Here is a 57,727-nt window from a genome sequence, read left to right as displayed (position 1 = left end):
AATGCTATATTAGCCCAAATTACATGCTAGTTAACTATTTTGCCTGCTTCCTGGACATGATTTATCCATTGTACTAATTTAGAAATTTGTGATTGTGTGAATAAGTCCATGCTTTTACCTGGATTGGTCATTTTATCTTGCTTACTTACCTTTATTGTCTTCTTCAATGTTTCCTTAGTATTTTTATGCTGCAGGTGAAGAGATTGGGACCGTGGACGTCTCGGGGATATCGATGGACAGTGTAGAAGCTTCAGGACTGGCCACAGTATTCATCATTGGTTCAATGATAGAGCTGGTGTAGACTCAGTAGGGACAATGGTTCTGATGACTGGATTGGCAGTGCTACCTTGATTTTCATTTGTAGGAATGGCAAGAAAGGATGGGTTTGGAATGAAACGACGTGCCCCAATAGGTTGGGGGAAATTTGGCCCTTGTTGCCATTTGGAGATGGGGAATGGAGACCTAAGGTGAAGTACCATTATAATTGCTGGGTAAGTGTGTGCATGAAAGGTACAGATGGCCTATAGTAGCTGTAATTAGGTTCGTAGTGAAGACTGCTCCTCAGCGCATAGTGAGCTGGTGTGTACAGCACTCTTTTCTGATCATACACTAATCCTTCCTTTCCATGGCACTGCAGAAATAGAAAATTGTGCAGAAAGGGTCTAGCTGTAGATCAATGCAAAGACAACTTCAGAAGCTTTTGAAATAATGCAATTTTTATGTTAAGAAATAGACTACTGAAAGTATGAAATCCCACATCATTTTTTCTCAGATTTGGATATGTGCATTTTACATTCTACCTATCATTTTCATATTGTGAAACACTACTTTTAACAATATATAAATAATATTTATTTTTTAAAAACAGGTAATTAATAATGTAAAGTATGTTTCCCCATATGCAAATACGGCATATATGGAAAATACTAACTAGAATTGCATATTTAATTACAGCACCTGGAAAAGTCTCATAGAGAACTTTGCCCCATTATACACAAACACACACACAAATGTGCACAAACACACATGGATGTATTCTCACCACATAAACTATAATTGTTCATACATGTTATCAGCCTGAGAAATTGTGTGATTTATAACATATGGGGAAGGTTTTTTTTTTTTTTTTAATTTAACCTTTGGATTTAAAACCTTTTAGTTTAATTTCCTTTCTGTTTTTATTTCTGCCAACCATGTGCAGTTACAAAACTTTCCATGGCGATACTAATGTACCAACAAAGTCACACTCAACACAGGCATTTCCCATAAAAAGGCACAGTTAGTGTATTCCTTCAAACACATTTTGAAACAAAAGGAAGCCATCACTACAGACAAATTTAAAGAGGGGTCAGGTAAGGCTTTTTTTCCCCCACCCAAACTTTACAAAGTGGACAGAAGAGACAATAAACAACATTTTTGTTCTTTTTTTTTTCTCAGCATTAAATATGAAAAGTTGTCTCATGAGCTAAATAAGCATTAAAATGAACTCTTATGACTTGGACGATTCAAAAAACCTCATACTGTCTGGCAAACAGAGTTAGGTTCATATTAACTTTTGTTCAAGTGGTGTTTTCACTTATCAAAAGATATTAGTTTATTTGGTAGAGATAAAATATTTATTTAGTGTTTAATTTGCAGACTATTATATATTTTATTTCACTTATACACATAATTGAAAATAGACTTACAGCCACTTGTTCCTGATTTTGCATCTCTGCAACCTGAGGGGTTAGAGGAAAATAATGAGAAATAACAAGGGAGAAAAATGAAAACAAATTTTTTGATTCTGTTTTCCATTTTTTGCTGTTGTGTTAAAGACAAAATCAGTACTATGCTTATTTTTATATTGATAGAAGCATTTAACTGGCACATAAAAAAAAGAAAGCATCGTATTGCCTTTTCCATTTGCTTTGGCTACTCATAAGTCTGAATGGTAAAATCTATAAACTTATACTTTGATTTTGAATTATTTCATCAAGTCCTTGTGACTTGAAGCCTTTGACCCCATATTCCAGGCAGGGCGTGGGTTTTATACTCCGGACTTCTCAGCTGCTATGATTACTTACATAAGACCTGTGTAAGATGCAGCCTGTCATAGTTAATTCCTAGCAACACCCAGCCTACCTCCAAGAGGACGATGAGTATCAAAGAACATCCTTATGGAGATGGCTTCAAATGTGGCAAAGAAGCCCCTGGGCAAAATGTCCTCATTTCTACCACTGACAGAATTCTGCTTAAAAATGGACAAGCTTGGATGCAGGCAGAGTTGATGGCCAAACTCTGCTGAGACAGGATAAGCAAGTCCTTAATAGTTCCTGCCTCACAAATATGTCTGTCACATATATTGGGCCAGAAGGCTGAAGAAGATGCTCCAACATTATAGAGAGTTTTGGGTGACTGCTCAGGAAGCAAACTGCCTCTGTCATGTTCTCATTTGGGAAGCTGCTAACCTGCAACCCCTGTATACTCAGGTAATTAATTTTATCCTTTCTCAAGTCTCTGATGGGGTTGAAGTCCAGATAGTTTAGTCTTACAATTAAGCTTAGTTTTTTATGGGTTAAGATGTTATTGTGTCTAGATAGATGTTTTAAGTTGATAATGATGAGATATAATAGATAATCATTTATGTTCAGAATATTAGATGCACCAAGATAGGAAAAATGTTTTCTTCAAGGCTGCCAAATATAAAAATAGCCAAAACACTAAGAATGTAACATTTATATAATTCCTATTTGTTTTATGGTTCTTCTTGTTGTAGGTATTTTATTGTTTACATGTGTAATAATATACATGTATATGTAAAAAATAAAAATATTTAATAAAAAAGAAAAAGAAAGAAAACAAAAAGACTTATTAAAAAAAAAAAGAAATCCATGTCTATGTTTTCAGTGTTGAAATTGGTTGTATTATTCATGGGATAAAGTTGTCTTTGAATGATAATGAATAACTATTAAAATGTTATGTGTTGTAAATACCAAAATATTGGAAATTCTAACATCTACTTTGGTATATGTACAGATGCTAAAATTTATATAGAGCAAGTGTGTTCACCAAAATGTAACATTAAATTTAAAGTTTCTATGTTTATTGGAACGCAAACTTGATTTAATTCTATATCACATTATTAATAAGATGCTCTTATTATGTGAGTAACGTAGTACTATATAACCATACAAATTAGATTTTAAAGTGTAATAGCCTCTAATACATACAACAAAATAAAGATGTCTTTACAGTCTTAAAAAAAACACAAGCCAGTGCTTGTTTTAGCATCACTTTTCAGAGAAGCATATTTGTTTTGCAATGTAGCCTATTAGCACTTCAATTTTAGGATAAGAGAACTCATGCCTAAAGAATAATGATCAAACAGCAAATAGTTTGTGAAATGATTCTCCAATCCACATAATGTATAATTTTCTCCATAAACATAATACATAAACAAAATACGACACATCAACACTGTTACATGGTATGAACACAAACCAATGTGTTAAATAAAAAGGAATACAATTGTTTTGGCAAAGACTTAGAAATAATATGTTTTTAAAAATGAATCAAGATCCATATGTTTTGGTGTATAAATATTAACAAGCATGTTCATCCCCTACGTAAACCTATAATAATATACTTAGTTGGTCTTCACATTGAAACCTTCCATAAATTACAATAGTCCCAAAACTAATACATTTAATTATTGTAAGAGCGCTGACCAACCTGTGATGTTTATCACTATAAATTAAGTCCTTGTCCAGAGTAGCTGCACCAAAATGGGACTACATTTAAATTGTTTCATATAAAAGTAAATAAAATAAACAGTAATGCCTTAAAAAAAAAAAAGGTGCAGCCATTGCATTTCCATCACAGAGCATAGAGGGGTTCACAGGACTTGTGAGAAGGACTTGGCTAGCCCACACAATAGGAAGCACTTCAGTTTTAGGATAAGAAAGTAGTAATTTGAATACTAAAAATTCTCAAGGTTTGTTAAACTTGTTGAAACATTTAAATACTTATTTAGCTTTAAGACAGTAGGCATTTGGATATGATTGAGCTTTTCAGAATATTGTGTTTGTAGTCAGAGTCTCTAACAGAGATAATATCAACTTACACTTGGATGTAGGTTTTGCACCTCGGCAGCCTGAGGAGTTACAGAAAGAGAAATCGTGAGAAATATGTCAACTATTTAACATCTTTAAATGCTTAGTTCTTAAAGGGACTGGAGGATGAGATGGATAGAAATTCTATCAAAAGGATTTCCGATCCTGGACTAGGATTCCCATATTTATTGTTTATGAATTATATTTATAGTATTTTCTAACTTAAAAATAGACTTCTTTTCCGTTGTATAGGAATTTGGAAAACTTTCTATGCATGATTTAGTTTGTATTATTATGACTGATGTACATGTTGGAGATATTTAATGTAACTATAGATATCTAGAAAAATATTTTACGAAACAAGTAAACATAGGAAAACTAGTAACCAACTGTTATACTCCTTGAGTTATCTATATTTTTATATTCATATAACTGGAACTCTTAAGTAAAAGTTATTTAATATCTCATCAACAAAATTGAAATAAAATCAACTCACCAAAAGGGGAAGAGTTAATGCCAGAATGTTCACAGCTACGATAAAGTTCCTCATCATTGCACCTACAATTAAAGTTAAATGAATTAAGACTCTTGCTAACAAGTTAGAAGTGATCGTATGTAATGTTTTTCTTAAGGGAGAGAAAGCTCTGAACTTATAGGTAGACCTAACCACTGCAAGAAATCTATTTTCTCAATGGTACAGAACTACCAAACTTGAAGTAAGATTAGTTTAAAGTTAATTTGTGACTATTAGTGAAAGTGTCATTAAAATTTAACCATCTGTTCATTTGATATAAATCTTCTGGGAATAAGCGCTATGTCAAATGTTGAAATTGTGAGGTGGAGCTGGGCTCTGGCAGTGAGCGGCATGGGCTCAAATGGAAGATAAGATTAGACTGTGCAGAGCCTACACAGTAAGGATCTCAGTGCTCTGTGTTGGAGTGTGAGGCTGGGCTCTGTGAGCAGAAAGCTGCTCAGTGTGAGAGAACAGAGTCTGAACCTAGGCTCTACAATTGGGAAATAATGTCCTCTTTCTTTACATTTGTTACCTATAAAAAAAAAAAAACAAAAAAAAAACCAAAAAAAAACAGGACTCCAAACTGGGCCATTTCTAACATTCTGCAACCCTTAATTAATATATCAGACATGGAATGGAACTGCTGGGAAACAGCATTTGTTATATTATAAATGTATTTTTCCAATGATATCATTAATTGCACTGCTTCAATAGAAAGTATACACATGGCACTTTAAACATCTTTGAGGTGATAAAGATACCAGTTAGTCTTTTCCTAAAGAAGTCACAGTGCCCACCTGCTCACTTAATTTTAATAGTTCTTAAATAATTACATAACACTTCAAACTTCTAACACATTAGTGTATATTATATTTGAAAAGGGAATACTATGTCTTACAGTAGCTTATTTTTGCTATACTTGTATTAACTTGAGTTATGGAAAAATAAACTTTACAAGAGTCACAGAATCAACACCTGGATGGTCCACCCTGCAGGAGGGAAAAAGGAAAAAATACCAACCCCCATTTGCCTCTCCTCATGTGCACCTCAGGTGATTAGAAAAGCTTTTTTTTAAAAACTGACTTCAGGCCACTACTAAGAAATCACTAGGTTGCAAATATCTCATGTACAATCAACTTTGGACAACCTAAGCAAAATGTTTTCTTGAGTGGATAGAATTCCTTGTTAAATTTCTTATTTTCCAGTTACCGTCGCAAATCATTACCTGAAAAATGACAATTCTTTGGTAAAATCATAGACTCCTCTTCAATAATAAAAGAATATATTCTATTATTTACTTTTATATTTAACATTATATTATAAATATGCTATTAAATATTATATAATAACATATATAAATAAATGTAATGCATATAATTAACATTAAAAAGTTTCTTTTCAGTAGAAAGCTAAAATTTTACTGTATGTATCAGCTATATAATGGTTAAGTGCTTGTGTTTGTCTCTGTCACCTGTGAAGGAGTCATGGTTTGTGAAATTATGGATTAATTCAGCTTTGAAGGATATGCTTTAGTACAGTATAAGAAAAAATAATATAATAATTACACTATAATAAAAGAAATTATGAGCTTTAAGTAGAAATAAGATTTGAAGGTAATTATTTTCTAATCTGAGCAATTTTTATAGTTCCAGCATACTGATAAATTAGCCCTCTCTATTTGTCTATAGGACATTGTCTATAGGATACTGTAAATATCTTTATTAGAATTAATGATGTCTTGCATAATTTCACAGTATCAAACCTAAACTTTAAGACAAAGCATAGTTAATTTTTTGATTACAACATTTTCTAGTCTAATGTCTAAGTTAGAAATTAATATTGAAATGATACCTAGATGTATTTAAGCTTAGGCTAAAAGGAAGAAGATATGATTTCAAAATAACATCACTGGCCTGGACAGCTGAGGACCGTTACCTGTACTTGGAGTCAACTCTTGCTTGGCAGTGGGTTTTGCTTGGCCTCTTAGCTGCAGACAAGACACAAGATAAATAACTGAGGCCAATTATAGAGTATTGGTATAGGAGTCACATTCTACTTCCTTCCTACTTTTCACCCAATAAGATGATGACAGAAAGGGAAGATTTGACGTCAACAGGTCATGTTCAGTTCAGCTCTTGTAGGTACCCACAGACCAGGAAGCATAGTTGTTAGGCAGGAAGGTGGAGGGAAAACAACCAATTCCTTAAAGAATGAATGTTTTGTATTTTGTACAAATATAGGAAAATGTATTAAGTACATTCTTAACCTACTCATTTCATATAGCTGAATCTAAAGCTATTGCTAAAAATAAAAAATAGCCACAATTATTTTTCACATTTTAAGTATTTTTTTCTTGAAGAACTTTACTTCCAAGTGATTTTATATTTAGTATGGTTCATGTTGGTAATTTTTCCTGCAAATTTACAACTTGTTTTTAAAATTAAAATATCAACCAACTAAACTATGTGTTCCTTTTGTAAGTTAAATTCAACCATGAACCACTTTCATCACTCTGAAGGTTGATCACTTGCATTTTGGCTTCAGCATGTATTCCTTATTACACTCAGTAATTAACACTGAGTGCATACTCCCAGATTAATTACTTCCTTTGGAAAAAAATTGTTTTATGGACTTTTAAAGTGTCCATTTTGGATGCACAATATTAAGTGATTGAATTTGAAATAATTGTTCTGTTTTAAGGACCAAGAATTCCGATTCAGAACATGGGTTGTAAAATTGCCAATGCTGTTAATAGTTTGATAAATGTAGCCAAACATATACTTTGCCTAAACAACTCAGGGAAGAATATTTGCTCTACTGTGTTTTTTCCCCTGGGTAGTAACGCTGAGTGACTTCACTTCGTGAAAACGTCATCAGACCGAGGTATTGACTGGAATCAATGTAGAGCTGCCAGAATGTAAACAAGACATAATGACAGCATTGTAGAATTTCTGTGTGTCCCTGTCTGTTTCGAGGAACTATTACATGTCTTAGAAAGTTGGGAACATTGTTCTGATCCCTAGAATACTTGTGCAGAGTCTACACAAGAAGCCCAGACTTTCTATTTCTTAGAATTTGTTTCTGTTATTCATGTGTTGTTGCACGTGAAATACCACCAGCCTGTCTACGTAGGTTGTTAAATCATCCAATTTCCTTAGGATATTAAGGGCTTAGTGATAAAAGTGGAAGTTTATAGTTTGGTCAGTCCTCAAATCCTAAAGGTGCTTTATTCCACTCTGTCGTTTCTCAACCATCAATTAAGAATATGAGTTTTAAGCTGTTTTGTTATTTGCTAAAAAAAAAAAAAAAAAAAAAAAGCCGAATACTCAAACTTACTTTCTTTCTTTCTCTCTCTCTCTCTCTCTCTCTCTCTCTCTCTCTCTCTCTCTCTCTCTCTCTCTCTCTCTCTCTCTTTGCTCAAATGCACAAACTGTTGCAACAATCAAGGACAATGCATGCAGAGACCCTAGACCCCTGTTCAGATCCAGCCAATGGACAGCTCATTCTCCACAGTTGTGGGGAGAGTCGGGACTGCCTCTGACATGAACTCTGATGTCCCCGATTTGATCACTTCCCCTTGGTGGGAAGGCCCTGCAGGCACACAGAGGAAGGGGAAGCAGGCTATTCACATGGAACTTGATAGGCTGTGGTCATATGGTGGGGGAGGAGGACTCCTTCTGTCAGAGGTCTAGGGGAGGGGAATAGGACAGAAGAAGGAGGGAAGGTGGGAATGGGAAAATATAAGCAATGGGGTAGCAATCAGGATGTAATATGAATAAATTATAATAAACATAAAAAGGGGGAAACTATCACTTTAGTAAGGGAATATGTGTCAAGAATGTTTGCGAGTCCTTGAAACTTTTCTCTACAGAAAGGCATTTCTTTAGTGGATCAATCACTTGCTTCAAATGCTATTCTGCCCCAAAGATGCTATGACCACAGTAACACTAGGAAGGCTGAGAATCACTGGTCTACAGAGAACCTTCAGTCTGGAAGGAGACCTTCCAAGTCCGCTGGGGCGCGGGGTGAACGACACTGTGACCTTATGTTAGTGCGCTGCTGAGTTGAGGCTTTAGTAACTAGGATGTCCAGGTGTCTGGAGCCATTGTAAGCACCCAGACAAAAGGTAATGGATAAGAACAATTTCAGTTTCTACAGTGCATCATTTTTTCTGATATGCTCTAGGCCCGTGTAATCCTAACTTACATTTGCTTCAGTAGCCATCCATTCTCTTAACGTCACTCAAGTACACATATCAGTGATCTTCATCCATCCAAATCTAGATCTCTCCGCACTCAGGTCATAGCAGCCTTTGGTACCCTTTGGTTTTCTTTCTTTTTAATATTTTATTAATTTATTCATATTACATCTCAATTGTTATCCCATCCCTTGTGTCCTCCCATGCATGCCTCTCTCCCTTCTGCTTTCCCCTACTGCTCTCCCCTATGACTGTGACTGAGGGGAACCTCTTCTCCCTGTATATGCTCATAGGGTATCAAGTCTCTTCTTGGTAACCTGCTATCCTTCCTCTGAGTGCCACCAGGCCTCCCCATCAAGGGTATGTGGTCAAAAATGGAGCACCAGAGTTCTCATGAAAGTCAGACCCCACTCTCCACTCAACGGTGGAGAATGTCCTGTCCATCTGCTAGATCTGGGTAGGGGTTCGAAGTTTACTACCTATATTGTCCTTGGAAATTTCCTTTGGAAATCTATCTGGCCCTTTCTCAGAAAAATGGGAGTAGGGCTTCCTCAAGACTCAGCTATTCCACTCCTTGGAATATACCCAGAAAATGCTCCACCACACAACAGGGACATATGCTCAACCATGTACATAGCTGCCTTATTCATAATAGCCAGAACATGGAAACAGCCTAAGAGTCCCTCAGTAGAAAAATGGATAAAGAAACTGTGGTACATTTATACTATGGAATACTATTCAGCTATTAAAAACAAGGAATTCCCGAAATTTGTGGACAAATGGATTGAACTAGAAATGATCATAATGAGTGAGTTAACCCAGAAGCAGAAAGAGTCAAATGGTATACTCACTTATATCGAGACACTAGCCCAAGGGGCATGTCCCATGAAAATCTTCACTTACCAGGAAAGTGGGTCAGAGGGGAGGACATCCTACTGGGACTTTAGGTGAGAGAAGCATGGGAGAATGAGGAAATAGAAGGATCCAGAGGGTCCTAGAAACCTACAAGAGGAAAATTATGACAGGTGGATCCGGGTCCAGGAGTCCTGCTCAACCACCCTGTGGTTTTCTTGCTATAATGCTTTCTCGTTTGCTTTTCCTTATAAATCATCTGGTGCTCTCAACTTCTCTCATGGTTCATTTTATTTTCCTCAACCTAGGGAGAGCTTTCATGGACTCTTTCCGCTCAATTATTTCTCTCCCTATCCTTGGAATAATTTTGGTTAATTCACTCCAACCTTCATTCTTTAAGCACCCCCAGTGCTGTTTACTTGCCTGGCCTGCAAGCAAGTTGTGCAGCATCTATGAACGTTATCTCTACTGATGTGTGAACCAGACTCTCCAGACCCTGCAGGGAGGAAAGAGAATCTCTCAACACATCTCACTATTAAGCTAAGTTATATAAAATAATTGAAACAATATTAGAGAAAATGTCTTTGTCCAAGTTCTTCAGGATCAGCATAAAATGTGTGCAGGTGGCCTTCTTTATCTAGATCAAAATGTAGAGATTCAAACAACAGCAAATTCAAAATATTAAAAAAAATATATCCAGGAAAATGTCCAAGTGCAAAAGTATTCATGTGCTCAGCGAATGCCAGTGAGAGGATGCGCAGGCTGACAGTCTAGCTCTTCCACCATAGTCTCTAGCTGTCAGCTCTTTCATGGCCTGTGCAGTTAGGCTTGTGGTGGATTCATCATATTGACCACCTTGTAGCCATTCCCCTCACACCCCGCCATTGTAATTCTTTATAATTAAGTATCTCTGCTATTTACACAGTACCTTTGTGTTAGGTTTTATGTGCAATCCAGAAACATGTTAATCCATATAAGCAGACATACATAGTTCATGAACAGGTACTACACTATTTTATTCTATTAAGGAATGTAGGCATCTGAGATCCTGATGTATCGGGAGAGGTTTGGAGGGTTGCCTTGGAACCAATCATTGTAGGTGTAACAAGATAACTGTTTCCATTGTTTTAAATGACAAAATAGTGTAACTTTATGCTTTTCCCCACAAAAAATTCTAATTAATGAATTTGCTACCTACTGTACCCACAAGCTGGTTACACATTAAAACAACACAGTTTGAGGACACATTCTTTTATTAACTGGTTTTTTTTGTTGTTGTTGCTGTTGTTGGCAGTCATCTTAAAAGTCATAATGATTTTTATTCCTGAAATGAGGTAAAAAGCAAGAGAGTTAGCTAGTCTCTGACCCTGACTCAGAACATGGTTTAGTACTAATGCTACTGAAAGCAAAGCAGAAGAGACTGGGTCGGGCTTTGCATTTCTGCCATATGCTTGATCTATGGGCATCTGAGATTCACAGGATTTCTATAATCTTTAGTTTCTCCAAATAAGAAAGAGCATTGGGGATATTTAACTCAGTGTTGATGTCAAAGCTTCTGTAACTGGAAAGAATGATATTAATGCTATTTTAAGGATATTAACTATTACTGGCTTCTTGAGTTTAGAGACAATGTATTCTTTTTGCTTATGTCCTTTCCCAATGAGCTGAGCTTACTCTTCTTCAGTGTATAGGATACAGACCCAGTTGTTCAAATGTATTTTAGTTAAATTAATTAAATTTAGTCTCTTGGATACTGTCAATGAATTTGTACAACATAAATCTGTGAACACCTTCATTCAGTACACTCCAGGTGATTCAATCACCTCTATTCCTCACGCTCACTCCAAAGTGTTTAACAATCAAGTGGTGTCCGTTCAGGGCTGGGTAGACAGCAGAGTGAGTAAAGTGCTTCCCGTGTGTTGTGTTTTGAATGAGAAATATCCCCGTAGGTGCGTATATTTGAAGGCTTGGTCTTCATTTGGTGGAACTGTTTGGAAAGGGTCAGGAAGTGTGGCCTTGTTGGAGGAGGTGTGTCACCGAGCGTTTAAAAGCCCATCCGTCCCCCCACTTCACATATTCTCTCTCTGCCCTGTGCTGTGATTCATAAAGCTCTCAGCTACTTCTTCAGCGCCATACCTGCCTGCCTGCTGCCCAGCTTCCTGACTCACCCTCGGAAATTTATAAGCAAGCCCGCAATGAAATGCTTTCTTTATAAGTTATCTTGGTTATGGTATCTCTTCACAACAGTATGAAAGTAGCTAAGGTAACATGTAAGCATATGGACGTTGAGTTTGGTATCTAGAACTAACATAAAGCAACAACAACAGGTATGGTGGCATGAGCCTCCTATCTCAATGTTGGGAAAGCAGAGACACACATGTTCATGGGGTTTGCTGGACAGTCATTTTAGCTTAATCAGCAAGCACAAGGCCAATGAGAAATCAGGTCTTGAAAAATAAAGTGGAAGACACCTTAAGGAACAGCATTTGAGGCTGAACTCTGACTTCTATATATGCACATGTGTATCTGGACAGACACATGCCTAGGTACCCAATGCACACATGTGTATATTAAAGTATGTTAAATTTTATGTTTTACATTTATTATGATAAATATATTATTTTGACAAGTGGACTGAGAATCAAACTTCTTTCAAATTCATATCTTTTTACCTGCATGTTACTGGAGCTATCACAACTCATTGAAGATGTTTCTTTGGCTTATGTAGTGGTTAATGCAGAAACTCAAAATTGGTCAAAATTCACAGGACAAGTATCTGTATAGTTCTCAGCCACAGATGGGGCATCATTATCATATTCCTTATGCAAGGCTCAGGGAAAATAGTGGAAGAAGGGTAGAAAACTTGTAAGAGTTAGAGGTTGAGAAAAAAGCAGAACAATCCAGATTCTTCTCAACCTGACATTTGACTGCAGGACTCATGTAAGGACTGCAGTTCTGCTTGATTGCCAAAATAGAGCCACTCAATATTCCTGTGTGAAGTGGGCCTTACAAGCCCTCACCCCTAACTGCGATGTTACGACAGGTGATGGCTTCTGGGAGGAGGCGAGTCAATGTTTTTAAGGGTGTGGCTCAAGTGAATGGACATATACCCACTAGTTTATGGGCAATACAAATTGGACCAGGCAGTTTATAAAAAAAATGTAGAGGACACAAAGTAGGGAGATGTGTATCTGGGAGAAGTGAGGGGGAGTGGTGGGAGGGTGGATAACATCAAAATACACTGTATGAACATATAGAGTTCTCAAAAATTAATAGTTACATTTAAAAATAAAAAATAAAATAATCATATAAAACTGTTAAAAGCCCAGGACCTCCCCTTTCATGCTTAGTAAAAAGACTCCTAAAGAGACAACAGCATATGCTAATTCAACTGCATTTATTTTTCTCTCTTAAAAGGAACAGTGATCCTTCAGGGAAGCAGCTCGAAGTCAATTTCAAAGTAACCTGAAATAAATGGCAGGTATATAATTATTAATCCAGGTGGGCCATTCTCTAAGGCACTTATAAGATACATGTGTATGTACATATACACATAAATTGCACTTTTATCATATACATTGCCATATAAATATATGTAATTCAAGTACTGGAAAACATTCAATACATGAATGCTTAGTAGGAAAAGAAAATGTCAGAGCCTTTCCATGTGTCTGTATACACATATTACATACTATATTATATATATGTGTGTGTGTGTGTGTGTTATGGGTCTGAATTTTATCTACAATATAGCCTATACTTTCCCAATCCATCCACGACTTGCAGAGTCACCACTTTGATTCTGGTATGTTTTGATGACAGTACCTTCTACTTTGAGCAAACCATAGGGCTGTAGAGTTTTCTGTTGTTGTTGTTTTGTTTTGTATTTTAATGTTACAGCTACAACATTGTCTTTGGTTTTTAACATTAAAAAGCTTATGTTACTTTTCTGTGGACTACGATGAACTTTCTTTTAGGATCTAGATAAATGAACTCATCCAGCCTGAGCTTTATATTAAAAATCTGCTTCTCCTAGTTCTATGGTTCAGCCCAAAGTGAAAAATTGTTTGTATTAGTAGAAAATGTTCAAATAAAAATATAAAAGGTTGCTTTTATTGTATTGTAGCAGATGAGGACTTTAAACTGCTGTGTTATTGGGTCCATAGTGTGTGTGCATGTATGTATATACACACATACACACATGCATATACACATATACATATATACACACATGTATAATACACACATTTCTACCATTGGTGCCAACAATATTTACTGGAGAAAAATACTGAAACCTATGGGATCCTAGTAGCTAGCAACAGTGTAGCATGTATTTTCATGGAATGATACATCCAAACCCACAAATAGGAAACAGAGCAGCCAAAGTGTAGTATTCATACTCACCGCTTGTTTCATCTTAAATCACACTGTAGCTTTTTTCTCATTCTGTTGGTAAGGAGATGGAGTTCCAGGGGGAAAGAATGTCATGAGACAATAATAATAATTCCACAGATAGTCTTGATTTGGCAATGGTGGGTATGTGCCAAATGGATTCATTTGCGGGGGCCAAGGGAGCCGTTGGACTATTTCATCATCTGTCACTGACCTGGTGATAAAAAAGGACGGTCTGTGTTACCATTGCTTGATGCAGCTCTCTTCCATGTGTCTTTTCCTTATTAAGGAGAAAGCTTAATTGGTTTACATTATTTACAGTTTTTATATGTAGAATTAACAGGGACTTGATTATCTCAGTTTAGAAGATTAGAGACAATTATTTGTCCAAATCTTAGAATTCAAAGTTAATAGTTCTAGTAATTCCTTCTATAGCTATAAGACAACGATGAGACGTGAAGATATGATACACGTATCTCTTTGATTCGTGTGACCATTAACCAAACCACATGTGAAATTCATCTCTCTTTCTGCATCTTTTTCTCTCTGTGTCCATTTTTTCTATCAGTTTTTGTGCTGAGAGGATTGAAATCTTATATTATTGGCCTGAGCATGGTCATGTCAAGGATCCCAGTGTCTCAGGCTCATGGGAATGGCAGATCAGGGTCAGTCTCAGAAGAATGGTTAAGCTGTCCCGTAGCCCACATACAAAGCATTTTCAGTTAGCTAAAGCCAGTGTGTGCAGAAGCATCACATGCAGCTTCCTCCTCCCTAATGACTGCAACTTAAGACTGCTCCCATTCAGAGAGCCCCTGCTGACATGAGCTGACCACATCCTCCTTGTACTTGCTGTATATAAGAGCACTGCATTTCTCAACTGCTGATGGTTCCTATCCTTCATAGCACATGGCCTACTCCATCCCAGCTTTTCTGCATGTATGTGTCTGCCATTTCTTCATTCCTACCATGCCATTTTTATGAAGTGTTTTTGCTTGTCTGTTCATACTAAAATAACGTTTCACTGAATTTTTCCTACTTTGGTCATCAAGGCTGGCCTACTACTATCTGGAATGAGATGTCAAATGTTCCCAGAAGGATCAGCTGTTAAAGACTTGGTCCAAAGATCAATGTTATTGGAAGGTGATGCCTTAAGAAGAAGTTTTAGGTAACTGGGTGGTGCCTTTTGTCACAAAGTGGTTCACAACTAAACCTGTGCGTCATTGTTAAATGCAATGAAAAGATATTTCTCTCTATAGGAAGATATTAATCAAATAATTTATACTGGATTCAGATGTGCTTCCAAAAGTCAAACTCTATACCTCTGTCTACTTCTAATACCCCAACAATTCTCGAGAACCTCTGCACGGGCCGAGAGGTTTTCCTAACTAAATGCATTTAACCACAGTTGTGGCGATTTCACACAGAAAACTGTCATATAAAGATGGAAAGCAACTTACACTTCTTTTTACTCGTTCCTGGTCCTGAGGCACCTAAGGGTCAAATGATGAAATTAATGTGTGCTGATGAAATGGATGAGAAATAAAACATATACATATACACATACATATACACGTGATAACTAATTCAATTCAATTACTGTCTAATGCAGTTTCATGCTGTCCATTAGAATATAGGACTGGTTGCTATGGAGATGTTATATATGATATAGAGAGAATTGTTATTGTTTTTTTTCTTTTTTCTGGTGCTGAGGATCAACAATCAACCCTTGGGCTTTGTACAGTTAGTGTCTAGGTTGTTGTTGTTTTTTTTTTTAATCATCTTGACACAGGGCAGGGTTATCTGAGAAGAAGAATCTTAATTAAGGAAATGTTTCCATCAGATTTCTGCTGGGCAAGCCTATAAGGAATTTTCTTGTTTAATTACTGATGTGGAAGGGCTCAGACCACTCTGTGAAGTACTACCCCGAGCAGGTGATCCTAAGTTGTGTGAGAAAGCATGGTGAGTAAGCCATGAGGAGCAAATTAGTAAGTAGCTCCTCTCCGTAGCCTCAGCTTCAGTTCCAGCCTCCTGTTCCTACCTTTAGTTGCTGCCAAGATGTGCCTTAGTGATGGAGTGTGGCTCAAGAGTTGTAAGCTGCATAAAGTCTGTCCTCCCCAACTTCCTTTTGGTTATAGCATTGATCACAGCAATAGAAACTAGCCTAAGACAACTACCAGGTAAGTGCTGTAGCACTGAGTGGCATTTCTATTTCTTAGAATGCATTTTTAAATTTTACTACATTTGCTACTGCACAAAAACTACATGGGATCAAATCATGTATCAGAAAAGCATATGGCATTGTCTGAAATATAACGCTACAGGTCAGGTTGTAAGTATCTTTATAAACTGAAATGTGTAGAGAGACTAATAACATCATAGAGAACTGTGGATCATGACGATGTGTATGAACTCTTTTAGAGATCAGATGTGAGTACTCACCGGGAGACAAGCAGTTACTGCCAGGATGGCGCAGAGCAGGAGGACAGCTTTCATCATTCCCAGAACACCCTAGACATCATAAGAAAGACAATATTGACAGAAATCCAGAAGACACAATCCTGGACCAGGGTCTGTGACTAACACTTCTCCAGACTTAGCTAATCATTTTCAGCTGTATTGTCCATTTACTAGTAGGTAACTTTAAAAAATTAATACAGGGGTGACTTGCAATTTTATCGCTTTATTGTATAATTATTTTTAAAGAACTATTTCTTTATAAATGCTGTTTTATAGACCTTATTGAGTAGGGTATTACTTATCAGTACATTATACAGTTTTTGAAGAAGATTTAGGGTTTTACACCAAGGAAAATGTTGATTTACCATGCTATTAACATCTTGGGGTTACTTTGAGACCATGGACATTCATTTTTATCACTTACTGAACTTTCCTATGAAGAATAAAGTATAAAAGAAAAAAATATTGCCACTCCTTGAACTCTGTCTCTGTTATTCATCATATCAGTGAAAATCTGAATTAGAGTATACATAGTGCTAGGAAATAATTGCTGAGTTTGAAGACAGGAATTTAAAAGTTTTGCTAAGTTTAGCAAATATCAGACTCTCAGTATAGAAAACTCATAATATGGTCCTCCTCCCCACCTGGCCCCACCACCACCACACACACATGCATATACGCTTCCACCTTCTTTATTCAAGCCTGGTGCTAGCCACTCTCAAGGATGTAACAATAAAGCTCTTTTAGGTAAAGGCTAGTTAGAGATAGAGATATGCATTTATAATGTAAAGCAACACGTGATAAATACTATACACAGACATTGCAAAATGTCGAGAGCATATAGAAGAGACAGAGTGTGGAAATAGTTTTGGAGGGAATAGAATTGTAGATGATTTTTACAATGGGATGGCTTTCACAGATAATTTACAATCTCATTAAACAGAGATAAACGCCATCACAGACTCCTTTGGACTGTGTTTTAATCACCACACATCATAATTACCAACTACCTCTTTATTTTTTATTGCTCAAGTCTTAGCAGTATATTGTTATGTTGAGAAGCCTTATGTCATGAGTTATCCGGATGCATTTTTCTTCACCATCTATTTCATTCAAAGACTAATAGAAAATACAATTTTAAATAATTTTTATATTAAAATCAACATGATATATCAGACTGGGGTATAAATGATGATACTTTAAAGATGAAACAGGAGGTTACTAACAAGATGGCCTTTTTTTTTTTTTTTTTTTTTGTCAAGACAGTCTCACTCTATCTCTGGCTGTGCTGGAACTCACCAGGTAGACCAGGTTGGCCTTGAACTCACAGAGATCCATTCCCCTGCCTCTGCCTCCCAAGTGCTTGCTCCACTACTCTTGGCAAGGTCAAAAGTGGCACTTCTTCACTGCACGAATTCCCCAAGCCTTTGCTGACTTGGTCCACAAAATTTTCAAATGATAAATCTGATCTCATTCTCCTTCCCCTGCATCTGTGTCCCATTCAGGAAAAAATGCCTTTATCGTCACTCTTAAAATATATCCTTACTATAAAAAAACGATAGTTTTAAAGAAACTTTTACAAGCAGAAATACACAAAATAATTGTCAGATTGCTATTTGTAAATTTAAGCAAGTGGTCCATGACAGTTTCAATTCTGGTAGTTGATAAAAATTAATATGCATATGTAGCATCCATGTCCTGGAAGAGTTCTATGGCCACAGCTTACAGCGACAGTTCTGACCCCTCTTACCTCAAACTCTCCGCTCAGTTCCTTCCAGCTGATGCTGCTATGAGAAGTGGTGGGTGCCTGGTATTTCGGAGTTGCATCTCTTTTATACATTCCCAGTGCAGTGGAATGGAGAAGTGTCCGCAAAGCCACTCCCTGGGATCAGTTATTAGTCAGCTGACTCATCAACTCTCACAATCCGTTGACACTGAGAAATAACCAGTATTGGCAGTTTTCTGGAAACTATGGTTGAGTGACTGACTACAGAATATTTCCTTTGTGGTTTTCCTTTAAATTTTGTCTCTTGTGGATTTGAGGTTTATTGCCCTATAAGTGTTTCATGACTGTTAAACCATTTAATCTGTAAAACAGCCAGCAACAAGCAAAAATGATCATCAAATCTTCCCGTTGTGTTGGCCAAGGGCCTGAGAAATTGTGAGGGTTAGTACTTGATTTAAAAGACCGTAACTAGAATTTTGCCAATACTGGGCTGATTGCTGGTTCCAAGACCCACTTGTAATAAACATTTTACAATGTCAGCCTAAGGATAGAAAAACCCAGAGAAACATTAAAGTTAATTTTTACGTAACAACATTTAACCTTGTTTCACTGACTTAAAGAGAACTGAACTGTTGATCTGTTAAATACAATATTCACCATATATTGGTTTTCGTTTTGATCATGCTGAGCTTAGAGTAATGTTCTCTTCCAGGAATAGATATGAGAAGTGCATGTGTATGTGTGTGTGTGTGTGTGTATGTGTGTGTGTATGTGTGTGTGTATGTGTGTGTATGTGTGTGTATATGTGTGTGTGTATGTGTGTGTATGTGTGTGTATATGTGAGTGTATGTGTGTATGTGTGTGTATATGTGAGTGTGATGTGTGTGTATGTGTGTATGTATGTGTGATGTGTGTATGTGTGTGTATGTGTGTGTGTGTGTGTATGTGATGAGTGTGTGTGTGTATGTGTGGTATGTGTGTGTATGTGTGTGTATATGTGTGTGTGTATGTGTGTATGTGTGTGTATATGTGTGTGTATGTGTGTGTATGTGTGTGTATGTGTGTATGTGTGTGTGTGTATGTGTGTGTGTATGTGTGTGTGTATGTGTGTATGTGTGTGTGTATGTGTGTGTATGTGTGTGTATGTGTGTGTGTGTATGTATGTGTGTATGTGTGTGTATGTGTGTGTGTATGTGTGTGTGTGTATGTGTGTGTGTATGTGTGTGAATGTGCATGAGTGCGCATGTGTGCCTGTGTATGTGTGTGTATTGTATGACATGCTATTGAATGTCTTTATTAAAAGTTGATTTTAGTTTCTTCTACTTAGCTGAAAGCATTCTAGGAAAAACTGCTAACTGTTATTTATTTTTGAAACCAAGATGCACTTTTCTGTCTTCATGTTATGTGTCTTGAAATTTAATAATGACTTTTGTTAAGATGCCAAAGATCTAATTTTTCCTTCGTTTCTTCAAATTATTTTATTCCCCCAGATATTTTGATCACACTCTCACTCCTCTAACTACTTCTAGATTGTTCTCACCTCTCACCTGCCCATTGTCATGTTCATCCTTCTCTGAAAAAAATTATCCCAAATACCCACTTCCTCCTGTTCCTTTGCCTTTCTGCAGCAGCCTCATGTGTTCTGCTTTGCTGTATGTGTTTGATCATGTATGATTTTAGTCTGCACTTGGCGTGAGTAGCATGATAATTTTTAGCCCCACCATGGTTTAGCTAAGATCTTGTGGCACACAGGGTCTTTTTATCCAGCTGCATGCGTCATTGTGCTGCTGGGTGGATACCTCAGACACAACCTAACCAAAGGGAAGCTGGTATTTTTCTTTTCAAATCAGCTGTCAACCAACTATCTAGCTCTCCAACAAAGAGATGTGAGCTCAAGACATTTTTCTTTTTCTTTTTTCTTTTTCTTTTCCGTTTTATAGTTTTGTGCATGTATATAATGGATTTTAGTCACTTCTCCCTCCTTTATTGTTTCCCCCCCTTTCCCCCACTGAAATCGTTCTTCTCCACAGTCCTCTTCTTACCTTTATGTCTTCTCTTTCTTTTTGTTACATGGGCACCTTTATTACTATTCATTATTTTCATATGGTGTATTTTGGTTATATCCATTTCCTTTGCCCACACCTCCGGCTAGACCCTACCTACCACCCTACCCACCTAACTTCACACTCTTTCCTATCACTGTCAAAAATCAAAGCAGACAAATAAAACCAGTAAGACAAAATACTAAGCCAAATCAAACTAGTGGTGGCAAGATCATAAGACCCAGAAGTGGTGGGTGTCACCAGGAAGCATCATCTCCCAGACACAATATACACATGACCTCACAGAGACTGAAAACACAACCAAGACCTGCACAAGTTCAAAGGAGACAAAATCCCAGCATGGAGGGATGAGGAGGTGGACACCAAATCCCACCCCAACCACAAAACTATTTACAGTTGATACCTGCTGTTATCAATAGAAGATCAGCTTTCTCCAATGGAGTGACTCTGGGCATATCACCCACCCTTCAAGGCAAGGCCTCAAAACTTGGAGCCATTGGTTAACACAAAATAGCCTTCATTTCTTCTTCTTCTTCTTCTTCTCTTCTTCTTTTCTTCTTCTTCTTCTCTTCTTTCTTCTCTTCTTCTCTCTTCTTCTTCTTCTTCTCTCTTCTTCTTCTCTTCTCTTCTTCTTCTTCTTCTTCTTCTTCTGTGCTACTTGTTGAGCTTAGAGTTGTTTGCAAGTAATTACCAGACGTGTGAGGAATTTATCAGAGGCTGCTGCACTGAAGGAAATGTATCACTCCTTTCAGCCATTAGTAATTGCCAGTAGTCTCCCAAGAAGTGGTGAAGACTCATGGGTCCCTTCGCCATCCTCAGTGACATGTTAGTAGACTCAATCTAACTTAGGTTTGTGAGGTAACTACAGCTGCAGTGGCTTAATGAGTGGCTATGTCTTGTCTAGACAATATCTTTTTGTTACACATCTCTTCATCATTTTGCTTGTACACTCTTTCTTCCTCCTTTTCCATTATGCTTTCTGAGCCCTGGAGGTTGTGGAGGTTAGGGACTGTCACTTCATCAGCACTGACATCTCCTTTTGACCTGTTATGAGTCTCTATTAACTCTTACCTTTTTGAACAATGCTGAGAGCATCACAAATCTATGGAATGAATTTTGGAAATCTGTCTACACAGCAAAATAATGCTAGTAGGCTCCCTCTGAGGGCCTATGACCTTCCTATCCAGGGCCACTGCTCCAGGCTTAGAATTCTAGGCACACTTCCGTCCTATTGGTTGGTTACACCAGAGCACACATCTTGCTGTAGTTCACAGCAAGCTCACAGATTGGTTACATGTCTTCACTGTAGCTTACAGTTTTCTAGTTCAGTTTCAGCTTCATCTTCCTATTTGTCCATCTAAGATGTAGAATGTCTTCAGTGATTGGGTCTTGTCAGCTAGTGCTGGTGGATAAACAAGAGGAATGACAAGAGCCAGTATTGTTTTGGAAGCTTCTAGGGCCTCTTTAACAACTCATACAGAAGTATCCTACAGCTCACATTAGGGGATGGAGTGTGTGTGTGTGTCTGTGTGTCTGTGTGTCTGTGTATAAAGGAGTTTGAGGGGATTGATATGAAACAAGGTGGTGTCATACACAAGAGGCCATAAGCTTTTGGGGGACCTTAGATGTCAGAGGCAGGAATTAATAATGATAACACAGTAGGATTCTGTAAAAGGACAAACTTGAAATATTAAGAACACTCATCTCTGCAGATATCCAGGAAGCAGCTGGAAGACCACAGGCTAAGGTGTGGCTGGAGGTATTTCTGAGCAGCCAATGGAATTAAATGATCTTTTTGCACCATTTCAACTATAATGCATAGGCTGGGTGATGCAGGAGGAAAAACCACTGTTATGTTCTAGCAGGGATGTCAAGAAAAAGTCCTTTAATCTTTAGTGGTAGGGAAATTCACATTGCAAATCATGGTGTGGTAGGTAGGCCTTAGTGGAAGGCCCACTGATTCTGATTTCAGTAAGAATAGAAGTCTATTATATACTACATCTGTGGTCTGTAGAATCTGGAGCTTGGAGAAATTTGGTGCATTTTACATAACTAACATCATTTTGTATGAATTGAAAACCTTGAGAAATACATTTCACATATATCAATAACAAGGATTTTTTTTTTTTAACTTAACAAAGGACAAAACTGTGTTGCCTTTCTATTAAGAGGATGGGCACAAATTCATGCCTGAGTTCTCTTTAACGTCATACTCACTTACAAGTAAATTCAGTGGCTAAAAATTCCTGCAAACTAATTGTGTGTAAATCCTGCAGTGACTGAATAAATTCACCAATATCTTGGCTATTTGGCCTACAAGTGACTTTAAAGAAAGACGTTGTAAAATTCTTGTTTGAGTTTAATGGAGCGAGTATTAGAACTCCTTCCAGACAGGCTGTGCCAATATCACCAAGCAGCGGAATGCTTCTGGCTCACATTGGAACCAAGTATGTGCTTACTGAATTCTACTGATTGTATGAGTTGGGTGACTTTTCTGGGGATTTATATTGTATAAGAGTTTAAAGCCACAGTCCAGGATCTGAGCATCCATGTCATTATTTTTTTTATTGGAATCATGACATGGATTTGCCATCGTAATTTGAATTTGTAACAGATATAATCAATATTTTGATATAGTATACATGGTATTAAGTTCATAGCTGATACGCATTACAATGTTTTTTATCACAAAACTTTTTTCTCTCTGCAAATACATGAATGAATATAATTTATGGTATTAAATAGTTATCTTTATTTTGTGTGCATTCTGCCTGTGAGTAGGTAAGTGCCCTGTGTGCATGTGAGAGAGGTTCAGGAAAAGATTTGAAGAGACATACATACTGGTCTGAGTCAGGCTTTTCTCCTGCTAGCTGACTTAACACAGACAATCTTTTAACTATAGATAACAACTCAATTATTAAGCATTAAAGTATAATAAAGTTTTTCCTCCTCCTTGGAACATTGCTTCAACAATTTAAACACAATCATACTTCTTTTATGTACTGTAACAATATCAAAGGTTTTGTGCTTGAACTGATAATGTCCTTCTGATGTTTATCTGACATTGGCTACTTGGCCTACAAGTGACTTTAAAGAAAGGTATTGCAGAATTTTTGTTTGAATTTAATGGAGCAAATCACCATCCATAATTTTAAGGTTCTCCGTTTACTTCAATATTTGAATTATTAACATATAACTTTTCTGGGGCTGGATAGATGGCTCAGTGGTGAGGAGCACATACTATACTTGGAGAAAACCGAAGTTTGGTTCCTAGCACCTATGTCAGGTGGCTTAACTGCCTATTTACTCATGCCCCATGGTATCTAATGCCTCTGGTTCAAAGAGCAGCTTCACACATGTGCACATGTACACACACACACATGTGCACACATACACACAAATACACATATTTAAAAATAATAAAAACAAGTCTTTGAAAAATGAAAGATTTTTATATATAACAAACCATTTGGTTATAGTAAATCCTACATGATATTCCTAAATAGAAAATTATGTTAGCGTCACAATGTTTAAGATAACTCTATAAAATACTTGCACACTAAGTGCTGACCAGTATCAAATATTATAATAAAAAATGTATTATATATGTACTCTTTCAAAAACAATTGATTCTTAAAAGCCCTATGGAATAAACTATAAAATACCTTTATTTTAGAAAAAAAATGGGCTTAGAGAGTTAGGGATATAAAAGTATAAATCCAGTAAGCTGTGTAACTTGAGGTCAGAGCTAGTTAATCCCTAACCACAATACAAGGAACATGAAATGAATTAAGGAACCATCTACCAAATGAATCATAACAAGATTCTTAAAACATTGAAATCTGTTTTTTAAAAATAATTTCCTATTAAAGGGCTACATTAGATTTATTTGACCAAATATTAACATATTCTAGAGATAGTCTTTCCATTTTAAATATCTTAACTGGATTTAAAAATATGATAGATACATTTAACTAGAACAAATATTAACTTTTTATTTTCAAGATATAGCAAATATGTAAAATTTAATATTATACAGAGTTTATGTTCATGTTTTATTGTTTGGGAGGATTAGTAAATAGCTTATGTCTGGGTCTTTGTCATTAAATTATAAAATAATTAAACTCATTAAAGAGTCATTGCTTATTATATGCCAGAAACTGTGCACAACAGTACAAGGAACCAGGGCAGATATTGTCTTTGCCTCCACGAAGCTTAAAGCCATTTAGACAAATGGAAAAAAAAAGGTAACGCTGCACTTTATATATGAAAGAGTGAAGATGAGCAAGTACTACAGAAATTCATGAACGAGAAGAGCTAAGTTGCTAGGGCATCACTAACTGAAAAAGACTTTGTTTCATTTTTAGTAGCTTTAAAATTTAAAAATAATAATTAAAATGAAATATTTTATTATGTTTATTAATTTTAAATTAGTAATCTATTTATTTTATTTTTTATTATTTTAGTTAGCTTATTTACAGGTCATTTGTGTGTAAAGGGCTTTGTGTTTGTATGGGATCCTGTGTATCTCTGCGTCTATATGTATTTTTTTTTTTAATTGAAAAATAAAACATTCATATTACACTCAATTGCTATCCCATCCCGTGCATCCTCCCATTCCTCCCTCCCTTGTGCTTTTTTCTTGGGCTCTTTTCTTCTGCTTGTTTGTTTTGTCCTGTTTCGATAACTTTGCTCTGTTTTATCTTATTTTTAGATGTCTGTTTTTCTCTAATGATAGAAAGAATGTAGATTTGGAGGGGAGGGACGTGGGAATTGAATGAGAAGAAACCATAATCAGAATATATTTTCTGATAACAATCTATTTTAATAAAAGAAAAGGAGGAAAAAAGAAAGGAAAACAATCATGAGAAGTTAATATGTTTAAAATCCAGTGCTCAACTCTGAAATCATACATATATGAGTAACATTAATGTGCAAAGCAGATTTTATTTATATATTTAGGAATATATACATACATATATAGTGTGTGTGCAGTATAAATCCTATACATGCATATACATATAGGAATATATACATACACATTTGTGTAATATATCATATATGTATCTATATATAACAACAATGAAAGAAAAAGAGGCCATTAATTAAGAAAAAGCTAAAGAATACATGGGTGAGGTTGGAGGGATGAAAGGTAAGGGAAAATAATGTAATTCTGTTTTAATTTAAAAAATAAAAATATTAAAATGTATACATATATGAAAATGCAATGAAACACATTGTTATAATTAATATATTGCTAAGAGTTTAAATTCAGTTATTTAGAAAAGAAAGAAAAAAAAGAAAAAGAACAATATTCTTGTGGAGGCTGGAATCAGTGGCACAGGGCATAATCCACAGAACACAAAAATTTTCTCAGCTGGAGTGGAAAGGCCACGGATGCACGGCGGAGGGGTCTGGCACCTGAACCAACTCACCTTGCATCTTCCAAACCTACTAAAGGACCCCAAAAGGGAACAGAGGCCACCTAGAAAGGTCTGAATGTTTTCAAGCACAGATGGGACATAGCTAGGCTTCCATTTTTGAATGATCATGCTCTCATAGGTCAAATTTAGTGTCTTCCCCTGAGGGTGACCTGTGGCTCAGTAGTGACAGTGAAGCTAAAAACATATTCAGCAAGCACATATGAGAGAAAACCTCTGATAATGGTAGAACCTTATTTATATATTTACCCCCATTTTTGAAAAACAGCAGTAGTGGCCATGATGGCTCATACACACAATTAAAGCATTTGAGAAGGTGTAGCACGTGGGTTACTGTGGGGCTTGAAGCCATTTTATGCTACACAGGGAGTTCCAAGACAGCCTAGACTACACAGTGTGACCCTTATCTAAAAAAAAAAAAAAAAGGAAAAAAGAAAAGAAAAATGGAGTGTTGGCAAAATCTCATAGAATATAACACTTGCAAACAGGGTAATATCTGTAGTGTTTTGTCTTTTTCTGTATTGACAGTACCCATGCTCAGGGTAGGGACAGGTAGGCCTCAATGAGAAAATTGTAGTCACAGTAGCCTGAGACTTCAGGGATGGAAATTCCAGGCTGGGCCTGTGTAGAAAACTCTGTAAGCGAGGGAAACTCAGAGGATGGGGCCAAGGTGTGTACTCTGCTCTCACATTCTTGGTTGATCCTCAAGTATGCATGAGTAAGGCAAGGTTTAGAGTGGCCCAGGGGGAACTAGAGCTGGAAAGCAGAAATGCTGACCAAAGATCCCAATGAAATCCGCTGCTTTAGAGAAAGACTTGGAACTTAAGAGACCTAATTGGAATGTTTGATAGTCACCCTGTGTTGACTCAGCAGACAGGCAACCCGAGAGCTGTAAAGGCCATGTTGATAGAATTTAGTTTTTTATTGGAACTTAGGGCAAGACAAATACACAAAGACAGGAAAGACAAAACAGAACAGAACAAAACAAAACCCATCTTATTCCAGAAAGAATGGCAAAGATCAACAAAGCAATGGACGACAAAAGCTGGAGGGGATGTGAGGGAATGGAAAGGGAGTCCTCATCCACTGTTGGTGGGCTTGCAAACTGGTGCAGTCATCCTGGAAATTAGTGTGGCGAATTCTCAAAACAAACAAACAAACAAACAAACAAAACCCTACCACATGACCCAGCTTGACCCCTCCTTAGTGTGTACCCAAAGGACTTAACTTCTGCTCTACAGATACTTACTCAGTCATGTACATTTCAGCTCTATTCACAATGAGAAGAGAAAACAACCTAAATGCCCTTCAACTAATGAATGGATAATGAAAATGTGATACACACACACACACACACACACACACCACACACACACACACACTGTGGAATACTATACTATTCTGTTGCATAGAAAAATGAAATCATGAAAATTGCCGTAAATGAAAAGACCTAGAAAACACTGTATTGAGTGAGGTAACCCATACTCAGAAAGACAAATGCCTTATGTTCTTTCTTATCTGTTGGTCTGGCTCTAAATCATCGGTTGTATTTTCAGAGACAGGAAAAAGAAAGGAGACTGGGGAGAGGGGAAAGTGAACTCTAGAGAATGTAATAGCATGGTACAGGTGATATTGAAGGGAGGACAACAAATGAGAGTAAGAGGAGGGTTAAGAAAAAAATAAGAATTCTTGAAAAAGACATGGGGAATCCCTGTTTTGGACTTAACTAAAATTGCACATAACATATCTAAGTGTATTACACAATATGTACACACACACACACACACACACACACACACACACATGAAGTTATACCATATGGAGTGATATTATTCTCTCCAAGAGTCCTAGATCATCCAACAACAACAGAAAATCCCAGTACCAGGCATTAGAAACCATTGTCTTTCAAATTGTTGGTCAGAGGAGTTAGATTCATAAGCTAATGTATTTTATTGCTATAGCTTTTTGGTTACGTCCCAGGAGATGAAAATAAGTCTCTATTGCTGAAGAGCTACACATTTCAAACACAGAACCAGGGGAATTTGAGCAACACCTGACACAAATGCCTCCTCTCTAAGAACTAGCTTTCAGAAGGTAATATGCGAGTTGTTATTGGGGGAAACCAATCAAGAGTTCTGCCTAGCTGTCATGTTTATGAACCACAATGACCAACATGGTCAGGTATCCCTAAGGTGCAGTAGTGCCACCCATATCCTGGTGGCAACCAACTGCTGTCTAGTTGGACTCAAGGTCCACTTAACAGGAAGGGCATCAAGCCTGGTTCTATACACCTAGGCAACTAACTGTTCATGAATAGTAGGGGCGTGGCTCTTAGAGGGAAGCCTATGTTGCCACCTTTTAAAAACAGTATAATTTCTAACAGCATTTGAAATTACTTACCCTTATTTGTTTTATTTTTTATTATTATTTAATTAATTTATTCAGATTACAACTCAATTGTTATCCTATCACTTGTATCCTCCAGTTCCTCCCTCCCTCTGGCTTTCACGCTATTCCCCTCCCCTAGGTCTAAGATGGAGGGGGACCTCCTCCCCCACTATATTGGCCATAGGCTATGCAGTCTCATCTTGGTAGCCTGCTTATTTTTTCTCTGAGTGCCATGCGGCCTCCCCACCAAGGGCAGGTGATCAAGTATGGAGCACCAGAGTTCATGTCTTTAAACCAACACATAAATGTGGATCTCACGCCTCATCAACGAAGGTTCTTTTCGCAGCACAAGGAAACCAGTACAGAAGCCCCAACTAGTCAAAAGGCAGAGAACAACGGATTGTGTTGTCGTGCCCGGCCACAACTGATGATGCATCTACAATACAGTTTCTATACCCGAGGCTCAAAGAACATTACAGAAGAGGATGGTGGACCGATTGTGAGTGTTAGGATTCTGCTACAGTCTGCCTACCTGTGATGATACTGCTTACCAGCCACGGGGCCATGGCCCTGCCCTGGGCCATATAAAAGACACCCTGAACGTGGCGCTCTCTTTTCTACCCTTTCTAGCTCTTTCTACCCTCTACCTCTCTCTCTTCTTCTTCTTCTCTCTCTTCTCTTCTTCGTCAATGTCTTATATGTCTTTCTACTTCTCCGATCTCTCTCTCTCTCTCTCTCTCCACCCCCCTCCACGTGGTTTCCAGAGACTGTTCCTGTATCTCCCTATTAAACCTATTAAGTGGATCTGTGCGTAGTGTGATTTCATCCCTCTGTAACAGCTCCGCTGTTCACCTATAACCTCCACCACTCAGTTTTTTACAGCAAGAGCCGGAGATCAGAAGTCTGTTGTGAGGCTGTGCCCTTTCGCCCTGACAGGGAAATCTGCCCATGAAATCTAAGCAAGGCAAACCGAACCATTCCAATAATTGACATTTTAATCTCTCAGGGTCCAGTCTTGATGAGGAACTACAGGCAATTAACAATTGGGAAGAGAAGAAGAATAAGTCTCTGATTGGTTATTTAATACAAAGTGATCAGCTATATATATATACACATCACTGAACAGACTCAGCAGGTTGTATTTATATATCTATTCACTTATATGTATATGTGACAACAAAGATTAAAGAACAGAAGGTCCTATAAATTTGTGAAAGATTGGGGGATGCACATAGGAGGCATAAGAAGGAAGAGTGGGAGAAATGATGTAATTATATCTTAATTATCATAAATAAATAATAGCAACAAAAAGAAAGTGGAATGAAGGCTCCTAGATGCAGAAGAGATGAAAAGGGAGGAAGTCAGAAGTATATATATGGGGGTGAATTACGGAGGAATCTATACAAAATAAAGCATGTATGAAAATATGACTCAGAGGAAGGATAGCAGGCTACCAAGAAAAGGCTTGATACCCTATGATCATATACAGGGGGAAGAAATCCCCCTCAGTCACAGACATAGGGGGGAGCAGGGGGAAAGTGAGAGGGAGGGAGGAATGGGAGGATACAAGGGATGCGCTAACAATTAAGATGTAATAAGAATAAATTAATGAAATATATTAAAAAAGAAAATGTGATGTAGAAATCCATTACTTTTGTTTATTTTTGAGATTATAATCTAATCACAACATTTCTCCCTTCTCCTTCTTTCAAAACCTTCCATATTCTGCTGCCTGCTCTCCTTCAAGTTCATGGCTTCTTTTTTGCACTAATTGTTATTGGGTATGCTAAATGTTTAAATAAAATAATTCTGATCAACAAACCCTGAATCAACCATGTGCCTGATCATTGCAGATACATACTGTAGAGGAAAAGGAACTCAGGATTTTGTTTGGCCACTTACAAAGTCAGGGGCCAGTTTTCAGACAAACGAAACGCCAGGGATATGTGAAAGAAACGGGGAGTATAATGCTCAAAGTAAAAGCGGTCAGTGGAAAAGACCCACAGACAATCTGAACATTGAAGTCAGCAGACATAAACAAAAATAGCTGAAATAAAACTAAGGGATTGACAAGAATATGTAAACACATAGAAGTAGTAGCTTCAAAACAGAAGACACACAAACGGCCATTAGGCATAAAAAATTAACACAGACATGAAACGGCATAGTAAAATCGTAATGTGGGGCTGGAGAGCCTGCTTGGACAGAGAGTAGGGGTGGAGCATGTCCAAATCCCAGAAAGCTCCTTCTGAGTTAGGCAGGAGTAGGATCACTCCCCACTAGCCCTGCTCCCCCATCTTTGCCTCCAAGAGGAGGTCCTAGAGCTTGGTAGCCAGTTTAAATTTCCTTTCTCCTTATAAGGCCATGTCGGGCAGTGTCTGGTATTCCTTCTTATGCAAATGAGGCACCCCCCAGCACCCCAGCTCTGGCCAATGGTGTTCACTCATCCCAAGAGCCCCTCCCCACCTCTCCAGCCTCTGGGCATCCCTCCCATATTTTGTTTAAAAATTGGGTACTTGATAGAGTGTGTTCTAGGTTGTATTCTCAGTACTTAATTTGAATTTCATCATGTACCCTTAAAAATGCATTTGTGAAAGGTTGGTTAAAAGTTTGGGAACTCAATCCTCTTAGCTGCTGAGCAGCTGGGTTTTATTACGTAAACCTCTCCTACTTCTCCAGTATTTGTCATGTCTGATGGTAAGAGTTCAGTTAAGCTCCATGAATTACATTCCTTAATTCCATTAACTCGGGGCAAAGAACACAGAACAAAAGTAGATTGTTACTGGGTTGCTCTTCTATAGAGCAAGTTGCAGATTGCAGAGTTGTAACAATATTAAGGGTAGAAGCAGCTAAGAGCCTACAAAAAATGGTTGACAATAGAACCTAGAACACCACGTTTATTTAAGCAGCATAATAGCTATTAATATATGAACTCATTCATCTTTCCTTTAATGTATGAAGATTCACATACATCTACCAACGAACATGCAAGCCATATTAAATGCCAAATTTCCCATTTTCTGCTAATTTTTGCTGTGGGTCTGGAGTTGAAAAAAGAAGTCGAAAGTATTTTTAGGTTCACGTGTGAAAGAGAGGAAAGTAACTCCTGAGTACTTGTGTGTTATTTTAATAAGCACTTTTAGGATTTCTAAAATTCATTTCTCATTCTGTCCTATTTAAAAATGAGGACAGAGACTCGGGTTTAAGTCACATCGTGAGGACCCAGATGAGATGCAATCCAAAATCTATGTCTCAGAGTCTGTAGGTTGCTATCTCCTCAAACAAGCATGCATCTTCCTTTTTTTTTTTTTTTCATTCAGCACCCATCTTTCTATGTAGTTGTGGTATACTAATAACATACGTGCCTGTTTCAAAACTGCTTTGGAGGGCTAAGTGTAGTGGTGTACACCTTTCATGCCAGAACTCAGAGGCAAGTCTGGTCGATTTCTATGGGTTCAAGGCCAGCCTAGGTTACCTACTAAGGTACAGGACAGTCAAGGCTGTAAATTGAGACCCTATCTCAAAAAAAAAAAAAAAAAAAAAAAAAAAAAAAAAAAAAACAAAGCAAAACAGAACAAAGCAAAACAAGTTTTATTTTCATGGAGAATTAATCATAAGCAAGCTGACAGATTGAGTCAGGGAGAAATGATCAGATATTGACATAAGAAAAGCAGACACATAGTTTAATCTTGCCAATACCAATCACCACACTCATCATAAATCTATTGATTAGTAGATATTTATTCTCTAGAACGACACCATTTTAGAGATGTATTTTATTAATACAGTTATCGATTTGCTATTATGAGCTTGTGTGTGTGTGTGTGTGTGTGTGTGTGTGTGCCAGCTTTTCATTATGATCAAGTTTAAATTTATTATAAAATGCTGTAAGAAGGCATGGTATTTTGGTTAAATATGACTTATGAGCTTTATTTTCTGTGTTTGTTATTTTCCAGATTATATAGTAATAGAATCTTTGAGGGGAAAACCAGTGTTATAAAGATAAGACATATTACATGATGTATTCTTTTTTGTGACATGAAGAGCATAATATTTTTATAAGTAAAGAAATGAGACTAGTGAAGAAGCTTTATATCATTACACAGATTCTTATTAGCATCAAAGAAGAAAATAATCTTTAAAAGACAGCCAAGGTACCATCACATCTTCTCTCCTGAAAGTAAGACAGAACAGCATGTCAGTACTAGTAGTTTCCTTTGATTAAAATTGTCTATCTATTTTGGAAATTGTTCAGTAAAGAAACAAAAACATCTCACTGGCTGTTTTATGTTGACCAAAGTTTGCACTGTACTGTAGTAGTTTTGAAAATTTGGCAAAATAAATTGCATGGATTTGCATAATAAAAATAGCACACCAGAGAGGGCCTTTTCTGACGAGGGTACTGAAGCTCTTCACTGCTGACTGTGTTTGTATAGAACTGCATAGTGCTGCTTCTTTCATAGAAGGAAGTGTCAGAATAGGCTCATAAGAAATCCACAACAGAAAAAGCTGGATGTGGTGGCACACGCCTTTAATCCCAGCACTCGGGAGGCAGAGGCAAGCTGATCGCTGTGAGTTTGAGGTCAGCCTGGTCTACAAGGTAAGTCCAGGATAGCCAAGGCTACACAGAGAAACCCTGTCTCAAAAAACAAAAACAAAACAAACAAACAAAAAAGAAATCCGCAACACTTTATCTGTTAATTTGCTCTTAAAGTAGCTTGCATGCCTTTTTATGTGTTTTTATTTGCAGTATAGTTTCCAGGATGACTTTCTAATAAACTAATGCCATAGCTTCAGTAGCCTCCCAACTTGATTTAGACAGACAATTCACCATGTCTATATTTAGTATATAATTAATTAATTTTGAAACCATCCTGTCATTATACAATTAGTTTATTATTTTTAGTGTATGTAAAACAGATAAAGGAATGTTGGCATTATCACAATGTTTAGCTTACAAAGAGAAAAGATGACTTGAGATGAATCACTATAGAGAGCATGCAATTTTTTTCTTTTTTAAATATAGAAACAATATATTCAGTATTTATATGAGGCCTACCAAGTTTACAGTTTAGGCAGGTGATGTAAAAAAAGTTAATTTTGATTTTTAAATCCAAGAAAATCTCAAAAATTGGTATGGTCTTTGCAGGTAGATATAAAAACGAACTTGTCCTTTCATAATCATTATGATACGAATTATTCATTAATTTTCTAATGATTTTTTTTTCTTTTAGGAATTGTCACGGTATTGAAGGCATATCTTCAGCAAGAATACCTACCAAAAATACCTACTCACAGACTTCTTAGTGATTTAGACAACGTGTTATGGTTCTTTTAGGCTATCAGTCTTGGCCTAGTGAGAAAGAACATTATAAGGAGCTTGTGTCAAACTAAAATCAAATTATGCCCTGACACATTGATTTTAAATAATTGTTAACTGTTTTACGCAGAGTTAAGGCCACATACTATACTGCTTATGCCTATATTGCAATGTCTGACCCTATAAATTATCACTTAGACCATAGACAACAATTTATTTTATAAAGTGATTCTTTTTTTTGTTCACTCTACCTTCTGTTCTGGAAGTACTGGGGCAATAGTCGGATCTATTCCAGAAGTGAAAAAATTGTCCGTGCTAGGGTTTGGTGAAGCTGAAGGCATGAGAACCCCTGCATTGTCATGCTTGAAGGTGATCGGTTCTCTCTGTGGATACAGTGGCCCTCCTTCTGCTGGCTGGAGAACACAAGAATGGAACAAAGTGATTACAGCTTCAAGTAGAGGATTAAAATGGAGAAGAAAATGAGGCTGAATGAGAGAGGGGCACATTTTTGTCTTCTTTAGCCCCTAAGATGTCTTAGAAGGGTTGTGATGTTTTACACAGATGGTTGTACATTAATAACTACTTTTAATTTATTCGTTGAGAATAAATCAAATGCATACATGTGTGCAATGTGTTATGATTCTAGACCCACCATAGTTTTCCCTTCTAACTTCCTCTGGAGTCTCTTAGCACATCTCCCTCTCAAACTTCTGGCCTTCTTCCTCCTTCTCCTCTTCCTTCCTCTTTAAAAAAACATATATCCACTGCATTCAGTTATTAATGTTATTATACACATTGGTGTGGATCACCCATGGGTTAAACATCAGTGACTACACCACCAGAGAGCAATGGCTTTCTCTTTTCAAGTCACCATCAACTGCCAATAGCCCTCAGCTTTTAAACATGGTGCACCAAAGAGTTTCTGGAAAAAGACTCTCAGTAAATATTTGAGAAACTGTATGATTTAGATCTTGACGGACAAAGATTACAAGGGGGAACATAAAAAATTGTTGATGTAATGGTGTTTAAATGAAAATAAATGCTACTGGAGGATCTTATGGGTTCTCCCAGGTTGATTTCCAGTTGCTGCACAAGCTGCGTTTGGATTCTTACCATCCCAGGAGTTTCAGGAGCTGTGCCTACAAAGGCGTCAAAAGCTGGGTGCTGCTGTCCTCCTGGTACAGCCTGAAGAGACAGAACATTAAGGATGTCTAAATCAGTGTGGATCGTTACACGTTCTTCTGTCAACCAAAGCACTCAAGCACTCTTCGGCGTCTTAAGTTGAGAGCTTAGATTTGAGAAAGAGGAAAAAAGGGGTCATGGGTGGCCAAGCACTGTTCTGAAGCTGGTTCTGTTTCGGTCTGTAAAACACCGACCCTAGGGAAGGGCGCTTCTGAGCATGAAGGAGTTTAAAAGGTGTGGCTTCATAATGCTATCTAAAGGGAAGCCTAAGAGACAGTGCAAGTGTCCGCACATCGGGGCTCCTGCTAATGACGTGCTCCCCAGTTACAGAGCCAAGAGACAGTGCAAGTGTCCGCACATCGTGGCTCCTGCTAATGACGTGCTCCCCAGTTACAAGCCTCAGACTTGTTCCTTTATCTGTTGTCTCTTTAAGACCCGCCCCCCAAGACACTCAGATACCCCCACTTCTGGAGCATGCCTATTGCAGGGCTGGGTACTACTTGACTGTTTTGCTTTCCAAACCGCCCAATGCAAGTCCTGCACATGTGAGGACTCTTTCTACGGTAGCTTACTTGTGTTCTCATAGCAGTGTGTGGGTAATTCTGACTTCATCCATCTACAAGTGTTTCTTCTGGTAATGTTTTGTCTGAAAGGTACCCCTGTGTTTAATAGAGAAGCAAATAGTTCAAGTGTAATTTTAGAAATAAAATTATATGCAGTTACTCACAGGCTCCTGCTTGCTGTATGTATCCAAACTGATTATAGAATGGTAATCTGCCAGAATTTTTGAAAAAAGGCATTAGATTTATTGTGATGATTTTGTCATAATTATGAGAAATGATTACGTAAATTTACATATCTTTTACATTAACTAAATGCTTTTGAATGTACATATTTTAGTTGATAAAAAATTATGCTACATGTCAAGATATCTTTTAATACTGTATTGTGGGAGACCTGAATTCCACATTAAAATTCTCAGAATTTGTGGTGGTATATTTACAAAGTTGAGCATATGGTTATTAACTTGTATCTTAAGTTCTAGTGGGCAACAAGTATTTTTCACTGCAATCTTTCATACTTTGGCATTTTAATAAAAAGCATATATGTGATAAATGCTTGTAGATTCTGAATGTGAGAAAAATCAAATTCAGAGGAAAAAAAAAATCAGTTTTGGACCTGGTTTAGTAGAACCATTTGCTGGCTCCATTCTTATAATTACAGGCTTAGTGCACCACCACATTAGTCTAGGTGAGACACTGTGTCCTCTACTGTGAGGTCAAGAAGTTGAGAACATGCACTAAACATCTCAGTTCTTCTTACAAAGGGAAATGAACCCATTCTGAAATTGAACCACAGATTAAAACCAACCCTTCGAGTACCTGCTCCTCAAACAGCTGCCTGCCCGGTTGCTGTGGTGGTGATGTGACAGTCGCTGAGGTTGTTCCCAGGGCAGGAGCATGTAAACAGGGTAGTACTGAGGCATCTATTCATGAACACAGAAGTACACAAGAGAGCCCATTAGATCAGGATGAGCTTATTCACTCTTTCAATGTTAGTAATACTTTAAAGCTGGTATTATGGGTAGGAACTACCAGTCCAAGCAGAAGTTTTACAAAGCATAACAGTTTTTTACACTGTTTACCAGATTGAGAAACAACTTGAACCCAGCATAATACAGGGCTTCATTTGTAAGAATATACGGTCAAACAAGTTACACATTGTAGATTCAGCTAAGTGAAGGAAGCATCTTGGAAATGTTATATGTAGGATATATATATATATATATATGTTTTTAAATTTTATTTTATTAATTTATTCATATTACATCTCAATGGTTATCTCCTCCCTTGTATCCTTCCATTCCTCCCTCCCTCCCATTTTCCCTTTACTCCCCTCCCCTATGACTGTGGACCGAGGGGACTTCCTCCCCTGTATATATATCTTATATGTAGGTTAACACGTAAACATCTCAGGAGAGAAGGGTCTATGTAGTATGTAAAATTCTGATAACCCTCATTCTACAAGACATGATATTAGAAGTTCTGTCATAGTGAATGAAAAAGAGATTAAATACTTTAAAATTTTTCATTTGGTTAAACTATTCTTGGGCGAGGGAGAGGGCTCAGAGATTAAGAGCAGTGGCTGCTCCCATAGAGGACCCAGGTTTGGTTGCCAGCACATACATGGTGGCTCACAACTGTCAGTAATTCAGTTCTAAGGCATCCCAGTTGCCTCTTCTGATTTCTTCAGGTCCTGTCTACATGTGGTACACATATATACACATAGGTAGGACACGCACAGGCAGGAAGACATCTACAAATACTCTTGTACATTTTGAATATTGAATAAAACCTAGGAAGAGATAACAAATACAAGCACTACCACCTATACTGTCATATACTGGCTTCTGATTATAGGCCTCTATGTGTTTGCATATAGAGAATATGTGAAAAATAAGAAGCATGGAACATGAATACATTTTTAATGCTGTTTCATGTTTTGTATCGTAATGATTATATTAGATAACAGCACTAGAGATGAGTGCAACCATGTTTTGGAATGAATACAATCTGACTAATTGGGTTTTTTCTTGGCCAAGAGTAGAAATCACCCATTAAGCCTTCAGAACCTAACAATGTTTGTCTGGCCAAGGTGGGTTTTGATATCTTAGGCTTAAGGCAGGGCTTAGGCATTTGTAATTTTAGAAATGGCCCACAAAGCTTTTGAGGTAGAGCTACTAGGTTAGTGGTTAAAAAGGGGGTAGGGGATTGACTTCTAAAAGCTATTTAGCTCACTGGGTTAAGATACTTAATCTTATTAAAACTATGTTTCCTGGTCCTTAAAATGAAGTAATTGTATTTGTCACATATCTTACTCTCTACATACTTAAGATATACAGTGAGATAATGTCTAGAACTGTATTATTATGTAAAGGGGCTGGGAGTGAAACTAATTGCGTAATTATAGAAAGGCCAAGTGCCCGTACTCTGTTTGAACATGTCAGTGGTCTTCATGTGGATAACAATTATATATAGAGCCGGTTCCATTGACCCCAAGGTATTATACAACTAATTATCCTAAAATCATCAGGGTTTTCCATGTTTGCATAATGAATTTAATAGTTAATCTTAATTTAAATATTTATGACTGAAGGGATATGATCATTTAACTATAATGTGGAGTCAAATCATACACACTGCAGACAAGAGACTGGGCAAGCTTCCAGTGGATTTTGTAACAGACCCATAATGTGTTAATGTATTTATGATAATAAATATTCTAATAGTAATGTGTGTTATTTATAACTACACACCAGATATCAATGCAGCATCTTAAAAAAACAAAATTTGGGAGGGTAAGAAGTCAGCTCATGGTATTACTCTTTAGTTGTTGCCCAGTGTTGGCACTTAAAGACATTGAAGACATGCGATTGGCCTTCCTGGACTCATTCACTTGTGGCACAGTGATGCCATAGGTATTCAAGGGTCCTAGAGACCCTTGGGCTGCCTGTTCTGAAAGGATCAAATAAGCCCCCGCATCCGCAGATGCCTAGAGGCCACTTGTGGTGTCTCTAGAGAGTGGTGCGTGGTTCACCTTTGAAAGCCCTGACACTGGAGACCTGGGGGAGCAACAGTAAGTGCTCTGGAGAGTGCAGTGAGCCACTTCTTGCCTTGGTCACAGCATTCTTTTCCTCACCTGTGCTTGATCTTGAGGCACTTTGAGGGAACCACATAGGACATCTGAAGAAAAAAAAAATACCCAGAAAGCCATGTAACTAAATCCTTCTCAACCTGTTACAATTCTTGAACTATTTTCCATAGAGCTAGCTTCCCATGTATCGTTTGCATTAGTTAATATCCCACTGACATTTGTTGTCTATATATTGTTTTTAACTCCTGATTACTGACTATATTTTAGGGTAATTGATTATAATGTTTTTTTTTTTTAATGTCAAAATAGGAACTATATAGAGATACTAATAGTGATGGTTGAAACAGCATAGGAGAAAACTTAATAAGCCTCCATTATATTTCAAAGCTAATTCACCAGAACTTTTGTTTTCTGTCTTACAGAAGCAAGATGGAAAGAAGCCTGACTTACAAGGTTAGTGCCCTGTTGGGTCTGTGGTGCTGTCTGCGCCTGTGACAGTTCTGGTTGACCAGCCTGGCCTCCTTGGACAACCCCAACCTGTCTTGAGAAAGGATTTGGGAAAAGGCCAGCAAAGCTCTCTAGTGTTGACAGTGGGAGCTGTGGGCGTCCTGAGACCTGAGCCTGCTGCTGCTGCTGCTGCAGAAACCCAGGGAAGGCAGGAATCCAGGAGTTAAATGCACCCTGTGAATAGCAAAGACAGAAAGAATATAGTACACTTTTGTGTTAAAAGAAGAACTTTGACTCAACCCTGAGCAAGAAAGACAAAAAAAATAGATAGTTTATACATTTGATGTTTATGAGAAGACCCGCGTTCAACTGCTTATAAACATCACAGATTATGAATTTTTTCAAGTGCTGAGAAGTCTGGAACACAGAGGGATAAAAGAACATACATTTCTGCAGGCATTTGACTGGATTAAAAAGTTCCGCCCCTCCCCACAATTCTTGCAGTTGGCTAGACGTGGCTTGGTTTCAAATAGCTAACCATCTCAAAGACCAGCAAAATTACTACCCGGTGTAGGTCAAATTTGTAACAAATATAAGTGGGTGCATGCTGTTTTCATCTCATCCCATAAGAAAATGCTCACTAGGAATACAGTCCTTTGGAAATGATATGTACATAGCAGTACCTGAAATTGCAGTGGCAAAAGTTGACCATTATTAAGATTCAGTAGTAACTAGAAAAAGAGAGACGACATGGAAACAAGATGATGATGCATCCCGGACCGTTTTCTACAGACAAAGCACAAGGCAGCCTCCAGTTCGAAGGGACACACTACTCCACCAGGACTTCCCTAAACTATAGTGACGAGAGGTGATAGTTGAAGCCAAGGTTCGGGTTTACCAATGCCACCCCTTGTATTAATTAGATCACATGGTGTCAGCTCCTCCCAGTGGTATGAGTGTTTTATATGCTTACACATCTGTATTTAATAATACCCACATTAGGTAAGATTGGAACAAAGTTTACAGATGACACAGTTGTATCTGTGTTTGGATAGCTTACGATTACCCGGGGAGGACAAACACCCTTCTACAAGCTGCCCGGTAGACAAAGCAAACCATGCAACTCAGAAATATGTTTGGAAAGTTTACGACCTAAGTGGGCTGGTTGCAGGCTTTTTAATCTCTTCCCAGTGTGTTTTCACTTATGGAATACAGGAGAAATGTCTTAATTACTTAAACTAACCTCATGACTGTTGCTAGCAGACAACAGACGCTGTGAGACAAGCTAAAAAAAAAAAAAAAAAAAAAAAGGAGAAGAAAAGAAAAAGAAAAATGGTGAAGAAAGGAATTGCATAGGTTTACATGGTGAAAGCAAAGGCACCATGACTTACTTACCGGGCTGATGATGTAACTCCTATGAGTCCAAGAAGAATTATAATTTTCATTTTCAGATGATATACCTACACAATGAATTACAATATTACTTAGCACCAAAAGATACTCTTTGCTTAAAATTACATGACAAAAATAAAGCATGGCAAAAGTCATCAGATGGCACTGTCTAATCCAAGCCGTAGGTGAGTAGGTTCCTCAGTATTTACTTATGTTTATGGCTCCCAATAGAAAAGTTATCTTTGTGACTGTTTTCTCTCAATGTAGATGTTTATTGGGAAATGCTGTCTGCTTGACCGTGAAGTTTATTTCTCGGCAAGTGACTGTTAGGCTGTGAGCACAGAACCCCCTGCCTGGAGCCATATTATTACCATGATCTTAATGAGTGCAGTGAAAAGGAATCATGACAAAGAGCTAACAGTCCCAGGCGAGAGAGAACTGCTCCATCAGAAGTCTAATAATATTCATGATTATTAACTGTATGGGTGCAGCATCGTTTTCCTAATCCAGGAGGAGAACACAAACAGCAGCAGGGATGCATAATGTAACTGATGGGCGCTTCTCATCCTTGCTCTGCTTGTAAAAGTTCCCACGGTACTTCACACATTAGGGTGGCCATGGTAGTGTACCAGAGCGGGCTTCTTAAGCTATCAAAGCAAAGATCGGATAACTTACCTTACTCCTTTGCAAGGTCTGTGTCCCTTTCTTTCTCAGTTCTGACGTTCAGATCCTCTCTTAAAATTTAAAACCCATGTTTAGGGGGGAAAAAAGGGACCAATCATGATTGAAAGGGACCAGTGATTCAGTGGGTTTTAGACAATGGCTTAGCTAACAACCCCTTTCCTAATCATCTTCGTGGTATATGGACTTCCACACCCTAAGTAATAATTCCAATTACCCCTGAGACTTTTTTTTTTTTAATCACTCTTGGTTTCTCCTTGGTCATGACTAACTTCCCTAGGCTAATTTTGTTCCTACTCCTTTTATCATCTTAAAAACAGACACCTTAAACAAGTAACCCAAAAACACTTTATTAAATTCAAGACCAAATTAGTGATTCTTTTATTTATTTATTTATTTATTTATTTATTTATTTATAGTGAAAATGTACTTCATTTTACCTCATATTTAAGAGATATACATATCAAAATAAGGCTTAAGGAAAGTCCGGATTCATATTAATGTGTTGGGATTTGTTTTCATCTATCTTGGATATCTCTTAAGGTTCAGCTAGTTAGCAAGACAAATAAATAGTCAGTGTATTCATTTTTACTAGATATGAATTCACTCTCCATCTTTAATAATTCTCTAATCTAATACTACCTTGACTGATCTTTTCCCCCACTATTTCTTTTATAAATGTATATGTAAAAATTAAAAAAATGTTTAATTAATTTTAAAATTGTTTTAACTTTGAGAAGAAAATTCAGGCTGAAGATAGAACATAGATGTTAGTGAAAATTCAAAGCTTAGTTGCTGACAAATATTTTCCAGTGTTCTGACATTAGGCTCAGTCAATGTGAGCTAGATTTACAGAGGTGGTTATTGCTATTATTATTATTATTATTTTTTACTTTATTCAAAATAAATTCTTCTCTCATATAATACAACCAGACTGCAGTTTCCTCTTCCTCCATTCTTCCCAGCTCCCACTGCATCTCTGCTGTCCCTCAGATGCACATCCTTACTGTCCCTCTTCAGAAAAGAGCATGTCTCCAATTGACAAAAACCAAACATGACAAAAACAAGATACAATAAGACAAGGGGAAAGCCCTCATATTGAGGCCAGACCAGGCAACATATAATAGGAGGAAAAAAATCTCAAGATCAGGCAAAAGAGTCAGAGACACACCCACTCCCATTTTAAGGATCATTTCTATAATTCATCATTCATGCCTTTTGAAAATAGCACTGAATACCCTTATTTTTCTAATAGAAAATTCTAAAAAGTCTAAATTTCTATGTATCCATGAAATGAAAGTTCATAACACAAAACACAGTTGCCTATAATTTTCTATATTGAAGTACAACAGAATTATTGACTAAATATCATTATTTAAATTAATTTATTTAAGAGTTGAGATTTTATTCTGAGTGTTTGTCAATATTTTAACCTTCTATGCTCTAATATTCTATGATCACAATTGATAAGGGATTACCAATTAATTTGCATTATAGGGGAATTACTTAGTGAATTTGATCTTATCAGGTGGTAAAAGCTAATGGCTTTCTAAAATAAAGTTTTATTCTTCTTTGTAATATGGTACTTAGAATTTGAGTATTGGTTAAATGTAGCAAATGGAATCCATAAAGGTCTAAAACATTAGTTAACATGACCTTTTCCATATGAAGGAAGAGAAGTCACCACTAGGTTTTATGTGTATATAAAAAAAAAAAAATCCCAAGAATAGATAGATATACAGATTGTGCTAGAATGTGATGGCTAATTTACTGAAACATGGCACTCAATGGACTAACCACTCTTGCCTCAAAAATGTAGCAAATTAATTGAGTGGTTAACTTGGTAGAAGGTTTTATATTTACATACGTGTGATGTGCACACACACAAACATATGCATATATGATTTCTATGTATAGACAGATCTTGGGTTATTTTGAGTATTGTCAAATTAAGTTAAATATACTGTAAGTAAGTAATCACTTCAGAATTTCTATTCTATGCCACAGGCTTCCAAGCAGCTAGCCCATTGCTGAATCAGGAACTTGCCAAGGCTTTGCACTAGACAGAGATGACAATATCCTTATATGAACAGTCATCTCATTTTATTCTTAAAATATGAAGATAGTTGAGATGCCTGTATTATTTTCTTTTATTTTAAATTTCCATTAGTTGACTATCTTAAAGAAAAGTAGTTGAGGGGCTGGACAGAAAGCTCCATGGTTAAAAGCATTTGTTGCTCTTGTAGAAGACCTGGGTTTGGTTCTCAGCATCCATGTTAGGTGGCTCAAAACTACATGTAACTATAGTTCTAGGGGGCTTGACACTGTCTCCTGGCCTCCACAGACACAGCACATACCCATGTGCACATATATACATATATACGTATTCACACACATATATTCAGGCATACACATTTATATATAAAATTAAAAACAATTTTAAAAGTAGTTGAAACTCTCTCTCTCTCTCTCTCTCTCTCTCTCTCTCTCTCTCTCTCTCTCTCTCTCTCTCTCTCTCTCTCTCTCTCTCTCTCTCTCTCTCTCTCTCTCTCTCCAGCATGTGCCTTCATATATAATAACTTTCAAGTGTCTCTATCATTGTAAACAAAGACATGCCTGAGTGGAGAGGAAGACCTTGTTTACGTACTGCAGTGTGCATGTTGTGTGTGTCTTATTCATTCATCCCCATTGTACACATTCCCTTATGTACAATTGTGTCAATTACCTTGAGCATATTTTGTTAATGTTTTTTAAATAAATGGTTTACTTAATTTAAGTGAAGATAAAGGTGGGATAGATTCAGAGCAATGGCACTTGGTATAGGTTAAGGTTCAAGGACATATGAGGAGGAAATTCTGAACCACACAGATACTGTCACAAGAATATCATTATTTTTTCTATTACTAGCTCCCCCCCAAAATAAAAGAACAAAAACCACATATGCCATGTGCATAGCACTGTTAGACTAGGTATCAATGAAATTATCTATATCCATGCTTTGTCTCAGTAACTTCAAGGATAAAGTGACTGGGTTTGTTCTTTCTATATGTTATATTTGCTCCCTCTATTAAATATCCTGAGGCTCACAGACTACTATTGTGAAGTTGACTACTGTTCTGTGGATTATGAAAAAAATCTGCATTTTAACGCTCTTTAAAAATGATTTTTGTTATATATGAACTATAATTTCCAGGAACTTCTAACATATACCAATGTAGTCAAGAGGAGTTACATGTTAAATGAGAAAGGTGAGGTCCAGGAAGTCCAGCATCCTCATTCATTCCTTAGTGCACAAGTAGCTACTAGAAAGCTTCAGCATCCCACGTCCTTGTCAGGCACCAAAGGGACCCTGATGTTAGCAACAAGAGATATGGCTTCAATCTCTAAGGAAATTAAAGATTTTAATTATTTAATTCACTGTCAAAAATGTGAGAGAAGGGGCTGCAGAGATGCCTCAGCAGTTAGTAGCACTGGCTACTTTTCCAGAGCACCTAGGTTGGATTCCTAGCAACCATATGGCAATTTACAATTATCTGTATTGTTAGTTCAAGGGAATCTAACACCATTTTATAGTTTCCATGGGCACCAACATAGGCAAGTGATATACACTCATATATACAAAACACCCACATACATGAAATTAAAAGAAAATTAATAAACAAAAAGAAAGTAGCTGAATTGTGGTTAGAATTTGAGCCTTTTCCTCTGAATCTAGCATTCTTGCTAAGGCATGTAAATATCCAGTTTGAGAGGAAAATATGTGATACCATAATAATTATAACTGATGGGAAAGTATAAATAAAAGTGAGTGAGTTTATATATTCTCATAAGTGAATGTGACTTACTCAATAAGGTCAATAGGACTTTGTGACCAAGAATTACTTCATTAATAGCATTTTCTGAAAACCACTGAATAAAAATCCCAAGGTTTGATCTTTTAAATTACATAGATATTTATTTTTAACTTCTGAAAAACTACTAAAATACAGTATCACTTGATTTTAACTTTCTGCAAAGTGTGCCACTGACTGATGACTGATGTGTCTATTTTACCTTGTCTGGTGTTTTCATTTTTAGCCTCATTAATAGTAAATTTTCATATTTTATTCTTCCATCTCCTGTGCACAACTTAATTAGATCAGGACTTCTTTTTTCCTCACAGTTCTATTCCTGGTGCCTCTCTTAAACATACCTCACAAATATTTGTTGGACAGTTGAATGATGACTTAAAATTTCTCAACACATTTTCACAATGAAGCTAAATATTAAAGAACTCACAAACATTGCCATAAAACATTTACCAAGATGCTACCTATATTTGATGAACATAATTGCTCTTCTATATAGAAACTTGTTTTGCCATATGGGCAAATTCCAACGTATCATAACTATTTAGATTGCTTTTTATACTCTAAGAAGAAACTATAAATGCAGTTGAATTTAATTTTTTCCTTTATGATAGACTCTATTGCATGATTTCTAGTGCTTATGCAAGAAAAAGGAGTGGAGATTTGTAATTATGAGTTTCCATATTTTCCTATACATAAGCAGCTTTGAGAACAGCTACTTTTATTTTATTTTTCCCTCTTGAGTACTGAATCTGAATTTTGAGAGAAGGATGAATATGGGAGACATACTGTCCTAAAATGTGAAGTTATGAGAAGTGATGCCAGGAGCTGGATGCTGGAGGTCTGTCTGAGAAGCCAGCGTTATGGGATCAGTGTGGGTAGACTTATAGGAGTCTATAGACACCACTCTGTCATCCTGCTCCCACTCTCGGAATATTCTCTTACCTTTTAGACATTACTCACTGGTTATCCACACTCACATTATCCCGTTATCTGAAATTAGTGTTCTAAACTGCCACCGTTAATTTCTACCTCCTTTTCTCAGAATTCTGATTGGTCTTTGCAGTAAGATGTGGTGATGTGTTAATCGTAGGCCCACTGAAGAATCAGAGCCTCCCTGTCCAGCTGCTGGGACTTCCTGTCCAGCTGCTGGGAACTGACATCAGGCAGCCCCTTGGGAATTTCTTCCCCTGATCTTCCAGGCATGTTCTGTCCAGTGAACACCCTGTTACTCACTGATCCCCAGGCTGCCCATGGTCCCAGCTCCCCAAGTCTTCCACTGAGCTCTGAGGATTACACAGCACCTTCACGTCTCCAGGTTCCTGTTCTTGCCTTGTTTCCCTTTCTGCAATGGAATTTAGCTTCAAGGACCCTTAATAAATTCCTTGTATGCGTTATGTACTTCAAAATCTCCAGTTTAGCTTGTTTTAGGGCCTCAGCTTGAGATGCTTGCCAAGGCTTTGGACATAAAGATCTTATCCTTGAATGCTATAAAGAATTTTTCTTTTTGCACCAGGAGTTATCCATTATGCATGAGCTAGCCAGTTTTGACTTATATAGAGAACAGGTTATATCTAAGAAGTCATCTGTAACTTGCTCATCTCAACCACTGCGCATTAAATTGTAGGTGTTATATTTGTGCCCTAAGGCCACACTGTAATGTCTAAACCTAAACTTCTTACTGACTTGTTGTCATTATAAATTTAAGGAATTAGCACCAATATTTTCTGCTATAATGGGTATCAAACAAAAATCAATATTGTATGCTATAATGGGACTGAAATAGCTAAAGAAAATCTTAAGGCCTTTAATGAGTCTTTTGTCTTTTATGTAGAGTCCATGATTGAAGAATTTTGATGAATTTTCATTTTATAACTGCATTTTTAAACTTCCTCCTATTAGACATCTGTAATGAATTTCTAACAAAAATTCCAAGCTTCATACAAATATATAGAGTAAGAGATTTCCCTTGGTAAAAAGAAGCACCTGGCAGGCATGTGAAGTGTCCTGCAGATATTTTACCTGTCTAGTATGAAAAACAAAAGCAAGAAAAAAAGAACAATGCAAGCCTTCACAAAATCCATGGTTTACTGCAACTGTTTGTTTCCTGTGTTTAACTTGTGCTCATCCGGAAGACAGCCTTTATGATGTGGGGCATACGAATGTGGACTTTGGAGTCATTCTTCCTGGTGATAATTAAAAATTATCACTCTTTCAGCTGCAAGCTTTTGAATTGTGAGCAAGCTTTAAACCTTTCTCTCTCTGGGACATGGTTTTATTTATTGCAAAATGGATGAGACTTTTTAGGGTTGAGATGATTAGTGCTTGGGGGGTTGGATTAAGCAGTAGGTGTCATGTTATCTAATAGATTATAAATACTTTGAGCATCAATAGGGCCTTAGTGTAGACACAGAATACTTATTTGTTGGATGAATGGGGGAATGAAGTACTTAATTTTACAGCATTTGGTAGGGAGAAGAAAAATGAAAAGCAAAGAGGCAATGTTGGTAGTACAGAGCACCCCAGTTTTCTGGGGGTAGTGATAGACTCTATTGTAAAGATATGCAAGTTATCATTTTTTCAACAAAAACTATTAATTTTATAGTATTATCAGGAAGATTCCACTTTCTTTTACAGACCCTTATCCCTTAACTTTTATCCTTTCTTTTAGGCAATGGTGCACTTGGAACTAAATCTCTGACCAAAAATAATGAATCAGCAAACACAGAAACAAAACTCCCAAACCAAATCAAAGAATATCAAAACAATAAAAGGTGCTTCTTAATGCTGCCTTTTCTACCGAGTCTAATTTCAAGCTGTTGTCTAACAATGGGCTATTCACTGTTGCATCTAAAGAGATAGTCACATCAGGACTTTATGGGGTGCACCTTAAGTAATGGGACAGCAGTGCCTTAAGTTAGAGTGCCCAGAATCAGGTTTCTGGCTATGTGGTATAAACGTGTTTTCTCACTGAATCCACCTAAGCACCTGCAAAGTATGGTTATCATTATCAAACTGGTAAGAAAACAAATCCTAAGAGGTTAGTGTGCTAAATGTAGCCTACTTCTTCAGCATTTGAATTCAAATTTGAACTGTCTGTTTACAAATCAATTACACGTTTCAATGTCATATACTTTGCATTTACTTGGGACCAATACACTGGATAGTTTTATCAAGCATCTTAGAGTCTGTTGATTAGTATTTGTTTTTTTATTATTAATATCTTGAGAGTTTTTTTTTTTTAAAGGAACAAAGAAGAGTTGTGTGGGGAACCTTTGCTTTAAGTTCATCCCTATGATACAGACATGTCCTCACGGCCCTTCCCTGGGGAGGGCTAAGGACCATGGTCTAGCATGATCATGATGACAAGGCAATCACTCTGAGGCTGGCAATGTTTCATTGCAGCTAAGAGCACACTACCACCGCTGCGTCTATCTTGAGAGTTTTATACAAGGTGTTTGGATCATGTTTACACATTTCCCAGCTCTTTCCAGACACACCCTTTTCTACCCACCCAACTCTGTGTCCTTTTAGTTCTAAATTGTGCCACCCAGATATTCTTAGATGGGTTTTCTTCTTCTAGACAGCAGTAACCTTACCAAGAGCTATACTCTCAGATTGATTAAAATTTCTTTTCAGCATTTGTTGAAAATTCCCCAGATCTCTTGCACACTATGACCCCCTGTATGTATGTATGTATGTATATATATATATATATATATATATATATATATATATACATATATATTCTTGTAATCACCACCTTTCAACTTACAAATTTTCTGTGGCTAATCTTAGGTTGTTGGAGAGTTTTCTAAGCTATAGAGATAGGATAGGCTAATTTTGCTTCTTCGAGAGTCCTCAGTAGCTTGCATCTGGCACGAGGAAATCAGTCCAGGACTGTTCCAACCATCAGTGCACTCACTTGAGAGTACTAAGTGTGAAGGTCACTTAATAAAGTGCTCATTGTTCAGGCCACATTTTAGCAAAGAAGCATAATGTTTCTCTATTCCTTTTCTAAGGACGTTTTCTACCTGCAATAATAATTAATGGAGGCAACCAAAGCCAAGAACTAATAAGCAGAAATCACAAGACAACTTCCTTTCCTTAGAATGTTTTTTCAGAAAGAACAAAAGCTGTGGAAATGCCAAGATTGAAGAGTACGCGTTACATCAGTAGGCAGGCTGAATTATAGGTTCTATCAACTTCTATTTTTATCAAATAAGAAGCTCTTGTGGTTTACGATATTATTTCCAAAGATCACTATTTTTCACATTTATGACTATTCTGGAGACATTAAGAATTTCAAATGCATATATGCCATTATTTTAAAATGATGTGGATTTCTGACATGTAGACCTTTCTCCCTGCATTCTCCTTTAAAACGTGACATTCAGCATCTTTTCCTGAATGATGACGCTAATGAGGACATAAATTACACACCATTTATCTGACATCTGGGCTGTGTCTAGCCCTGTATTAATATTTTATTTGTATAAATAAATTCAATTGCACTGCTTCTTACTAAAACCTAAGTCATATTTGATATGATTCGATGGTCTCATTTTCAAGTGAGAAACACACTACTCATTAGGATTAAAAAGTCTTAACGAGAGTATGTGCATGAGGTCCAGTATGAACTGAAGTCTAACTGCAGAATCCTCTTTTGGACAATGACATTAAAATGTATATGCTGCGGTTACAATGACCTTCTGGCATGTGAGGCCACATTCATATTAATATATGTTTTTCTATCATTATCATATACAGACATAAGAATCAAAAACACTAAAGCATCACTGATAATTTATTGCTACAACTCCTCTCTGATGCTTACACTATCCTAGAAAAATGTTTCCTCATTATTTTATTCACAAGACAAAAACTGAAATAAAAAGCCTTGTAGATAAGCCATTTTAAAAAGTGTTAATAAATGGTATCTAACACAAAATGTGTAAATTGCCATTTTTTTTAACCAACAAGGAGAAAGTATAAATCAATGAAAAAGTATTGTCATTTAAGATTCACTAAGTGGATTGCTAGTCTCTACAAAGAAGACTAAAGAGCACCAAGAACAAACATCGTGTAATGACTTACGAGCTGTCTGTGGACGGGTTGTGCCTAAGCCCCAGCTCTGAGTAAATGCTGGGTTTGGCTCAAATGTCTCTTCTTAAACACCAGTGTGACTGAAATAACAGGTGTGGAGTATTTTGGGGGCAGTGAGGTTGATGTTTGGTTGTAAGAACGGCAGGAGGAGACTGACTGCTGAGGTGCCCCCACCACATAATATCGCTGAGTGGACATGTTAATTATTTCTGCAGAAAGCACACCCCTTGGGTTTTCAAGTGGAAATAGCATAGGGACTTCATAAAATTTCTAAGTCAGAATATCACAGAAAGTTAGTAAGTGCTCAATCTTTATTGTAACTAAAAATATTTCAAGGCACTTTTAATGTCTGCCTATAAAATAGGCTCATATTAGAGTATAGGATTGAAACATACTCAACCATGTTCATAGCAGCCTTATTCATAATAGCCAGAACATGGAAACAGCCTAAGTGTCCCTCAGTAGAAGAGTGGATAAAGAAACTGTGGTACATATACACTATGGAATACTACTCAGCTACTAAAAACAAGGAATTCCTGAAATTTGTGGATAAATGGATTGAGCTAGAAATGATCATAATGAGTGAGTTAACCCAGAAGCAGAAAGAATCAAATGGTATATACTCACTTATATCTGCATACTAGCCCAAGGGGCATGTCCCATGAAAGCCTTCACTTACCAGGAAACTGGGACAGAGGGGAAGGCATCCTATTGGGACTCTAAATGAGAGACGCATGGGAGAATAGCAAAATAAAAGGATCCAGAGGGTCCTAGAAATCTACAAGTAGAACAATATGATAGGCAGATTTGGGCCCAGGGGTCCCGCTCAAACTAAGGCACCAGCCAAGGACATTACAGGTGGTAAACTTTAAACCCATTCCCAGATCTAGCCAATGGTCAGAACATTCTCCACAGTTGAGTGGAGAGTGTGATATGACTTTCTCACGTACTATGGTGCCTCACATTTGACCATGTCCCCTGGAGGAGGAGACCTGGTGGCACTCAGAGGAAGGACAGCAAGTAGCCAAGAAGAGACTTGATACCCTATGAGAATATATAGGGGGAGGTAATCCCCCTCAGGAACAGTCATAGGGGAGGGAAATAATGGGAAAATGGGGGGGGGGAGGAATGGGAGGATACAAGGGATGGGACAAACATTGAGATGTAACAAGAATAAATTAAAAAAAAAAAAAAAACATACTAGTACATTTTCTTATTGTATATTTTAATGGGTAACTTTGGACTTTTAGGCTTAAAGAGTAGATGAACTTTCAGTTAGTTCCTCTTGGCACAGGAAGATGGACACAGGTTGAGTCCAGAGAGGAAGAAGTGTCAAAATCTGACCTGGAACTAATTCTGTTCATTTACAAGGATATGCCTGAGAAGTCTCTGGCAGCTCCTTCATGATATTGAGAAACTCTCAGTGGAGAATTCCGAAAAACTAACCGCCTTGTTCTTTCCTTTAAAGGTCAAACCAGTATGAAATAACTCGAGGGTGTATTTTCCACAGTGATGCAATCTTGTCTGAGTGGGTGGGTGGGATGGTTGAGGTCTCTGGAATCATGACCACCTTGAAGCACCTGGACCAGGGGAGTTTAAAGCTGTCAAAAATGGCTGCTGCTTCTGACGTATGAGTTCAGCAAAAACTGTGAGTTCCAAGCCTCCATCTGCGTAAATGCCCCAGCCTAAAGCCTGTAATGTGTAAATCCTGTTTGGTTAAAAATACTGTTAGGAGAAGAAGACACTGGCGAAATGCAGTTTGGTGGTTCATTAGGATAGTGGCTCCCAGTAATGCTTGGATATGATAAATGTTTACATAGCTAGTTCACTCCATCTACCTAATTTGTTTTCTGTACATGGCTGTTTGGTAGCATGAGTTCACCTTGTGACAGCTTAGATCTGAACGTCAGTTCATGCTTTTAATAGCTATAGAACTTTGGGCAAATTATAATTAATTTGCATCTCTTCCCATCCCTGTAAAATGGGACAAATTATAGGGTTATCTACAGACAGAGAAGGATGCTGTTCACTCTTGGCGTGGCCCCTCCTTAAGTCAACTTAAAGGGAACACGACACTCTTTGTGATCCTACAGGGAGAAGGCTACATGAGAGAGAGCAGGTTTGAGAAGTGTCTCTAAATTGACTTATCTGTATGTGAACCTCCACTGCAATTTTTAAAAATCACCAGGTTTAAAGGAGAAAAGTTACTTAGATAAAAATAAGTGTGATCAGTTAAAAGTCACCAATAGGATTGAGCACCTGCTTACCCTCCCCGTGTCCCATTCATTGATGTTAAACACTTTGCTAAACCATGATTTTCCTCTATTAAAATGAAGACAGTTTTTTTTCCAAACCAAAATTGTTTATTAAGTACCATGAATAATGCAGAAAATTTTCACTCAGAGAATTACTTACAAACAAGTGAGTGTGACATTTTTGTGTATGTATGAAGACTGATAAAAATAAAGCCATGGATATGTGCATTAGGGATGTGGTGACAGAATAAGCCTTTGTTTGTTTATTGGTATTTATTTATTACGTGCCCTTTTGTGATAGGCTTTTAATAAGTTGTAAGGATTGCCTGCAATTTACTATATATTTAAAGAAAGCCTATACACCTCTATCCTCCTTCATCAGCCTCCTCGGTGCTGGGCACACGAGTCTGCTCAACCATCTCTGGTAAAACTACACAGTATGAAAACCTTGGGGTTGAGGCATAGAGGCAGGGAAGGGTCTTCTCAGGCATATACCCAAGGGAAGAACCCTAAGTAGAGTGTATTGCCATGTGCAAACACATGGGCGTGGCATAGTTTCGCCGTTTGGAGATCATTTCTAATTCAGGATAATTGGGATGTAGGATGCCTGTGGTGAATTGATAGAAGGTGTGGTAGAGCCAGTAGTTAGGGGTCACTTCGCGAAAGCTGGTCTTAGACGAGTAAGTATGGCTGCGTTTCATCCTGTTGGCATCTATTAATTAAGCAAGGGGATGTATATTCATCATCTGCTAGGAATTTCCATTTGTCATTCTGGGACATTTCACGGTCTGGTTTGCAGCTTTAACACTTGGTGATTTTGCTTTGATCAGCTAGATATGAGTGAGAAATATATGGTACTTGTGGCGAGAAGCTCTACGATAATGTATAGTTTCTCTTCCTGCGGTGGCCACTGGCGGCGTTCCAGGTAACAGCCGCTCATGCTCATCAACCTCAGGTCTTCAGTCTGGATTCCCCAGGGGGAGGAGCATGTTCAGCAGAGCTTAACGAAGACCTGCAGTGTAGGGGAGACGGAGAGACAAACACACTTCAAAATTGGTGGGATTTTAGGTTTGTCACCACATGTTTTTTTTTCTTATTAGTGTCAGAATTATAGTTTTGAAAGCTCTTTGTGGAAGAAGTGTTGCAGACAGAATCAAGCAGACCAAAGAAAAGCCAAGGCAATCTTGTAACATGTGGTTTGGCAAGAGCATGGGACCCAATTATATTCTATTTTGCTACTTACATATATGGTCAAGAAGTCATCTGATACCTTCAAGAAAATTGTTTTCACAGGACAGTGTCTTACCTACTTCATAGCTAACTCTACCATCCACTTATACAGTTATATGCACCGGATGACAAAAAAAAAAAAAAAGAATCGAAAAGTTGTTGGCTAGTGTGTGTGTGTGTGTGTGTGTGTGTGTGTGTGTGTGTGTATGTGTGTGTGTATGTGTGTACACACGCACGCACAGACACATGCAAATATATTTGAATCACGGATTTCAGTAAGTTTTCTTATTGGTTTCAGATTCTCCCACTTTCAACCATTTCTTATACTCCAACCAAATAACTTACTTTCCCTTTAATCTTACAGATGTTTTATCCCAGGATCTTTCCAGTGTGGAGGCAGTTGGCGTTGGATCATCCCTGCTCTGAAATATTTTACCTGTATTTCTGGGAAGAACCTACTCTTCTGAGATCTTATTTTCCTGTCTTCAATTATAGCAAGTAACTTTCATTTGGTATCATTTGATTTTTGGCATTACTGTGAGTATTGATATACATAATCTAGGAAATATTTTAAACACTATCTGAAGTAAGGGTGTCCATAAATCGCGTTAATCACTCTGATCTTTGCAATGCATTCTTCCCAGTTTCTCATTCTTAGTGTGCTTAAGTGTAACAGGATCAATTTTCATCTGGTGTTCTCTTCAGCTGTTGAACAGTTTCCCTCTGAGTCCTGTAACAATTGTTTCTCCTCATCTGATACCAAAAATCATCTCTCATACAGAAATACTAAATTTGATAAAATAAAATATAGAACCATATTATATTTGAATAAAATAAAACAATATGTAGGTCCAAAGAACTGGATAAATGTGTCTTCCTATATCCTAGTGAATCTAATCTTAAAATATTTTGTCTAAGTATTTATGTGGCTAATTGAAAAGCAGTAGAATTTTATCATACGTAAGTACCTTTCATGAATGATCATGTGCAGCAGCTAAGAATGTTGTACTGATGTGGATTTTAAAGGGATAAATCTATTTTAATGTCTGAAATGGGTACAATGAGGGCCTATTATGTGCAACTGTCAATCCCAAAGCTGGTTAAATATCAGCTCATTCAAGTGCTCCAGGCCTGTAGCTCGGTGGTGCATTTCCTAAAGCTCTACCACACGAGGGCGCTCTCTCCACCAGCTATAAATTTGATGTTTTGTTAATTTCCCATAATGTTCTTTTTTTTCCTTATAAAAACGTAAAGTTAAAATTTTTGTGAATCATTATAAATTTCATATAGATTTCTTCACTCCAAATACAAATAGCTGAAGATAAATCATACTTCATCTCAGTCAGTTTTATGCATTGAAGAAATTGGAAAGGTTATAGATCCTAGGGGTGAAAACCAGATCATTCCAGAATTATTTGTGGTCTTGGAACTTATGAGTGATGGTAAATATTGTTGCATGTTTTCTCTAAGGTGTAAAGCACGGGCAATGTGTATGATTGAGTGGGGAGGACAATTGTTTGGGAGAGTGCTGTCCTATTGAAATCTATATTCTGAAAGCGTACCCAATAGAAACACATCATTTGCCTGGAGTTTACATGACGAAATTTAGTATAACTCAGAGCATATGCCATAATCCCTCAAGGGCTGTGAAAATAGCCACCGTGTACCAGCTTCCGTAGGATCTCCTCCGTTAAGGGCTTGGACTAATGTTGCTGAGGACAACACAGAACAGATGGACCCAAGACGTATTCCAGGGATTAGGGTGTAGGACAAGGAAATTAGATGCAGTGAGAGCAACCAATGAAGATATTCATGAGATGAAAACAGGCTACCTTGTCTGACAATCAGAGGCAAGCCAAAGGAAACAAAGCCAGAAGGCAGAGTCACAAGTCATGCCAACCCCAACGGAGCCACTGCTTTCCTCAAGTTTCCTCAGGACAATGACATTATCAGTGCTCAAGAGCTCAAAAAGAACAGCCACGGGCCAGCCACCTGTGTTCCCTGAGGCAAAACTCAACTGCAGTTTTCCAGCTTTCTTCTCTTCTATGTTTTTCTGCTCATCACCGGTTCAGCGATTCCAGAAAGTTCCTCAGGGGAGCATGATTTCATTCTGTGAGGGAGTGCTGTCCATCACTGAAAGGGAACCCTCACACGTTTGCCGGAATGAATAGAAGACACGCATTTAGGATCTCAGGAGGTGGGAGGTGGATGTGTAGCGAGAATGCTCTGTGAAAGGTCACGTTTGTTGTTAAGGTGGCATCCAGAGACAAAGCTTAGAAGCATGAGACTATGAAGAGAGTGGGCCCATATCAGAGAGGGAACAGGATGATGAGTCCGTTGAGACCAAAGCCAGCTTTGGACCATTTCTAATTATTTCTGGTATTAATGAAACCTTCCCGGTCTGTACTGTTGTCTTCCTGACTTGTTCCATGGCTGGAATTGAAGAACAACCTTCCTGAGGTCGGGGAAACTTCACTGTAAACAAGCCGAAGAAAGAACTGCTTTAGATTCCTGACCTCAAGTGTGTGGAATGTTTCCAGAAAAATCTCAAGGTTGTAATGGCCACAATTAGTTACCTGTGGACCTGTTCACTTCACATAAGCTAAAGGGAAAAGGCCTTTGAGCCTGAGCAGAACTGGATGTCAAAGACATTGAGTAGTTTTAGCTGCCTGGAGTCGAGCGGTGTGGTCTGTGTTCTCTGCTCCACCACCCTGTGCAGAGCTGAGGTGCGAAGCGGACTGACAGACATTTCTGGAATGCCCCTGGCTCTTTGCTTTCCTTCTCCAGGAAGAACCACAGTAACAGAGCCTCCCGCCCCCCACGCCCCACCCCCCACTCCCCACCCCCCGCAAGGGCTACAAGGCTTCACACGAGACTGCATATTACTTACATGTATTTTGGGTGAATATTCCTTTTTTATTTATGAAACTTAGTAACACATTTCCAGGGTGTAGAGAATTTTCTGATATGACATCTTCTGTCGCATTAATCAGCTAGAAGCAGCTTTTCCTTTATTTAAAATCCGAGGATCACAAGCCTTTCTCTTCGGTCTTGGGAACTATTCATTTCTTTGAGAAAAATGCAGCTCACTTAGTTTTCCGTCCATTAAAAAATATCCTATGGTCTCTCACAGGAAGACTTATATTCAATCCCCCCAAAATTTGCAGCTTAATTATTGCTGTTTGAAATTTTATTTTTACTCTGTTTTGTTGTAAAAAGTTGTACAGCCCAGAATTGAAATAAAAAGAAATCTCTTTGAGATGAGTGTAGTTGCGTGCCTGTTAATAAATATAATTTAGAGATTCAGGAAGAACTGATTCCTCCTTCCAGTATTCAATTGCCTTATGTTACTTGTAGAAAAATAATATTCTTTTGTTCTTGATTTTGGAGAGAAACTCCACTAATATGTAAAATGACACAAGTATAACTCAGAAGCCAGGCTTCCAGAGGTAGCAATGAAAGACTTTGGGAGTATATAAGATTGTCTACATTGCTAAAAGACTTAAGTGAGGGAGCAGAGAGAGGGGCGGAGGAGAGAGAGGGGCAGAGAGAGAGAGAGAGACAGAGACAGAGAGACAGAGAGACAGACAGAGACAGAGACAGAAAGACAGAGAGAGTCAGAGATAGAGAAAGACGGAGAGGAAAATAATACCAGATTATATTATAATTATTTTGTTGACATATTGTTACCTCTCCTGAGCCTCTATCTAAGTAGGAAATCACACCCCCTCTTTCCTAGTTAAATGGGGACACTGTAGCGGATTGCTTGGTTTGGATTAGTGGAATGGGAGCCTGGTGGTGGTGGTGGTGTGGACAGAGAATTCTCTCTGCAGTTTGCCCAGCATTGAGACTTAAATGGATGCTTTTGCTGATAGAGCCAGCCAGAAGCCTCTCTCTCCCACACACAGAGAGGGCTATTGAATTGCACTCAGCCTTTTCTCTGAGCATGCCATTGTCAGCCCTGAAGTAGGGTAGAAAAATGAAGGTTGGTCTACCCAAAGAAGGTTTGGGAATACCAAACATTAGAGTGCACCTTATTTCAGAAATGGAATGAAAATGTGGGCCTCTCCGTGACTACAATGGGTCTGTGGGTAATATAGGAACAATTACAGATTAGTATAAAGAAGAAAAATATATGCAGCAATCTTACACCAAGTATAAGCATTTTACCACAAGTCCCACCATGTCCTGTCAGTATCCAGTGAAAACAGCTGACAATTTTCTCTCAAAGGGCAGAAAAGAGAAATCCTTGATGAGCTTAAATTGGGTTTAAATTTGTTTTCTGAGCTGTGACCTAGATAACATTTTTCTGCTTAGGTAGCACAGAAGAGTAAATAAACCAATTATAGAAAGGGGGTATTGGGTATTTACAGCCATATTACAAAGCCTTTCCGTGGCATTGCATATTATGGGTACTCAAGGGAGGAATTAAAAGTTTACCTGGGGGCATTCTTATCAGTACAAACAAAACAAAACAAAACAAAACA

At 37.5% G+C, this 57,727-nt stretch overlaps 2 pseudogenes; both read right to left on the bottom strand.

The window, feature by feature from the left end:
* Positions 1–183: 183 nt before the first annotated feature.
* On the bottom strand, positions 184–4,647 carry LOC127210651 (kappa-casein-like; annotated as a pseudogene).
* Positions 4,648–33,448: 28,801 nt separating this feature from the next.
* LOC127210647 (odontogenic ameloblast-associated protein-like) lies at positions 33,449–40,173 on the bottom strand (annotated as a pseudogene).
* Between the last annotated feature and the right edge of the window lie 17,554 nt (positions 40,174–57,727).

This window comes from Acomys russatus, chromosome 28, assembly GCF_903995435.1.
Source record: "Acomys russatus chromosome 28, mAcoRus1.1, whole genome shotgun sequence".
Taxonomy (NCBI): Eukaryota; Metazoa; Chordata; class Mammalia; order Rodentia; family Muridae; genus Acomys; species Acomys russatus.
The sequence above is the reverse complement of the archived record's forward strand: the minus strand, read 5'-3'. Positions and strand labels throughout refer to the sequence as shown.